Source organism: Pinus tabuliformis, chromosome 1_2 (genome assembly GCF_031772625.1).
Source record: "Pinus tabuliformis cultivar Carrire ecotype Pingquan chromosome 1_2, CPIR1, whole genome shotgun sequence".
Lineage (NCBI taxonomy): Eukaryota > Viridiplantae > Streptophyta > Pinopsida > Pinales > Pinaceae > Pinus > Pinus tabuliformis.
The window spans coordinates 1,161,694,783-1,161,766,871 of record NC_142298.1 but is presented as its reverse complement, the minus strand read 5'-3'; positions in this window follow the sequence as shown (position 1 = coordinate 1,161,766,871).

Here is a 72,089-nt window from a genome sequence, read left to right as displayed (position 1 = left end):
GAGGAGCCTAAGCAAGAGACCAAGGCAGACTGAAGAGTATGTTCAGTTATTCTTTTTGGTTTTTCATGCTGATATAAACTGCAGTGTTCTTTTGTCTAAGCTAGTTGGTTAAAGTTTCTGATTAGAAATAGTAAGGAATATATAGCAGATAACAGACTGTAAGACTTATGTTAGATGTAAGTTTTGATGACAGTTAAGTAAACCGAACTAGACAATATTTTTGAGGGACCAACAAACTTGGTTTCCCTTCGGGGCAGGTTGAGGTCGCCTTTGCATGTATACTCTATTTTCGATGTATATAATAGAAATGCTAATACCGTAGCTTACAAAAAAAAAAAAACTATAGTGAACATTGATTGTTGTTGTCAGGTTCCCAGATTGATGATCTTTTACTTGATTGCTTTTCAATTACATCAGTTTACAAAGGGAGGAGTTATCATTACTGCACCCTTGAATGATAAATTGTTGTAGTTTTCTGAGTGAATGATTTGAGTTTTAGAGTGTTAATTTTCTTTTAATTGTAAGTAGATTTTATTTCAAGCATCCATTCACTCTTGTATTTAAAGCACTATACTACTAACATTACTCTTGACAAGTGACCACCTCAAACTGAGTACACTCTTTGAGATAACAAATCGTACCTGGATTGATAATTAATGTAGGGTAAATAGAGGTGAAAAAGACAATGTTTATTGCCCAACATCAGGACAGAGTGGCCCGAAACTTGCCAAAACTCACCCAAATTCCAAATCTAAGCTTGCATTCCACTTTTTTGTTCTTCTAATCTATTCAACAAGTACCACCATCTTACTCCTTCCTTTCTTTTGGCAAAGCAAATGCAAATGGTGAGTTTTGTCAGCTAGGAAATTTAGAACTTTAAAAATTTCCATCTCATACCTCTGTTTGTATATAAATCATCATACCATCCACCAAGCAGCTCATTTACTTTCAGTTTACCTCACCTTTTAAGAAACCCTAGCTCATACCTATCAATTTTAGCAATTTTCCTAGTAGGATTGTCTTTTAAATTCTCTTACTCATTTCCGTCACTCATTACACTCCATTCAAACTTCCTAAGATTTCTACAAACCCTATCCATCTCCCAAAATTTCCCTATCATCATCTCCCTTCCCTAACTCCCTCGTTTCATCATTTCACTCATTCCTCACTATGTTTTCCATTTTCTTGTTATCTAGGGTTTTATAAAAATGGAGGGAGATTCTTCACCATCAGAAAACAAAAACCATCATAAAGGAGGGAGGATTCTGAGGTATGAGCCTACAAACTACAATGAAATCAACTCTTCACCATTCATTAGACAATGCTTTGAAGATGTCAGGTGCCTAGGGTTTTGTCAAAGGGTGGGTGAAGCAGGATTTCATGAGCAGCTCACTGATTAGATTGCCAACAATCTGAAAGGGGAAAAAGCCATCATAGCAAGGATTGAATTTACATTCTCAGTAGCTACCATCCCTATTTCCACAGGGATACCTAATCATGGCGAGTATTGATTCAAAGGCATGAGCCTACACCTTGAGCAATAAAAACCTTTCTTAAAATCACCCTACAAAGAGGCTAATTCACGCATCATTCCATTCATATACCTATTGGAAATGTATGTGCCATTGATGAAGGTCGTAATGAATTTTTTCACCTGTGAGGAGAGATTTTCCATATTGTATGGATTCCACATTAGGCTTCTAATGCATTTCACAGCTCTAAAACCTCTCAACATGTGTAATTACATGTGTAGAAATATTATCAAAATGTCTGAGAAGGTGCAAATGAAAGGTAAAGAGAATCACCCTAGCCTTTTCCATCATAGCTTAATAAATATTGTAGTCCTCCTGTTATCACTCAGGTTGTTCCCTTTGACTCCCAAGGGAATACGGCCGAGGTAACCACTAACCAGTCTTTGGACTACAGGTCCTAGCCTACCCGCAATCAGAGAGGGCTCTCTCTTTATGATTTAGCTTTGTTGATGATGATTTTAGGCTAGTTATTGAGTTCAAGGGGTTTTGTTTGAGTTTTGGTGGGAAGGATGAAGCTTTCAAGTAGAGAGGTAATGCATAGTATGATAAGTTAAAACCATTGGGCATGGAGTCATGGGGTAGGACTGCTGGTGCGTTTTCTTGGTCACAAGAGGAATATGGAGCAAGATAGATACACATGAAACAACTTTCAAGCTAAATGGAGATGGATTGAAGGCTAAGGAATGAGAGGCAATTAAGAATCTCTTATTCATCTTAACAGAGGGAAGGTGAATGAGCTCTATCTAGGAGCAGTAAAGAATCCCTAGATAACTGTCAAACATGGGTGAATTAGGAGAAATATGAGCCAAAGGGAATTCATATTCATTACCAATTCAGAGGAAAACATAAAGAAACAGTATAAATTGAGCATAGAGTGCAATCAAGCAAGTTCTAAGCTAATCGTTTTATCTGCTATTTAGATGGCGACATATGTATTAGATGATCATATATCAATGGAAAAAAGAGGTAGAAATCACTTATTGAGTCGTGTTACAGCACAAGAATTCCATATTCATTCTTTAAAACATTAATAACACAACAGACAGTCCATCCTCCAAGCTTTTCAGCAGTCTTTCATTAATGAAAACATCAAGTATACAGAACGAGTCTCTAGTGGAGCAAATCAACCAACCAACCCTCTAAACAGTAAATTAGGGTGGTTTTATAAGCAAAATATCTACAAGAATCAGATCTGACATAGATCTGATGCAATAAGTGTCTTTAACCTAACATATGCTTGAAATAAATGCTCAAAATATCTATCTAATGCTGCGTCGGGGGAAACTGCCTCAAAAAATGAGTAATTATGATGTCCTTAGAGCCTTGCGCCGACATTTGGCCATAACTGTGCTTTGATTTCTACAGCACTGCCCTTAGGTGGCCTTACGCATTAAATTTGATCAGGTGAGCTTTGATGGCCCAATACTTCTTTATTGACTTTGATGGGGGTCTCTTAATGTTTTCCTTATTTGGAAATACGAACTTCCACCAAAAATACTAACTGATAGTCTTCGCCGCTTCCTTTAATACACTTTCACTAAACCTGGGCTCCTTGTTGTCTTCTGACTGCCTTAAAGTGTCCCATCAACATTTTATGGCTGCTTCTCGGCCCTCTGTTTGCCTTAAGAACTGTCTTTGCCCCTTTTCCGAACCTATGTGAAGAAATTCCTGTCAATTTGCGAATTTCGGGCCCTGCTGGTAGCCGCGCCACGAGAGGGCTTCCATTTTGGCCTATTTCCCTTAGCGATGTTCGATTAGCACTAAGCGCTAATCACGCATCAAAAATTGCCTCGGTTTTTCATTCCGGGCATCCGTTGCTGTAGATTTCATGCTTTGCGCCCTTTTTGATGATGACGTCAGCATGATGTCAGCGGTGGGTCCCAGTATGGTGGTGATGTGGCAGGGTGACGTCAGCAGTATGGCAGGGTGACATGGCGGTGACACAGTGGCAGTGACGTGCCATAGGACACGGTGGCAAGAGGTCGACGCAGGATGATGACGTCATGATGATGTGGCACAGGCGTAGGAGGGTGGAAGGCGGTATCCGGTTTTCCCCTTACCACCTTTCGGCACAAGGGGTATTGGGGTAGGGGCCTCTGAACACACCGCAAGGCTGACACATGGCGGGGGTATCACAGGGAAACCGCCCATCCCCCGGACGTTAACCTCCAGCGGATCGGCATATGAAAACACCCGCCCACCATTGATCTCGTACGCTGGCCATCGGACGGTTGGCGGGGTAGGTGAGGTAGCGGGAGGTTAGGGATGGGACCCGCCCGTTTTATTTAATCAAAAATGCGCGACGGGGAGGGGGTCCAAAACTTTGGAAATGTGGGTTTTATGGGTTAGTTTCAAGTGCGGGGAAACAACAATTTAATGTTTAGTAAAACATTTAAACATTAATTTTGGGAAAATGACTGTGGAGGGGTAGGAATATGAGGTTTTATGGGTAAAGGGGTGGATATAGGTTATTGCCCTAACCAAAGGTTTAGACCAATCCCAGAGTTATGACACGGATGGGTTCATAATAGTCCCAGGTGGACTATTATATCCCAGAACTGTATGTACATAGCTATAGTGCTATAGGGTGGGATATGTAATATTTTTGGGGTTTTTATATAGTTTTTTGTGTAATAGGGGATAAGGAGATGCTCTAGGGAGCTAGATAGTAGAGTTAGGAGTTAATATGAATTTGTGAGGTGAAGTGTAGGGGAGACGCTAAGTTTGTGAGCTGAAACTTAGACATAGGAAGTGAATGGACTATGGAGACATGATTTTACACAAGAAATGTGGCTTCTTTTCACTGAATAAAGTCAAAGCTTGACTTGGTATTTTACAAAAATGAAGAAATAACAGAACTGGTTGGGCAGATCCCAAGGTCCTCAAGGGGATGTTAGTGAGCGATTTGGGGATTTAGAAGAAAGGGGAATTAGACATGCCTCGCTTGAGCTCTTCCAAAGGGTAATTGCCTTATACCTGTGATCTGAATAAGTATAGCATTAAAAAGCATGAAATGGATTGCCTAGCTTGATTCTGCAACCACAAAACTACTTACCCAGCTTACTTACCTAACATTTTTTCTTCTTTTTGCATGGGTGCACTTGGACTTGCAGACCCTGATTATCCTTTTTTCTTTTTGTTGTCCTCCTATCTAAATCTACACTTATTTCTTCCAAGGGCCAAGATTAAGCAGTTGGGCTTCTTTGTTTCTCTACCTATCTACAAATCTGCCAAGATTAAACTGTTTGGACATATTTTCATTCTCTACATTCTAGAACAAGAAATTGAAACCCAGGGAAGCCAAGATTAAGTTGTTTGGCCTTCCCTTAACAGAAAATTCTTCAAAAAGGAATAACTCATCAAAATTGGAATACAATAGTGGCATTTAGACTGGCACACTTTCATGGCCTCTTCTTTGGCCTCTTTTGGAAATATGGAGCATTGTAGCATGCAAAGTATGACATATTTGGCACTTTCAATTGTCAATCATGAAAGATGAACACCTGTTGCAATAGGAGGCTAACACCTCCATTAGTTGGTAGAAAATAACATGGCATGGGATACCTTCATTGAAACAACTTTGCAATGGCATGAAACTACTTCATCAAGTCATCACCAAGACACATCAACACAACATATGGGGGTAGGTTCATCAATAAAATGAGAGGAGGTTCCCAAGACACCTAAACCTAAGGTGACCAAAATATATCAGAGAGGAAAAAGGCTTGTGTTTACTTCTCAAGTTGACAAAATGGCCAAGCCTTCTACATCAACACAACAAGCACCGCATTTACAGGATGAGGAGCTAATTGAGCATGATTTCGAACTAGTTCAATTAGCGGCAGCAAATGAACCTTCAAACTTGCAAAAAATTATCAAGAAAAAGGATTCCCAAATCAGAGAGGTCATGGACAATATGGCAAGGGCTAGAATCATCATTTGCTTCCTTGAGCAAGAAAATAGTCAGCTCAAGGCCAAACAAGTAATCATGGAGAAAGAGAAATCTGAGATGTTGTGGCAAGGAGGCAAAGGTAAAGAAGAGTTATATCTTGATGAAAATGATGAATAGGAAGATAAAGTTGGAAATACGAAGCCAAGGACCAAGGGTCTCAAAAGGGCATTGAAGAAATAAAATGAACAAAACAGAACCTATTGGATGAAGACTTGGACATTGAAGACATAATTGCCTTGGAAATCAGTGAAGATAGAGAGTATTGGTTAGGTAAGTTCAATGGCCACCTAGAGTAGCTTCTTGAAAGGGCTAATAGGTACAACCAGCTATTGAGGTACATGGCCCACCACTATCAAACCAGAAACATGATTTGCAACATCAAGCTCAAGCAAATGAAAAACAAGCTAAAGGAAACCCTAAAAGTCAAAACTCAGAGGGATAACTTGGAGATGCTTGTTGAAGAATCAACCAGAGAATAAAATACCTCATGTTTCACTTCAGCACCAATTTTGGGAATTTTCTAAGCATTTTTTATTTTTGGTGAATTTTGATGCAAAACTCAGAAATTGCACTAGCCACAGAAACACAACGCCTTGGTGTTGCGCTTTTTCCTCAGGGCTCCAAATGACAAGTGACATAAATTTTTGGAAAGATGATGGCCTCCTCTCAAAACAAATTTCATCATATTTCTCATACATGGCTCATATTTTTAGAAAAAAGAGAAAAAGGGGTAAAAAATCAACATTCTACCCCTCTTTTTGACAGGGGCTCCGCTTTTGGAGACACCTTGGGGGAATCAATTGTTGAAGGCCTTCCCATGGGTCATTTTCAAAAATTCAAGATGTTATGGAAACTAGACAAGTAAGGCTAAATGAAAATTCTCTAATATTTCAAATTTGACTTCATTAAGGCACCCAATATGGGCCTCATAGTTGGCACTGCGCTTTTGTAATGTTCTAAATTTTTATTTAAAAATTCTACTTTGTAACTTCTCAGGTTTTTAGTTTGACTTGGTCAAAGTTAACTTCATGATCCAGGTGGATATTGGTGGCCACCTGCCAAGTCCACCTGGACCCCCACCATTGTTTTTCTCAGTATTTTTAGTTTCCTTAATTGTAGCACAACTTACTATTTTTAGCAGTTTTTCGGGTCCTGAACTTCCGGAGCCGTTTTGAGGCCCTAAACGACGTTTTTTTGGGAATCCAGGGGAAACACAAGTCCATGAATGGACTGGTGTTGCCCGTTCCAACAATGATAGTGCTCAGATAGATCTTTCTAATGAGCTATTGTACGCGTCAAACGGAGATCATATGCCAATGTTACGACCCCGGGAAGTTGATGTACCAACTTACCCCCAAACGGGGCCCACAGTTTGGCGTTTCATCTCCTAGGGTTAGGTTTTGGAATGTTAAGGGTTTTTCCATTTTTTCTCGACAATAAATAGGCCTTCGAGCCTCATTGTAACACAGTTTAGAGGCATGTAGCCATCACATCTCTTCTCAGAGATAAGCTACCATCGCCCTAGCTAGTTTATTTCCATTTCTGTTTGTAAGCATATTTCAGTATTTTCCATTAATGAAATGAAGTATTATTTCCGCTGCATCTTTGTGTATATGGTTATCTCTGTAATTTGTTGCGTTCCTATTTAAACCTGGATCAGTGGTATCAGAGCGGTCTGCTTTTTCTCTGTTTTTCTTTGCATGTCCCCAACAAGGTCGGGATATAAGGAGTTAGGGCCTGAAATGGTTGAACCTTTGCAAGACCAGCCTCGCAAATCCCGACGGCCTCCCATGGCGGACGAGAAGAAAGACGAGGGGGTAGGAGATCCCATCAAAATCTTGCTCGAAGAAGCGCTCGAGCGACAACGGAACGCGATGATGGACAGCTTTGCGCAGATCCTTCAGCGGCTACCCAGAAGCGGCGCATCGGCTTCCAGCAGCTCCTCTGGAAACGCCACACCCTTTAAGGTACAAGTTAATTTTGAAATCCCCATATTCGAGGGTCAGATAGACGCCGATGCCATAGATAAATGGTTAAATCTGCTAGAGGGTTATTTTTCTGTTCATGAATTTTCGAGTCGGGAAAAGATTGTTTTTGCTCTTCTCAAAGTAGCCCCCCACGTCAAGGACTGGTGGGAAACCTACTGCGAGCAGAAGGATGAAAGTACTGGCTCACTATTTTCAACCGCACCCACCTGGGATTCGTTCCGGGATGCCATCAAGGAGCAGTACTACCCTGTCGGAAGCTATGAGGATGAATACATAAAGTGGACCACGCTGCGGCAGGGAAGGGACCAAGACGTGCCGGAGTTCACCAATATTTTCCATACCCTTCGCACAAAGTTGGGTATCAAGGATTCGAAGCAACATTTGATACTCAAATACCGTGGCTGCCTGCACAAGTACATCCAGGAAGAAATACAGTTCCTAAACATCCCCTCGCTCGGCGCAACATACCGGTATGCCGTCAAGGTCGAGCAAAAGTTTAAACAAAATAAGCGAGACTTTGGATCTGCGAATCCAAAGCAGGGGAAAGGTGCCCCTAAACCACAGAACAAAGGAGAAAGCCAAGGCGGGACAGCCCAAGACAACCAGCCGAAGCTGCAAGCAAAGAGCAACGCCACGAAGCCGAGAAAGGACACTGGAAAATGGTGCGAGTTCCATAAGAGCTCCACTCACAACACAAGTGAGTGTCGGGCCAAGCAATCACTGGTAGCTGAGCTAAAGGTTTCAGAATCAGATGCATGTTCCGACTCTGAGTCAGAACCCAATAAGGGGTATGAAAAAGGGAAGCAGATCATTGATGTGGATCCCAGCACCACTGTTGCTACCGCAAAGATCCAGAAAAATGAACCCGAAGATCCAGAGGAGGAGGAGCGTCTCTTCCACTCCCAGATGTGGGTAAAGGGCTCCCCGATACAGTTCATTGTTGATAGCAGGAGTCAAAAGAACCTCATTTCGGCAGAGGACGTGAAGCGGTTGGGCTTACCGACCACAGCACATCCACAACCATACACCATTGGGTGGCTTCACCAAGGGCGAGATCTTCGCGTGAGCCAGCAGTGTCGCCTTCCATACAACATCAAGCCCTTCACAGATGAGGTATTGTGTGACATTGCTCCCCTTGAAGTTTGTGATGTATTACTAGGACAACCATACTTGCGGAAGCGACATGCTGTGTATGAATCAAGGCCCCGTGCTGTTATTATTACATTGGGAAATAAGTTGTTCAGGATACCAGAGGTAGCACCACCTGCCGCCATCTCTTTGATTACTGCAAAACAATGCAGTAAGATCATTTCCAAAACCAGGAAATTTGTTTTCCTGATGATACGCCCTCAAGGGAAGAAGAAGATAGTGGCCGCGGCCTCCAAACGGGTCCCTCTGCACGACAGCTACAGATGGACAAGATTGTGAAGGAGTACGAAGACATCTTCACCTCCCCGGCAGGGGTTCCTCTGCACTGTCAAGTCAAGCACTCCATCGATCTGACCCTAGGTGCACCGCTACCCAATGGACCAATTTATCGGCGCTCCGTTCTGGAGAACAATGAAATCAAGAGGCAGATTCAGGAGCTCCTATAGAAAGGTCACATCCGTCCGAGTTCTTCGCCCTGTGGGAGCCCGATAGTGTTGGTACAGAAGAAGGATGGGATGTGGAGACTCTGTATTGACTATCGGGCGCTGAACAAGATCACTGTTCGTAATAGGTACCCGATCCCGCGGATTGATGACCTCCTAGACCAACTAAAGGGGGCGAAATATTTCAGCAAGATCGATCTGAAGTCAGGATATCACCAGGTACCAATTGAACCCTCAGATGTGTGGAAGACTGCCTTCAAATCCAAGGAGGGCCTCTTCGAATGGTTGGTCATGCCTTTCGGATTGACGAATGCTCCTGCAACCTTTATGAGGCTAATGGATGACATCTTGCGGCCATTCACAAACTCCTTTGTAGTAGTATACTTGGATGACATTCTGATCTTCAGCCAGAGTTGGGAAGAGCACCTCCACCACATCCGACAGGTTCTCCAAACACTGCGGCAACACAAGCTATGTGCCAATTTGGAGAAATGCACTTTTGGCATGACCGAGGTTCAGTATCTAGGATACATCATTGATGAACAGGGGGTGCATGTCGATCCAGCCAAGGTCCAAGTCATTCGGGATTGGCCCTCTCCAACCACTCTAACAGAGCTCCGCATCTTTCTAGGTCTTGCCAACTTCTACCGCAGGTTTGTGTTGGGATTTTCTCATATTTCTTGGCCCTTGAGTCAAGTCACCAAGGGCGGGGCGAAAGCAAAATTCTTTTGGTCTGAATCTCAACAGAAGGCATTCAGGGAGTTGAAGGATCGCCTCTGCACGGCACCAGTGCTCGCATTACCAGATTTACAACAACCATTTGAGGTCGAGACAGATGCCTCTGACTATGCTATTGGGGCAGTCCTTACTCAACATGGACATCCAGTGGCATATCACAGTGAAACACTTTCAGACACAGTCCGGAAGTACCCCACTTATGATAAAGAGATGTATTCCATTGTACAGCCCTGTCGACAATGGAAGCATTACATTTTGGGGAAGGAAACGGTCATCCACACAGACCACCGACCTCTACAGTTCATACAGACCCAAGGGAAATTGCAGAATGATCGCCATCAGAAGTGGTCTACATACCTGCAACAGTTTCACTTGAATATCAAGTATAAAAAGGGCAGCACCAATAATGTTGCAGATTGCCTCAGTCGACCACCGATCATGGCGCTAACCACCGTGCTCAACTCTTGCGGGCACGAGACTTTTGATTGGCCACTTCTCTACAAAAGCGACCCAGAATTCAGCCACACATACCAGACACTCTTGGAGGGTCGGCAGGTTGCAGATTTTCACCTCCAGGATGCCCTATTATGCCACCTCAGTCACCTTTGTGTTCCTTCAAGCGATCGTGCCAAGATGATTTGGGAAGCACACTACAGTCGGGCTGCTAGGCATTTCGGGGTCGAGAAAACAGTGGCAGTACTGCAAAACTATTTCTATTGGCCAAATCTTCGACAGGATGTTGGGAAGTACATCCGATCATGTACTGCCTGTGCCATTGCCAAACCGACCATTAAGAAGCAAGGCCTCTATACACCGTTGCCTACCCCTAGTCGACCTTGGGAATCCATCTCCATGGATTACATGTCAGGCCTTCCTTCCACTAAGCATGGAAATGACTGTGTTTTTGTGGTCGTCAACAGGTTCTCAAAGATGGCCATTATGATGGCCTGCAAGAAGAATATCACAGCAGAAGCCACTGCTAAACTCTTCTTTGAACTAGTGTGGGTGCACTTTGGGATCCCACAGTCTATCATCTCAGATTGGGACAGTCGGTTTCTCAGCACCTTTTGGTCCAGTCTTTGGTCAATGCTGGACACCAAACTCACGAAGTCCACAGCCTTCCATCCTCAAACTGATGGCCAGACAGAGGTTGTCAATAGGATGATTGTGCACATTCTGCGCATGTATAACTCAAAGCATCCACGCACATGGGACGAGAGCCTCCCCTACGTTCAACACAGCTACAATCGAGCTCTTCACAGCTCCACTGGCCATAGCCCTTTTCAGGTGGGTTTGGGATTCCAGCCACTATGCCCCATTGATGTGGCCATGCCACTTGCAGCTACTCACATGAATTCAGCTCATGTCCAGTCCGAAACAGATAAGGCCACCAGCTTCATTGAGCGCATCCAACATATTCGCCAGCAGGTCCATGACACTCTTGAGAAATCAAATGCCAAGTACAAGGAGCGACATGATCAACATTGGGTGCCACACAAGTTTCAGGTGGGCGACAAAGTCTGGTTGCATTTGCAAAAGGAACGCCTTACTGGAGCCTATCGGAAATTGAGACCACTCTGATATGGTCCTTACACCATTACTAAGGCTATGGGAGACAATGCATTTGAGCTCAGAATTCCCCCATTCCTTGGCCTGCACCCAGTATTCAATGTGGACCGCCTTCGGACATAATTTCCACCATTGCTAGACACATCCAACATTGCAGAACAGCTCAAACCCACAGAATTAAATCTAGATTGCATGGAACAAGCTGCAACTGATCAGATCATGGACACACAGATCAAGAACACTCGCCAACAGAATATCCAACTGTATCGAGTTGTCAAAGCGGGCCAACTCCTTCAGCAGGGCAAGTGGCTCACCAGGGAACAAGTTCAGCAGAAGTTTCCTCATCTCATGGAGGAGCTCAACGCAATGGGGACCATTGCTTCCTAAGGGGGGAGGAATGATCCAAGTGGATATTGGTGGCCACCTGCCAAGTCCACCTGGACCCCCACCATTGTCTTTCTCAACATTTTCAGTTTCCTTAATTGTAGCACAACTTACTATTTTTAGCAGTTTTTCGGGTCCTGAACTTCCGGAGCCGTTTTGAGGCCCTAAACGATGTTTTTTGGGGAATCCAGGGGCAACACGAGTCCATGGAATGGACTGGTGTTGCTCATTCCAACAATGATAGTGCTCGGATAGATCTTTCTAATGAGCTATTGTACGCGTCAAACGGAGATCATATGCCAAAGTTACGACCCCGGGAAGTTGATGTACCAACTTACCCCCAAACGGGGCCCACAGTTTGGCGTTTCATCTCCTAGGGTTAGGTTTTGGAATGTTAAGGGTTTTTCCATTGTTTCTCAACAATAAATAGGCCTTCGAGCCTCATTGTAACACAGTTCAGAGGCATGTAGCCATCACATCTCTTCTCAGAGATAAGCTACCATCGCCCTAGCTAGTTTATTTCCATTTCTGTTTGTAAGCATATTTTAGTATTTTCCATTAATGAAATGAAGTATTATTTCCGCTGCATCTTTGTGTATATGGTTATCTCTGTAATTTGTTGCATTCCTGTTTAAACCCGGATCACTTCATGATGTAACTTCAGTATTTATAGGTCTAGATGATGTAATCATGAATAAATAGGAATTATATGTGGGTTTAATGGTTTATTATTCCTCATAAATGAAGCAAAACGCAAATCAAAGTCTAAGAGAAGAGTTTGTTTTTGACATTCTCACTCTCACCTATTGGTTGAGAGATTCTCAGAAACTGTTCCACCACTTAGGGATTGAACCCCTGATGGTGAGGAGAATGTTTTTTGAGTCTATATGTATCATTTCTCATTCAAAAAATAATGGTTGGACTTCGGAGGAGAGGACTTGTATCTTATGCTTTCATATAGTTAATCAAGGAGTAGAGGCAACTATTTTTCAAGAATACTTGTGCAGTCATTTTTTGGTGTTCTTTCTCTTCTATTTTAGTTTCTTATGAATGAATTCATCTCTCTTAACATGTTTTTCTTTCCTCATTTATTTTCTTTACAGTTATATCGGCATAGTTCTTTAGATTCAAAGCTTTGTTTATGTGGAAAATCATGTTTGTGTATTTCTTCTTCTAGATTAATGATTCATGGTAATGCAAGTTCATTGTGGTTTCTTAAGCCTTTCAGACCCTCCACTACATTGACCAAAATCTTAAATACATCACAAGACATTGTTATCTTTCTCCTCTTTATGCCTACTACTGCAACCCTTTGAGACCTTGATCTAATTTCTTTTTCTCATCCCTGGTCCAGCAACCCAAAACCCTAAATTTTCAAAAACTCAACTAAAATTATTATATCTAGCCTAAAATTTATTTCTCTTCTAGTCATTGACTATGAAATCCTTAGAGAGATCCCTTTATAGCTTAGCAGGGCTAGCTACTGAACTGCAAGTGGTTTGAAGTTACCTCTTTCGATCTCCTCCTTATCTTGGGACATTATGGGGGATAACATTTGGCGTCGTTGCCATTGAAATGACTCATATATAATTCCTAGGATTTGTTCGATTAGAGCATTCAAGAAGAGTGGTTCTATATGTGACATTTTCCAGTATCTAAAGATAGGCTAGTTTAAGAAATTTTATCAAGTTAAAGGTGTGAAAATTCTGGCTCCTAAAAGACATACTAGGTCAAATCCTAACCCAAATCCACCTTTGATTGTTGATGACCAAGAAAAAATACTTAGAAAACTCAAGTCACCTATTTTTGAAAGTAAAACTCGAAAATTAGAAAGTACTACCTCCTTTCTAGAAAATTTATTCACTATTGAGCATCTTTCTTTTGATATTCAGTTAGAGCTATCTCTTTTTAGGTCAAAATCTAAGCCTTGCCTTTCTAAAGAATTACTTGAAACTTTTCAATTTGATTCTCACCCCTTTCCTTCTAAATCCTTCTTTTATAAGTTTGATCATGAACTATGGTTAAACTTTGATAAACTCTAGAGTCTAGTTGAGAAACTTCAGATCACCATTGAAAACGATTACATCCAATATCAGCTTGAAAACCTAACTGTTACTTCATCCTCTACTGCACTTCTGAATACATCAGCTACTTCATCTCTTTTTACACCACCTCCATCAGTGTCACCATCTTTACCGACACAACCCATTATAGTACCTCTACTACATCTTCTAGCAGTCATGGCACAATTTGCCCCTCTGATGTTGCTTGCTCAACTTGCTGCTCTACCTCAAAACTATGGCCAAAGACTCCCTGTATTTGATCGAAGTTCAGAAATCATAGCTTAGTAGCATGTCAACAAATTGGTAGATTTTATTGATCTTGAAGAGATTGATGAAGAATATGCTAAGATGACAATAATAGCTCATAGTTTTTCTGGAGATGTAAAGAAATGGTTTCATAGTTTAGCTACTAATTTTGTAAATAGTTGTCAAAGGTTGATAGAGTTGTTCTTAGCACGATGGAAAGAAAATGAAAATCCACTACAGGTTTTGGTTGAGTACAATTGCATGAAAATAAACCAAAATGAGACAGTCGAAGAATTCACAACAAGGTTCAATATGGTGTATAATTCCATTCCTGACGATATGAAACCTCCACCTAGTTTAGCACTTCTCCACTATCCTGATGCCTTCTAGCAAGACATGGCATATCATCTTAGGGAGAGAGACCCTGGAAACCTTGAAGAAATGCAGAAAAATGCAGTAAGTGTTGAAGCTAATATACTCATAAAGAAATCTAAAACAAAGCCTGAGAGACTCGAGAAGAAAGTTGTCTTTAAAGAAGAGCCCTCCTCATCTTCTGATGTAAAGCTTGATACTCAGATAAAAACCATGGAAAGAATGATGGACAGAATGTCTATAATAGATCGAGAAGTAGAGCCTTTAGTAAGGAATCCAAATTTTCTAGGGAAGCAACAAGAGAAGTTCAAAAATAAGAAAAAAGAGTAGTGAAATTAGGATTCCGAGGGACAAGTAAGAACTCCATTTCAGTAGAATTACACCGAAGAGAAGGAAGAAGATGAACTGGAAATTGTAGAAGAAAATCATTTCTTTGAGGAAGATGAGCTACCTACTTTTCTGACCGAGGAAGATCAGTTTTCTCAGGAGTCTTTCATACCAAGTGATCAACATCTTGTACTTGCAAGTGAGTATCTATGGGCAGTCCAAACTAAAAAATCCCAAAGAGGATATCAAAATGCACTCAGCCATTTGCAGAAGCAGTACAATTTAAGAAACATAAATGTACCTGTCACATTGAATCTTAAGAGGTAGAATGCATAGAAAGATACACAAAGAAAAGAAACAACCCCTACAAACCAAAATAAAGAAAAGAAGATTGTCATATTGATCTGAGATAAAACCAGTGAAGCCTCTACCAACAATGTGAGGAATGATAAGGAGGTTCAAAGCGAAAGTCATAAGAAGGAGTCTCAAGCTAAAGGGAAGATTGAAAAGAAGGCCATCATTGCAAAAGAGGTAAAAAAGCAATATAATCTATTTAGGTTAGAGAATGAAATTCCCATATCAAAAGATTCAATTCCTCTAACTGAATTAGTGAAGAATGATAAGTATAAGTTTCAGATTGCTAAAATGCTGCAGGTAGACCAGATGTCAGACACAGTAAATGTTGTCAATGATGAGCCTACAATTCTATTTGGTCCAGCCTTAGAGGGAAGTCTTGAAGACAGTGAAATCCTACCTTTCTATCTTAGTCTCAAACTTCATGATTTCATCCTCCATAACGCCATGCCAGACTCTGGTGCCTCGCATAACCTTATGCCAAAAGTCATTATGGAAAAACTAGGACTAAGTATCACTCGACCTTATCATGACCTCCACTAATTTGATTCGAGAAGAGTGAAATGTCTTGGCCTTATCAAAGATTTAGTAGTGTCCTTTGACCAATTTCTGGCCAAGATTGTGTTGATGTATGTAGTGGTTGTTGATATCCCTCCTCGGTTTGGTATGTTTCTCTCATGGTCTTGGGGGCAAAAGGTGAAAAGAACCTTACAACTTGATCTTTCATATGCTACCATTCCAGTATTTGGGTAGCTTAGAAAAATCTATTGAGAGGAGAAGATGAAATTCATGATTAGTAGCAAAGGAAAACCAATAAGTCACCCCATCCATGTTGTACATATTGATCTAGAATCTTTCATTTTTTATATTGATATGAATTTAGTAGATGATGATAGTCAACTTGTAGAAATTTCAGAAGTTTCGGATGTCATAAGTAGTGTGTAGAAAGTTTTGATTGCTGAAGGAAAAGAAAAGAAAGAAGAGTGTTTGTAGCTAGTAAATTCTCTTGAAAGAGTTGTTGAGTTAGAGACGAAAAAGAGCACATTAAGACAGCAATCCATCCTCCAAAAAATTAAATAGTTCAACCTTCTGAAGTTTTGTATCCGAATGAATAAAATGGTCTTTGGACCATGGAGTTTGATGGTGCATTGGGAAAAGAAGGAGTTGGGATTGATGTGTGGATTCATGGTCCATTGCATCATTCATGTAAAATTCCACACAATGTAAGGATGATTTCGTATAAGTTAGCTTTTAATTTCTCAAACAATGAGGTGGAATATGAAGCATTGATTGGTGGCCTCAAAATTCTGAAAAATGTTGGGAGCAAAGAAAATTTTTGTTTATGGCGACTCCAAGTTGGTAATCAAACAAGTGAAGGGGGAATACCAAGCCAAACATCCAAGAATGAGAGCTTATTGCAATTCTGTCCTTGAAATTCTCAAAACTTTTTCAAAATATACTTTGTCTCTTATTCCTAGAACTCAGAATGTTATAGTTGATTCTCTTGCTACTGCAGCTAGTATGGTGAAGATTCCCATTCACTCCAATCAAAAGTATTCAATTCATGTTAAACATTGCACAACGTTTCCTGATAATATGAGATATTATCATGTGTTTTGGGATGACAAACAAATCAATAATTTTCTGTAGATGGAAGATGAATTCCAAAATTCTCGGATTGATGATGCATCTAATATGAATGATCTAGAAATTGAAGCAACTGAGATGGAAATATTAGCAGAAGGAAAATAAGATTCCAAGAGGTCTTGTACCTTTGAAATAGTCATTTTATTGAGATGATGTTGCTAAAAAACCCACCATGGTCCCCACAGAAAAAGGTGTCGAAGATGTGAACATTGGTGTAGCAGGCAAGCCTAAGATGGTCAAATTTTCAAAGTCCTTATCTCCTGAGATGAAAAGTAAGTACATTACTTTGATGGCTGAATTTTTTGACGTATTTGCTTGGGACTATACATATTTAAAAGTGTATGATGAGAACATCATTCAGCACACTATTCTGGTCAAGCCTGATCAAAATCCATTTCGCCAGAAACTGAGGAAGATAAATCCAAAGCTGCTGCCATCAATTGAAAAAGAGGTAAATATGATTTATATGTCTAGTATTATAATTTCTATATGAATTTCTAAACGGATGTCCAATATTATGTTGGTGAGAAAGAAGACCGGAGAGATTTGTCGTTGCATTGATTTCAGAAATTTAAACAAAGTATCCTTGAAGGACATTTATCCTCTGCCAAAGATGGATCATATTCTTCAGAGGGTGGTTGGGTCTACCAGGATGCCATTGCTTGATGGATATTCTGAGTACAATCCGATTTTGGTGCATACGGATGATCAGCTGAAAATAGCCTTCACAACACCATGGGGTACATTCATGTACGCCAAAATGCCATTTGGATTAAAGAATGCAAGAGCGACATTTCAGCGAGCTATGGACATATCTTTCGCTAATGAAAAGGATGTATTTATGGTTATTTATTTAGATATCTCACAATTTTTTCTAAATCTGATGAAGACCATTTACATCATTTGAGAATTGTCTTTCAGAATTGCAGAAAATTCAGCATATCACTAAATCCAAAGAAGAGCTTATTTTCTATGGAAGAAGGTGATCTGATGGGACATTTTATCTCCACGGATGGCATTCACATTGACCTTGCAAGAGTTCAAGCCATTCAGCAATTAGATTTCCCAAGGAACAAAAAATAAATTTAGTCTTTTAATGGGAAAACAAAATTTTTGAGAAGATTCATCCCCAATCTCGTTGAACATTTGAGAGAAATGACAAACATGCTGAAAAGGACAGTGAGCTAAAATGGTCTTTAGATTCCAAGAAGTCTTTCAATGCAGTCAAATTTTCATCATCTAGTGATCCTACTTTGATTAGTCTTGATTACACTTCAGATTTTATCATATTTTCAATCACCTCTGAGAATACCTTAGGAGATGTCCTAATGCAAAAGAAAGATAAAAAAAATGAACAACCTATAGCATTTTTCAGTCGAACAATATGGGATGCAGTGCTGAATCACAATATAATTGAGAAGTAGGCTTTGGCTTTGGTGAAAGCTCTCAAAGATTTCCGAGTTTACATTCTGCATTCTCATACCCTGCTTATGTTCCAACAACAGTTGTAAAAGAAGTTCTTATGCAGACTAGGGAAAATTTTAAGGATGAAAAATTATCTTGAAGTTTAAAAACATTGGAAAATCTCACTAGTCTCTAATACACAAACTATAAAATATTTATTGATATATTTGTAAAATTATTCAAATTTATAATGATTTTATATATAGTCTCAATATAATGTTGGTGATTTTTAAGGTAAAATAATTTTATATTTTAAAATTTGGGCAAATCATTTTTGGAAAAAAATGGAATTTGGCAAACCTTTTTTTCGACAAAATCATGGAAAATTAGCCCAATTGCAAATATTAGCCCCTAAAATTTTCCATCACGCAGATAGATCTAGAAGGTAGGTGGGGAAAATGGATCACAACCATGCTAGAATATGATTTGGAGATAAAGCCCACAAAACTCATCAAGGGACAAGGTTTGGCCAAGCTCATGGCTGAATCTAATTTGCATGCATTAGATATCAATCTGATTGCTGCCCTTTCTGAAGAGGAAGAAGAAGACTCAAAATTATAGGTGTTCGACATGTTCACTTCATCTCGATGGTACTCTGACATTGTTTATGTATTGCAGCATTTAAATCCTCCACCAAAAGTACCCAAAGTTAAAATTAAATCCTTAAGTTTGAAAGCTTCAAAATATTTCATTCTTGATGGTGTTTTGTTTTGGAAGGATCCAAGTGGTGTGTTGATGAACTATTTGGTTGAAAATGAAGCAAAGGATGTTATGAGAGATTTCGATAAAGGAGATTATGGTGTCCACCTTTTCAGGAAGACTACAGCAAACAAAATTTTGAGAGCTAGTTTTTATTGGCCTACTCTTTTTTCTGATGTATAAAAAACAGTGATGAGTTGTCATGAATCTGAGATTTTTCAAGGAAAAGGAAAATTTTTTCCATTACCCTTGTAGTCGATTTCAATCACAGCTCCTTTCCAACAATGGGGTCTTGATTTTATTGGCAAGATCCATCCTTCATCGTCAGCGCAACACAAATGGATCCTAATAGCCACGAATTGTTTTACAAAATGGATTGAGGCAATTCCTACCAGGCAAGCTGGTGGGCTCCAGTATTGTAGCAATAATGCTACAACTCCTGGAGCTTCCTATCTCTAATTTTATCAACCCGGTAGTTCGTACAAACTTGGAAGCGACGGTGCTGTATGCACAAGTACTAGCTCTTGTCGCAGCTGTCACTTGGTCAGCTGGCACAAGTCCGCTAGGGCTCAAGCCAACTTCTATAGGCTCACAGAAGAAGCTTTATGAATGATGGATGAAAGCTAACTCAAAGGAGACTAGTCTATTTGCAAAAAGAAGCTGAAAGCCAACAAAGCATGAAACCCTAATAAACCCTAATTTAACTAGCTTGACCCTTACAATGCAAAAACGTGAATGAAACTTCTACCAATGATGCTATTACATGTAGTGAGTTGAAATACATGAATCTAAGCTACTTGCACTTGAAAAGACATGTTTTTGTATTTTGTCATTAAGTGGTTGGATTTATTGTGATGGTGCTTTTGATTAGGGTTTGGTTGTGCAGGAGCGGTTGGAATGGAAGGAAAGCATGGACAAGGTCAGGATGGCTAAGGGAGGTCCCAAAGGGTCTCTAGCATCAATCCCCAGAAGTCTACCATGTTCGGATGCTCAGCAACCGAGTTTGCAGACTTCTACAGGAAGTCTGCAGGGGATCCTACGGAAACTCAGGGGTTTCTACAGAAACGTTGTGCAATTCTACAGGATGTTTGGCCGCGGAAGTTTTGGGAGATGGTGAAGTGATGGAGTAGTGTGGGAGGATAGGTGAGATGGAGATGGAGCTGGTGATGGCTCAGGAGCAGAAAAATCAGAGGGAGGAAGAGTGCATGCAGTGGGTTGATGGTTGGAAGGATGGGATCAACGAAAGTTTAAGTAGATGGAGCTAAGTGAATAATGGATGAGTTGGAGGGTAAATGAGCTGGGCAGAGGCCGAATGAGTGACTTGAGGAGAGATCAAGAAGAAGAAGAAGAAAGTGGAATGATATGGAGCAGCGTAAATGAAACAAATGACTTATACACCAAAACGAGGATTCATTAACCTATGATAACTGTGCCATGAAACCTATGAATCAGCAATGGAAAACCAAGAAATGAAACTTGTGCATGGAAGTGAAATGTAGAAGTATGGTTTGTGTCAAAAGTGCATGGATGGATCTTCAATGAAAATGTCTATGTTGCAGCTTGCATGAAAGTGAGAAGAACTACGTTTCGTTTTTGGTGGTTGGTTATGGACTGCACCCCAATCCCTAACAGAGATGGCAGTGAGCCCTTAAAACCTTTTTCTGGAGCTCCAGTAGATTATATCTATCCTCTTCTAACCTAAGCAACTGGAAACAAATTCACCATAAACTAATCCTATCTAAGCTCATGAAAAAAAGACTAAATTAACAAACTGTAAATTCGAATTGCATGGTAAAGTAAAAAAACTCAAAGTGCTGGAAAGAAATGCAACAACATTACACACCGAGGAGATCTATTGCTCTCAGGTTGGGCCCTAACCTGAGAGCTATAGCTCCCTTAGAAAACTCAGAATGAGATCAAAATCTGCCTTCTTTATTCATAATCTGATGTCATGCCAAACTGGCTTACAAAAAGGAACAAACACATAGCTGTAGCTCGTACTTCAAAATTACAAGAGTAATGCAAAAGTTCAAAAAGCTTCTATCCAAGGCTACGGCCTCAGTATTTATGCAAAATGATCATCCAACAGGTGTCCTTGATTTGAGGAGCTCGGCTGTCCAACTGAAGTTTAAACTACTGATCCTGTAGGACAGTCATAACTGCTTGTTCCTGTAGAACAGTTATAACTGTTGTTCCTGTAGAACAGTTGGCTGCCTCTAAGCTCAGTGGGGAGATGGATTGGAGCTCGGAGCTATGGTGGGAATCACGAGGAAGGTTCCAAGACTGTGGACATCCTCTCCTAGAAACCAGCAGTGCCACCTCACTGTCTCCTTGTCTCCTTTTCACGTGGTCTTTTCTCCCTTTTAATGCCAAAAACCTGAAAGCATCATGCATTATTCACGTAGATAAAATGTCTACCCTTCTTCCTACAAACACATGAATAAACTAAGAAATGAATGCATACGCAATAAAAAATGAATGGTTTGAGCAAAGAAAGTAGGCCAAATGAGCCCAAATTATACCAAAAATTGGGGCTCATCATCACCTCCCAGCTAAACTATTTGCTCATCCTTGAGCAACTTAGTCCAAGTCCTCATCCTCCTTTGCTTTCACTACTTCCCTTGCATCCCAAGGCTCTGTAGTAGTGTCCTCTCTGTAGATGTGAAATCCTGCTTTCCTGTTTACCTCTTCCCATTGTTGACTGTCATCTTCCTTGGTATTGCCTTCAGTCAATCCTAGCAATAGTGGTGGGCTGAGTTTAAGGCCAATCCAGCTGGCCTGGAGGCTTTGCATGGACTTCTTGTAAAGGTCAACCCTTGCCAAAGCTTCTCTCATCCGGATGGGGGTATGGTACTCTCGGATTTTCAAGCTGTAGGCCAGGGTATTCCATCTGCGTGCATAAGCCTGGGCAGCACTTTCTCGCAACAACCTTTCCATGTCTTCAAAGTGAGCTATGGCCTGGGCCTGTTGGTCGATAAATCTCAAGGAAGCTGTGGGATCCGTAGCTAACTGTTGGTGGGTTGAGATGAGTGCCACCGGATCCTCTAGTTCCGGCCTAATGAACAGTGGTTCGCTCACTTCTCGGTTCATGACCGATTTTGCTTCAGCTGCTCTTTGATCCTCATGGTTTAACCATGAAGCGAAGGCCATCAATTGCATATAACCCAAGGCAATGTTGGGATCCCATGAGACTTCATTAGGCAAAGCCAAGTTGTGGAGGTAAAACTCTGCCAATTTGGCTTTGTCTTTTGCCAAACTAGTACTGCATAATTCAGAAAATTGTTGTGGGTTTTGGATGTGTGAAATACCTCTTTGTGCCAAGGTGTTTATTTGGAACTGCAGCCATTGATCCTTTAAGAACAATCCATAGGATTTTGCGGGCGGTCTGCACTGAATTGCCTCCATGGCCCAACTGGCCATGCAGGCCAATTGTGCTTCCTTTTGTTGCAGTTGTTCCTTTAGGGCTTGCACTTCAATTTTTGTCTGTTGTTCTGCTTCCTGTAGAAGTGTCATTGGCTCTTCAAGACTGGTGGTCAGCTCCTTTTTGGTTGGTTATTCTTTTGTGATGTCCTTGGAGGATGTTCCCGCTCCCTCCCTTAGTTCTTGTAGCTGCAACCTTAGCTTCTGATTTTCTTCCTGTAGAAGCGCCTGCTGGCAACTAGCCACATGTTTAGCCATGGTGAATTCACTCCTGACCTCCTTGAGTTGCTCTTGTAAGGGGCCGATGTCCGCCACACCCTTTGATTTAGCGATCTGCATCCATGTGTGGGAACGAACTCTTTCCTCCTCTAGTGCAAAAAATAGAGGCACAGTAAATTTCTGCAGTATGATTTTGCCCGCCTCTAAAAAGGTGTAATATGAATTCAGATTGGGCGAAGGGCTAGGTTCTGGTATATGTTCTCTTGCTATCTCTTCAAGCGGTTATGCCTCACCCTCCCTTGGTGATGAGGGCCCTTCTCCTTCCCTCTTTTCGGTTTCCTGTAGCCGGGCCAGAGTATCCTGTAGAACATTTTCAGCTTCCTGTAGCTGAGTTTTTCTAACTTTTCTTGCCATGTATTTTTCTTTGGACTCCCCTTCTTGTAGGTGACTGTGATCCTAGAGGGTGATTTTTCCTTGGGGGAAGCAGGTGTATCTTCGATGACAATCGGGCTGCTGGATGGAGGTGGTGGCTTGCCCGTCTTTATCCTAACGCTTCTTCGAGCTTTAAAGTACAGAGGGGTCTCCCTCTTCCTCTTGTCTTTTTGCTTAGGTGGCGTGCTGAGGCCAGCTAATACAGCTGCTGCTTCCCGTGCCAGAATATCCACCTTCTTCTCTTTGGGTTTTACCTTTTTGGGGCTTCCTGTAGAAGCCTGTTTCTGCAATTTCGGGCTTCCTGTAGAAGCCTGTTTCTGCAATTTTGGGCTTCCTGTAGAAGCCTGTGTCTTAATGATTTTCGGGCTTCCTGTAGAAGCTTTGGTCTTTGCTTTTGGGCTTCCTGTAGAAGCCTGCTTCTCAATGATCTTCGAGCTTCCTGTAGAAGCCTTCGTTTTTGTTTTTTGGCATCCTGTAGAAGCCTGTTTTTGCTTTCCTGTAGACACAGGTGTCTCCACCTCTGCTTGCTTGCCTGCCTGAGTTTTGCTTTTTGCTATGGTTGCAGGTACTGTTGAGGTGCTTGGGCTGACGTGGACTACCTCAGCTTTGTCCATTCTGCTCTTCATCCTCTTTTCCCTTGCTGACAGGATAGGTGTGCCACCTTTTTCTTGGTCCTCCTTTTCCTCATGCTTCTTCCTTTGTTCTTTCTTCTGTGCTGTTGTCGGGGTCTCTTGGTCTTCTTCCCTCTGTTCCTCGGCCACTGCTTCGTGTTCCTCACTGCTGGAGGAACCCGTTTCTTCGATCAACATCTTAATGTCCCCATCTTTGGTCAAATTGCGGAAGGATTCCCATGAGAGGGGAACCTTATATGAATGGAATGCATCCTCCACAAGAAGCTTTATTAACCCATGGTGGGCTATCTGATCAGGTATGCCCTCTCTTAGCTTTGTAGCACACTCCATTAGAGACTGCAGGAGGTAATAAGGAATGCTCAGTTTTTGTTCTACAGGAAGGTCAATTCGGTGCCTCAATTCAGTGAGCAGCCGAAAGTGATATGCGTACATGATGCTGAAACGGCCTTCACAAGTAATATATCTCATGATTTGAAAACTGACTTCATTCCGAGGTGGCAATAGACTCGTTCTTCTCACCCCGTTTTTGTCCTCCGAGAATTCTTCCTCAGGTGGAAAGAATTCCTTCTTTGCTTGTTGGCTCAGCTTTCTTTCATCCTTGTCCCATGGCAGACCCATAGGGAGTTCTGTGATCCGACTGATATGTTCTGGGGTGAGCTTGAGGCTCAGACCTCTGAAGTTCACTGTGGCCAGTGTTTGGGATTTAGGCTTCAGAGCCTGCAAGAATTCTTCGGCTACTTCATCATCGTAGCCTTGCAGCTTATCACAAAAAGGCATCCATTGTGCTCTGGTGAAGAGCTCTACCACTACCGGGTTTTCCCTTAATTTCGTGGACTCAGTGGGTTCCCGTCTTATAAACCCACCCGGCATGATGAACACGGTCGTTTTAATTAAAGGTGGCAAATGCAAAAGAGATTTGGTCTATTAAGACAAAGCATGCACATAATCCACAAAATTCAACACAGACTACTTATACCGACATCCTGTAGAACGATAGCATAGGCACAGCAAACAACAATTCCACCAATATCTTTATGACCCGACTGTGGACGATGGTCTTGCCACTTTTACTAACCAGTTGCATGCAAAGTTCAGGGTTACCTCTTTAATTGGCCACCTTTTTTTCGTGAGGCACCCGCTTCCCTGTAGATGACTGTGTTCCTGTAGACTGCGTTCCTGTAGAACTGTGCTCCTGTAGAACTGCGTTCCTGTAGAACTGCGCTCCTGTAGAACTGCGTTCCTGTAGAAGCAGTGCGCAATTCTCGGGGAGGACTGTAGTTGGCCCGCGCTTGAGGTGTGCTTGGCCAGCGTTCTGGTAGCCAACAGCTCGGCGTATCAAAGTGCAGAGGAGATCAGAATAGCCACCCGAGTTCGAAGTATTGGATGATAAATGCATGCGCATGATCTAGCCGATTGGATTTTGAATCGGCGCAATCCGTGGCGCGAGGGATGAGCTATCCCCGTCGGACCGTTGGGGGACGTCATCCATCATCCGCTTGCGTATTCGCTTGCTGCCGCATTCATTCCCACAGATTTGTCGCCGCCTTTTCCTATTAAACTCGTGCTTCTGACGAGAGTGTTCTCACGTGCATGCCGTTCAGTCTCTTTGTCGTGGCCACCGCCCAAACATCCAATTACACTTTAACTAGCCGACGTGGCCAGTCGACTGGCCATACGGCCGCTCAAATATTCAATTTTACGCTTTGCAAACAATTTCAAAGTAAGATTCATGCGATTTGATGGAAGGAAGGGTTGAGACACTTACCTGCGTGGCTGCACACGATTTTTCCAGTTCTTGGACGATGGTGAGTGGATCTACCTGCTGCATGCGACTTACACAGACCCGGAGGCTCGTGGTTACAGGCTGCCAATGAAGGAGTGAATGTTTTGCTTGCATGCGCCCACGTTTCATTTCAGATGGCGGTGCTATGAATGGTATTCACTCGAGCAGGTTGAACTGTTACAGGATTCCCGCGAGGTGTCTCGTAACAGTCCTTTCTCCTTGGGTGCATGCTGCACGACGGAGGTTCTGGCCTTTCAATCACGTTCCCGGAGCTCTTGATGCTTGCGGTATGAGATCCCAACATTTGTTTAACTTTGAAAATGGCTTTTCCCGTGAGAACTCATCGATCTTCTTTGTTGGTGCAGGGAACTTGGTCGCATGTCAACGAGGATGGTGGAGCAAGGTAACAGCGTTGTGCATGGGTGCCAACAGAGGCTTGCATGCATCCAACCCAATCCATAGTCGCTAAATCTCCTTTTAAGATGAATTCTGGTCGTCCAAAACTTCTACAGGAAGTTTCTTGTAGAACACAGAGCTTCCTGTAGAAAGTTCGGCCTTCCTGTAGAAAGTCTATACTTTCCTGTAGAAAATCCGCGCCTTCCTGTAGAAAGACTGCATCTTCCTGTAGAAAGACAACATCTTCCTGTAGAAAATTCAAACCATGATAAAATTGCACATACCTTAAGAAAACATGGGTACCCTTGGAGGAGGTGCTGGTGAGGTTCCTTGACAGCATGATAAGGACCCTTGGCTCTGAGTTGAAGGGCTTCCTCTCCTCCATAGAACATCTGCAACCTGCATGCAATTTTACCATATTTTGCTTATTGTTTTTTTTCTTTTTTTTCTTTTTTTTTTGAAAGATAACAGGGCGCCTCAAAGAGGTTTTCACCCATGCCATCTGCCCTGAGCGCCTCAGAAAGGTTTTCACTCAAGGATCTTTTTCAAACCTTTTTTTCTTTTTTTTTTGAAAGACAATAGGGGCGCCTCAATGAGGTTTTCACCCCTACTACCTGCCTTGGGCGCCTCAGAGAGGTTTTCACCCAAGGATCTTCTTTTTTTTTTTTTTTTTTTTTTTATGTCCTTCAGGGTATGCCAAAAGCAGAGGCAGAACCCTTCTCTATGACCAATACAGATTTCTCCATAGTCTTGATGAACTCTTTTCTTGAGAGAGGTCTCCTGTAGATCTTCAACCGATGCCCATTGACAAGCATGGGAATGAATTCCTCATCAATGGTTCGAATGAGGACAGATCCATTGTCATGGCATTTCTCCACTACATATGGTCCTAGCCATCTGGTTCTCAGCTTCCCCTTGAAATCTTTGTATCTGGAATCATACAACAAAGCCCAATCTCCCGGCTGAAATTGCTTGTCATGGAGATGTTGGTCATGCCACACCTTTCTCTGAAGTTGAACCACTTCTGAGTGAAGGAGGGCCTGCATTCGGTGCTCATCCAGGCCATTCAACTGCAATAGCCTTTCTTGTTGTGCATGGCTGAGATCTAGGTCCAACTGAGCTGCCATCCTCAAGGTATTGTATTCAAACTCAATGTACAACAAATCTTTCTTCCCATAGACCAGCTCATATGGTGTGAAACCGGTGGTGGTCTTCCAAGTGGTGTTGTAAGCCCATGTAGCTTCAACCAGGCGATCTGCCCAGTCCTTTCTGTTGCTGCTCACCACTTTAGTCAAGATCCCTTCTAATGCTCTATTGGTGACTTCCACCTGCCCATTTTCTTGAGGGTGATAAGGGGTGGAAGTCCCATGCTTGATCTTGTGATGAGCTAGGAGATCTTCAACCAGGTTGGAGGTGAACTGGCTCCCTTGATCGGTGACCAGCTCTCTTGGATAGCCAAACTTATAGAAGATGTTCTCTCTTAGGAACTCGGCCACCTTTCCTTCTGTTGCTGCTTTGATTGCTTTGGTCTCTGCCCACTTTGTCAAATAGTCAGTACACACAATGATGTAAGTCCTTTGCCTCGAAGAGGGGTTGATTGGGCCCAGAAAGTCCATGCCCCACTTCTCAAATGGTTCGAGAGTCACTTGAGTTTGGAGAGGCATCTCATCCCTTTGGGTCGGTTTCCCCATTCTTTGGCATTGGTCACACTGACTGACATATCTTCTGACATCTTGATGAAGTGTGGGCCAATAGTAGCCTGCCTGCAGGATTTTGAAGGCAGTTCTCTTTGCTGCAAAATGTCCTCCACAAGGCCCATCATGACAAGTGAGGAGGATATCAAATACTTCCTCCTCCCTTACACAACGCCTTAAGATCTGATCGGGGCCAAGCTTGAACAGATTGCCCCCGATCCAAGTGAATGAGGCACTCTTTCTGATGATTCTGCTCTTCTCTCTGGAAGATAGGTGTGGAGGGAACTGTGCTGAAACAAGATAGTTTGCTATATCAGCAAACCATGGAGAGAGTACTGAAATATCAAACAGATGTTCATCAGGCATCTAGTCGTCCACTGTTCCATCCTCATCTGCAGACAAATCCAATCTAGATAAAAAGTCAGCAACTACATTTTCTCTATCTGGTTTGTCAACAATGGTCAAATCAAACTGCTGCAATAAAAGTAACCATCTAATAATACGAGCATTCACATCTGGTTTATTCATTAAATATCTAATAGCAGCATGGTCAGTATGTACAAAGGTTTGGTAACCAGTAATATAATGTCGGAACTTGTTCAGTGCATGGACCATAGCCAAGAATTCTTTCTCGGTTACAGTGTAATTCAGCTCAGCTTTGGACAAGTTTTTTCTAACAAAGTAAATGGCATATGGAAGTTTTTGCTCAACTTGTCCTAAAGCTGCACCTATGGCTTTGTTTGAGGCATCAGTGTGGATGTGGAAAGGTAGGGCCCAGTTTGGACCTCTCAAGATTGGGGCAGACACCAACTTGTCCTTCAATTCATTTAAATCCCTCTGACAATCGTCAGTCCATTTAAACTCCACATCTTTTGCCAATAGACCAAACAATGGCGAGGCTAGCTTGCTGAAATCTTTAATGAATCTCCGGTAGTATCCTGCTAATTCCAAGAAACTCCGGACATCCCTTACCTTTTGAGGAGGTGGAACCCTCTTGATGAGAGAAATTTTGTTAGGATCCACCTGCAATCCTTGGCAAGAAATGGTATGGCCTAGCACGGTCCCTTCAGTCATTAGGAATTCACATTTTTCAGGACTAAGGGACAAGTTCATCTCGGTGCATTTGGTTAGGAATTTTCCCAAGTTGGACAATGCTTCCTGGAAGTTGGCCCCATAAGGAGTAAAGTCATCCATATAGATTTCTACTGCATCATGGACCAGCTCCGAGAAGATGCTCAAGACAACTCTCTGAAAGGTAGCGGGAGCATTGCATAGCCCAAAGGGGAGGACACGATAGGCAAAGGTACCCCAAGGACAAGTGAAGGTGGTCTTATCTTGGTCTTCCACGCTGATTTGTATTTGGTTGTACTCGCTAAACCCATCAAGGAAAGAGAAGAACTTCTTTCCTGCCAGTCCATCCAACACTTGATCTATGAAAGGTAGAGGGAAATGGTCCTTCTTGGTAGCTTTGTTCAGTTCTCGGTAGTCCACACAGATTCTCCATTTCCCATTTTTCTTGGGAACCAACACTAGAGGGGACACCCATTCACTATCTGAGATGGGGTAGATGAATCCGGCATCTAACAGTTTTTTCAATTCTTCCTTCACAATGTCCTTAAGGGCTGGATTCATTCTCCTCTGAGGTTGCCTAACCGGTTTACAATCCTCTTTGATGTATATATGATGGGTACAGACCGAAGGATGGACTCCTTTCATTTCCTTATAGCTCCAAGCAAAAGAATCTAGGTGGTTGGCCAACAGACTACACAGCTCCTTTTCCTGGGAAGGAGATAGGGAGGAGCTGATCTTTAATGCTTTCTCAGGGCCGAACTCCACATTCTTGACTCTGGGAGTAACAGGGTTGGTTGTACAAAGATCCACTAGGGTGCTAGCTTGGGCATCCTCCACCAATTTCTCTAAGGGTAGTGCACTGGAAGGTGGATTCTGGATCAAGGTCTCGATCAAGTCATCCTCGGTTGGGGGGTCTCTTCTAGTGGTATCTAAGGTGCACAGAGGTGCTGAGTACACCTCGTCTTCTTCTCCTTCTTCCAACCAGAGTGGTAAATCATGCTCTAAGGAGGGTTGGGCAGGAGGATATAGGACTAGTTGCTTGGACATGGGACCATTTTTGATGGTCATGTTTCCTGCACGACAACTTATGTAAGCATCTGCAGTAGCTAACCAAGGCCTTCCCAAAATGAGAGGATATCCAGTAAGCTTTGCCTTTGGTTGCAGAACCAGGAAGTCTGCAGGGTATTCCCAAGAATCAATAGAGACCATGACATCCTCCACAATCCCTTCGGGAGTCACGGTGGAGTGATCTGCTAATTGCAGTACTATCGAGGTCTTCCTCAAGGAACCCTGAAGATTGAGTTTAAGCATGGTATCCCTGGTCATCACATTGATGGCAGCCCCCAGATCAATCAAGGTGTGAGGGATAATGGTGCCATTGATGTGGACATCTACTACCGGACTTCCAGGATCTAGGTACTTTGGGCAGATGACTTGTCCTAGCATAAGGTCAGACAGTTGTCCTATGACATTGATAGTTGAAGCATCTTTCTTCCGTCTGCCTGGATGTTTGAAACACTTCTCCTGAACCAGTTTGTTGTATATTGGCACATCCTTGATGGCTTGGAGAAGTGGTATTTTTACACACAACTGCTTGAGCTCACCCAGAAGCTCATCTTCCTCTAGGTTAGGTTGTGTGGTGGCTGTTAGTCTCTCAGGAAAGGGTGGAATAGCCTTTGGTTCACTTTCCTGTTTATCTTCCTCATCCTTTGGGGGAGGAGGTTGGCGATCTGGTAGAGTCTTTCCAGATCGAAGATTGATCTCCTGGATCTCCACAGCATAGGTAGGGCATGAGGTTTCCCCAATGTATACCTGCTGGGCCTGTCTATTGTTGGGGTTCGGGTTCAGTTGAGCAGGCATTTGAGGTTGCCTTGGAGGAGCAGGAGGTAATGGTTGAGGTTGAACTGGTGGTGGAGGCAAAATGGCAGGAGGAGTGTTGTATTGGGGCCTCCACCCCGACTGAGGTGCATTCCATTGAGGCTGTGGCTGGGCATGTGAGTGATATGAATGAGAAGTAGGTTGAGTGGGGTACTGAGGTGAGTAAGACCATGGAGGAGGCATGGACCATGAAGGATGAGCAGGGGGACCCCAGGAAGGCATAGGAGTCGACTGGTTGGGGTTGTAATAAGCTTGTGATGCCCCTTGCATCCCCTGCTGATAACGTCTAGATCCTTGTGGCCTCCTTTGGTTGAGGTAATAGAGAGGTTCGGTGGGAGCTTCTGTCCCTTGGTACATGGCTTTAAACCCAGGTAAGGTTGGACACTGATTTGTGGGATGGTCCTCCTCACAAACAAAACACACTTCAACAGAATGCAATGGACATTCATTCTTAGGGTGTCTCCTTGTGCACCTAGGGCAGAAGACCGCCAAGGCTCTCTCAGCTTCTTCTTTCTTTTGTTGAATCCTGAATGTGTCAAGCTGCATGGCAATGGTCTGTCTCACCTCACTCTTAAGATCTTCTAATTGATTTGCAAGCTCATGTTTGGAGAAAGGGACACTGGTTGAGAGGTGGTTTCCTCTACCTCGTTTCCGAGCTACCCTGGAGTGGTTTCTAAACACAGTCTTGATGTCCTCATAAGGCAGTTGGTAAATGTCCCCCCCAGCTAACATGTGAAGGGTATCTAAGAGGTCTTCAGGGACTCCTCGGAGTAGGACCAACTTGAGGGATTCAGGGTCAAGTGTGCACCTGGCCCGCTTATAGCTTAGTTGGAACCTCTCCTCATAATCCTCTAAGGACTCATCATTTCCCATGGACATCCGAAAGATTTCCCCCTTTGTTTCCTTGGACCTACAGTAATCCCAGTACTTGGTGTTGAAAGCTTGCTGCATCTGAGCCCAAGTGGTGATACTATTCCCAGGTAAGCCCATGAACTAGCGTAGTGCTGCATCCTTAAGAGTGGAAGGGAACAGTTTCAACTTTTTCTCATCTTCAGTATAGTCATAGGTTCTACAAAGGACAGCAAACTCAAACAGGAAGGTATCTGGATCTTCAGTGGTCAGCCCATGGAAGTGAGGTAAGGCGGAGGGGCTAATGTTCTTCATTTTCATCTCTCCATTGGTCTCTCGGATGGGGAAGGCACCTTCTATTCTCTCATCTTCTCTTCTATTATCAGCCATAGCTTCAAAGGGAGTGGTCTCTAACTCTTCTTCTACTATAGGATCTTTGGATATCTCAGGATGTTCACCTATAGGTTCTTCTGGGTCACTGTCACCAAAGAGGAGAGAAGGGTGACTCAGTGATGTGGTGGGGGTGTTTGGTAGGAATTTGCCTGATCTATCTCGGTTCCTACGAGGCATGAAATGGAAAGGACCTTCTTTTTCTTTTGATTGCTTTTGCTTTTTTTCTTTGGTACCTGCAAAACTGAAACAGACTGATATAAAACTATCTATGAAAGATGCAGAATTAGACTGAAAGCAGGAAAAAACTAATCTACTTTGCTCAACTGAAATTGCAAGAATGGAAATGCTAATCTATGAAAGCAGGAAATGCTAACCTATGAAAGCAGGAAATGTCTATGCTACTTTTGCAGAATGGAAATGAAATAAACTACTTAGCAGAAGGTAAGAGTAAGAAAGTAGAAGAAAAGCAAAAATTACTAATACTCTGACGCTTCCCCGGCAACGGCGCCAAAAAGATGGTGGGCTCCAGTATTGTAGCAATAATGATACAACTCCTGGAGTTTCCTATCTCTAATTTTATCAACCCGGTAGTTCGTACAAACTTGGAAGCGACGGTGCTGTATGCACAAGTACTAGCTCTTGTCGCAGCTGTCACTTGGTCAGCTGGCACAAGTCCGCTAGGGCTCAAGCCAACTTCTATAGGCTCACAGAAGAAGCTTTATGAATGATGGACGAAAGCTAACTCAAAGGAGACTAGTCTATTTGCAAAAAGAAGCTGAAAGCCAACAAAGCATGAAACCCTAATAAACCCTAATTTAACTAGCTTGACCCTTACAATGCAAAAACGTGAATGAAACTTCTACCAATGATGCTATTACATGCAGTGAGTTGAAATACATGAATCTAAGCTACTTGCACTTGAAAATACATGTTTTTGTATTTTGTCCTTAAGTGGTTGGATTTATTGTGATGGTGCTTTTGATTAGGGTTTGGTTGTGCAGGAGCGGTTGGAATGGAAGGAAAGCATGGACAAGGTCAGGATGGCTAAGGGAGGTCCCAGAGGGTCTCTAGCATCAATCCCCAGAAGTATACCACGTTCGAATGCTCAGCAACCGAGTTTGCAGACTTCTACAGGAAGTCTGCAGGGGATCCTACAGGAAACTCAGGAGTTTCTACAGGAAGGCTGTGCAATTCTACAGGATGTTTGGCCACGGAAGTTTTGGGAGATGATGAAGTGATGGAGTAGTGTGGGAGGATAGGTGAGATGGAGATGGAGCTGGTGATGGCTCAGGAGCAGAAAAATCAGAGGGAGGAGGAGTGCATGCAGTGGGTTGATGGTTGGAAGGATGGGATCAACGAAAGTTTAAGTAGATGGAGCTAAGTGAATAATGGATGAGTTGGAGGGTAAATGAGCTGGGCAGAGGCCGAATGAGTGACTTGAGGAGAGATCAAGAAGAAGAAGAAGAAAGTGGAATGATATGGAGCAGCGTAAATGAAACCAATGACTTATACACCAAAACGAGGATTCATTAACCTATGATAACTGTGCCATGAAACCTATGAATCAGCAATGGAAAACCAAGAAATGAAACTTGTGCATGGAACTGAAATGTAGAAGTATGGTTTGTGTCAAAAGTCCATGGATGGATCTTCAATGAAAATGTCTATGTTGTAGCTTCCATGAAAGTGAGAAGAACTGCGTTTCTTTTTTGGTGGTTGGTTATGGACTGCACCCCAATCCCTAACAGAGATGGCAGTGAGCCCTTACAACCTTTTTCTGGAGCTCCAATAGATTATATCTATCCTCTTCTAACCTAAGTAACTGGAAACAAATTCACCATAAACTAATCCTATCTAAGCTCATGAAAAAAAGACTAAATTAACAAACTGTAAATTCGAATTGCATGGTAAAGTAAAAAAACTCAAAGTGCTGGAACGAAATGCAACAACATTACACACCGAGGAGATCTATTGCTCTCAGGTTGGGCCCCAACCCGAGAGCTATAGCTCCCTTAGAAAAATCAGAATGAGATCAAAATCTGCCTTCTTTATTCATAATATGATGTCATGCCAAACTGGCTTACAAAAAGGAACAAACATAGAGCTGTAGCTCGTACTTCAAAATTACAAGAGTAATGCAAAAGTTCAAAAAGCTTCTATCCAAGGCTACGGCCTCAGTATTTATGCAAAATGATCATCCAACAGGTGTCGTTGATTTGAGGAGCTCGGCTGTCCAACTGAAGTTTAAACTACTGATCCTGTAGGACAGTCATAACTTCTTGTTCCTGTAGAACAGTTATAACTGTTGTTCCTGTAGAACAGTTGGCTGCCTCTAAGCTAGGTGGGGAGATGGATTGGAGCTCGGAGCTATGGTGGGAATCACGAGGAAGGTTCCAAGACTGTGGACATCCTCTCCTAGAAACCAGCAGTGCCACCTCACTGTCTCCTTTTCTCCTTTTCACGTGGTCTTTTCTCCCTTTTAATGCCAAAAACCTGAAAGAATCATGCATTAGTCACGTAGATAAAATGTCTACCCTTCTTCCTACAAACACACGAATAAACTAAGAAATGAATGCATACGCAATAAAAAATGAATGGTTTGAGCAAAGAAAGTAGGCCAAATGAGCCCAAATTATACCAAAAATTGGGGCTCATCACAAGCTACTGATTTTGTTATCATTCAATTTATTGAATCTAATATATTATCTGTATTTGGCTGCCCACAGAAGATAATCATTGATAATGTTGTTGTTTTCAAGTCAAAGGAGATGGTAGATTTTTATGCAAAGTATCATATTGTATTGGGGCATTCCACTTCTTATCACCCACAAGGGAATTGTCTGGCTGAATCTTCCAACAAATCTTTGATCAACATCATCAAGAAAGTTTTAGAAGTCAATAGGAAGAACTGGCACAAAAAGCTCATTAATTCTTTATGGGCAGACAGATTCAGTTCTAAGAAATCCATAGGTATGTCTCCTTTTTGGTGTACGGGGGTAATACTATTTTTCCTTCATCTCTTGTTGTCCCGGTCATGAAAATTCTGCAGGAAATGGACAACGAAACAAATGATAGGTAGCGAAGGATAAATCAGATGATCCATTTACAACAAACTAGGGAGGAATTTTTTCAAAATACTTCTAACTTCAAGAAATAATTAAAAAGATCTATGATTGCAAGACAAAAGAAAACAATTTCAATCTGGGAGATGTGGTTCTTCATTGGGATGCAAGAAATGGATAAAAAGGAAAACATGGAAAGTTTGAAAATGTATGGAAAGGACCATACAGAAATTTCATATTTCTGAGGAAAGAATGCTTTTCTATTGGAGGAATTGAATGGAGGAAGATTATTCAGGAGGACTGATCAATGGTAGGCTTCTAAAGCGCTACCATACTTGAAGAAATTTCTGCAAATTTTCATTACCATTGTATATACTAGTTTACTTTTCATGTCCAAGTGTTAAGTGGTTATCATAGGAGTTTGAAGCCTGAGGAGAAGGCCATAAGGCTTCTCTAATCAGATGTTAGTTTTTTTTTTTTTTTTGTTAGAGTCATGTCATGTCAAACAGTCATTCAATTTTCAGTTTTAGTTTATTTTTCTACATTTTGACTCCATTTCTCAATGAAGAAGGCTACCTTGTCTACAGTGTTCTTAACACCTCCAAGGAGCTGCCATCCCTAGCTGGAGCCAATTTTAGTGTCAGTCATTTCTTCCTATCACCAGTGATCAAATATGATTTTACCAAGTTTTCTAGGATACTCCCAAGGTCAAATATTTATCATGTCACTAGGTTTTCAGAATAAAATTTGGTCACTAGTTAGTTTGTCTAGGATTATCTCTATTCTCTCAAAAACCTCACATGTTAGTCGCTTACATCATCAGATGAATGTATCATAATAAATAGAATGTATTCATCATATCAGTCATCATCATTACTATTTCACTCAGTCTAATGTCTTCATTACGTCATTAGGGTTTCAAGGTCCATTTTCATTTCATGCATAAAATCTGGCATAGGATGAGTTGTGATAAGAAACTCTTTTCAATAAATTTTTATGTGATTTCATAAGTGCTTCATGGCTATAGTCTCAAGGTTCCAAAAGAAAGAAGTTTCACTATTCAAAAAGGTAAAAGAAGTTCATATTTCAAATCTCCAAGGTGGTCAAGTTCAAAAAGAGTGAAAGTCATGTTTTGAAAAAGGTATGTGGGGCCCATTTTCACTCAAAAGAGGATCATACTATGCCTATAAAAGCCCAAAATTCCCAAAAATATTTCATTTGCATCCTTACCTCCTTTGTTTATCAAGATCTCTTGTCCTTTAGTGAAACAAAATGGGTTTTCTAGCTAAAATTGGCAAAACTCCCTTGGTGATGCGCTTGTGTGAACTGGGTTGCGTTTCTGGGATAGGTGTTGTGCTTCTGTGAACTGCGTTGCGCTTCTATCAACAGTGTTGCGCTCAGGACAGAGTCGCCCAAAACTTTCCAAAACTCACCCAAATTCTAAATCTAACCTTGCATTCCAATTTATTTTTCTTCTAAGCTATTCAAAAACTAAGTACCATCATCTTAATCCCTCTTTTCTTTTCGCAAATAAAATGCAAATGGTGAGTTTAAATCATCTACGGTTTATATGAATTTCATGCTTCAAAGAAAATCAAAATGGTGAGTTTTATCATCTACGACATTTCAAAGTTTAAAAATTGCCATCTCATTCCTTTGTTTTTATATAAATCACCATATCATCCACCAAGAAACTCATTTACTTTTAGTTTGCCTCACCTTTTCACAAAACCTAGCTCATACCTATCAATTTGAGCAATTTTCCTAGCAGGACTATTTTTTAAAATTATCTTACTCATTTCCCTCACTCATTTCACTCCATTCAAAAATCCTAAGATTTCTACAGCCCCTATCCATCTCCCAAAATTTCCCTATCATCATCTCCCTTCCCTAACTCCCACATTTCATCAATTCACTCATTCCTCATTATTTTTTCCGTTTTCCTGTTATCTAGGGTTTTTATCAAAATTGAGGGAGATTCTTCACCATCAGAAAAGAAAAAACATCATAATGGAGGGAGGATTGTGAGGTATGAGCCTACAAACTACAATGAAATCAACTCTTCACCAATCATTAGACAGTGCTTTGAAGATGTCAACTACCTATGGTTTTGTCAAAGGGTGGGTGAAGTAGGTTTTCATGAGTAGCTCACTGATTGGATTGACACCAATATGAAAGGGGAAAAATCCATCATAGCAGGGACTGAATTTACATTCTCAGTAGCTTCCATCTCTCTTGCCCCAGGGATACCTAATAATGTGGAGTATTGGTTCAAAGGCATGAGCCTAGACCTTGAGCAATACAAACCTTTCTTAAAATCACCCTACAGAGAGGCTCATTCACACATCATTCCATTTAGATACCTGTTGGAAAAGTATGCACCATTGATGAAGGTTGTAATGAATTTTTTCACCTATGAGGGAAGATTTTCCAGATTGTATGGATACCACATTAGGCTGCTAATGCATTTCACATCTCTAAAACCTCTCAACATGTGTAATTACTTGTGTAGAAGTCTTATTAAAATGTTTGAGAAGGTGCAAATGAAAGGTAAAGAGCATCACCCTAGCCTTTTCCATCATAGTTTAATAAATATTGTAGTTCTCCATCAGTGGGATAAATAACATGGCATAGGATACCTTCATTGAAACAACTTTGCAGTGGCAGGAAATTACTTCATCAAGTCATCACCAAGACACATCAACGCAGAATATGGGGGTAGGGTCATAAAGAAAATTAGAGGAAAACCCTAAGGCACCTAAACCTGAGGTGACCAAAATATATTAGAGAGGAAAAAATCTTTTGTTTACTTCTCAAGTTGAGAAAGGTGCCAAGCCTTCTACATCAGCACAATAGGGATTTCATTTATAGGATGAGGAGCTAATTGAGCATGATTTTGAACTAGTTGACTTAGAGGTAGTAGATGAAACTTAAAAATTGCAAAAAATTATCAAGGAGAAGGATTCCCAAATTAGAGAGCTCATGGAAAATATGGCAAGGGCCAGATTCATCATTTCCTTCCTTAAGCAAGAAAACAATTTGCTCAAGGCCATACAACTAATCATGGAGAAAGAGAAATCTGAGAATTTGTAGCAAGGAGGCAAAGGTAAAGCAGAGTTAGAGCTTGGTGAACATGATGAATATGAAAAGAAATTTGGAAAGAAGAATCCAAGGACCAAGGGTCTTAAAATGGCATTGAAGAAAGAAAAGGAACAAAACCTACTAGATGAAGACTTGGAAATTGAAGACATGATTGCCTTGGAAATTAGTGAAGACAGAGAGTATTGGCTAGGTAAGGTCAATGGACACCTAGAGAAGCTTATTGACAAGGCTAATAGGGACAACCAGCTATTGAGGCACATGGCGCACCACTATCTAACCAGAAACATGATTTGCAATATCAAGCTCAAGCAAATGAAAAACAAGCTAAAGGAAACCCTAAAAGAACAAAATGAGAGGGATAACTTGGGATGATTGTTGAAGAATCCATTAGAGTGTAAAATACCTCATTTTTGAATTCAGGACCAATTTTGATAATTTTCCAAACATTTTTTGTTTTTGATGAATTTTTGCGCAAAACTCAGAAATTGCACTAGTCACAGAGACACAGCGGCTTGGCGCTGCGTTTTTTCCTCAGGGCTCCAAATGACAAGTGGCTTACATTTTTGGAAATATGATTGCCTCCTATCAAAATCCATTTCATCATATTTCTTATACATGGCTCAGATTTTGAAAAGAATGAGAAAAAGGGGTCAAAAATCAACATTTTTCCCCTCTTTTTGATAGGCGGCGCACTTTTGGAGACACCTTGGGAGAATAAAATTTTAAAGGCCTTCCCATGTGTAATTTTCAAAAATTAAATATTTTTGGGAAACTAGAGAAGCAAGGCTAGTTGACCATTCTCTCATATTTAAAATTTGACTTCAGAAAGGCACCCAAAAGTGGCCTAAAATTTGGCGCTATGCTTTTGTAATTTTCTGAATTTTATTTAAAAATTCCACTCTGTAATTTCTCAGGTTTTTAGTTTGACTTGGTCAAAGTTAACTTCATGATGTAACTTCAGTAGTTTGAAGTCTATATGATGTAATCATGAATAAATAGGCATGATAGGTTATTTTTATGGTTAATTAGATCTCATAAAGGAAGCAAAACTCAAGTCAAAGTCTAAGAGAAGAGTTTGTTTTTTACCTTCTCACTCTCACCTGTTGGTTGAGAGATTCTTGGAAACTGTTCCACCACTTAGGGATTCAACCCCTGATGGTGGGGAGAATTTTTGGTTGAGTCTATATGTATCATTTATCATTTAGAAATAAGGGTTGGACTTCAGAGGAGAGGGCTTGTATCTTATGCTTTCGTACAATTAATCAAGAGCAGTTGCAACTACTTTTCAGGAATACTTGTGCAGTGAGTTTGTGTTGTTGCTTCTTTTCTATATCAGTTTCTTATGAATGAATTCATCTCCCTTAACATGATTTTATTTCTTCATTGATTTTCCTTACAGTTATATAGGAAGAATTCTTTAGATTCAAAGCTTTGTTTATGTGGAAAATCATGTTTGTGTATTTCTTCTTCTAGATTAATGAATTCATGGTAATACATGCTCAATATGATTTCTTAAGCCTTTCAAACCCTACACTGCATTGAAAAAAATCTTAAATCCATCACAAGGCATTGTTATATTGCTCCTCTTTATGCCTGTTAATGCAATTCTTTGAGACATTGATCTAATTGTTATAGACATTTTTGTGCCTTACAACATTGAGCATGAAATGTCCATAATCTAAGGGATCCAAAGTCCCTAAACATGTTGTTCCTACCCCTAGAGGAACAAGGCTAACAAACTACAACAATTCACAGAAGTTCTCCACCAGAAACTGCTCAAAAACAAGTCAATTCAGGATCAATTCAGTGGCTCCACTAGCTGTCTGCGCTGAAATGCAAAGTCAACACTGGCTACCTGCACTGCAACGCAGGTAGAAGCACTACCAGGGTGTGCTGAACGGGAATTGACAAATGGCAAGTTCATTCCAAGAGGTGTCAAGACCCAGGAAGCTTCCAAAATCTTCCTCAATGACACTTGCCTCAGTGAATTTGACTAGTGATGAGTAAGAGGTTCTCAATCACCAAGTGGAAGCAAGAACCTCCAAGTGGAATCAAGAACTGATAGAGGGAGAGGACACTAGTCAGATCTCAAGCTGACTCATCCTCTCTCCAAACATCTATAAATGGATCTCTCCTCCATGAGATCTAGAGGCTGGAATTTTGTTATTGCAAAGAATTGTTGTTGGTTTGAGATTGGAATCATTGGGTGCTTAATGCTTTGAAGGGAGGTGAAGATAGGAATTCCATTTGCTGGGAAGGAGATGCTGGATTGGAGCCTTCTTGGTTGTATCTCTTCCTAAACCTTGTTATTCATCAATAAAGCTATCTTGGTTTCTCCTATATACTGGTGTATCTTTGATGTATGATTGCATTAGTATGTTTAGTTTATTTCTAATCCTGAACTAGTTATGAATATGAATCTATGTCTTTGTGTAGTGTTCTCTTCTTGTGATCTTGCAGAGACCTGTTGAAGCTGGGCAAGCGAGAAGGCAAGTAGCTTGGAACTCTCAAAGAGAAGAGAAACCCGATCGAGGGACAAACGGAAGACACCAGTTAGTCCATCCATCTCTCTTCATTCTTAATTCATAAAGGAAGAATACTAGAATAGCTGTCTCTGTTTGTTACTAAGGCACTGTCACACCTTAGGTGGATAGGATCATCCTGCATAGGCATTTTTCCCCACAACAAATTGGCGACTCCACTGGGGAAATCTGTTTAGTCATTTTATTTGTGTCTCTATCATTGTTTATTTCATAGACTCAACAGCAACAATCGAACTGCATCTGCTATTCTCAGATGCAAAGTAGACAGTTGCTGCTTTGATCCAATCACTGGATTTATCTATGATCTGAATGATGGACTCGCAAATGATTTGATGATCCTTTGTGATAGATCTTAGTACTCCCTCAAAGCATCCCTTTGATTGTACCTTGCTTGTTGCTTTTATTTTGCCTGAAACCGTAGATTAATCAGCAAACTGTGACCCAGAACTGTTACACTAAAAAATGTCACCATGGCTATTTACAGTTGGTATGGCTCTATCAACAGTCATACTACCCTCTTAAGCAAGTCTTATGCCTCTGCTATCCATGTCAAACTCCAAGAAAGAGAGAAAGTCTTTAAAAATGTGTTTATCTCTGGGACACAGGTTCTCTCAACCTTGCCTGCGGGGACGCACCTAATGTTCATGATGTCTGCGTCCAAAGACGCTCTGTATCTAAAGGGGAAGGTGTGTCCCTCTGAAAAGGTTAAAATGCGTAAGTTTTATCTTCAAAAACTTACTTGTGGTCATTTCTAGAGCATTCTAGAAGGTTGTTTGACATGTATGAAGCGCCTCCAGATGGTTCATGCACCCCTAACAAAGAGGAACTTATCCCATCAATAAGGGAGCTATCCCACCCAAAGAGGGGATTATCCCATTGATGTTGGACCTGAATAACTTCCTTTTGAGCACTATAAATACAGGCATTGGGCCAGAGGGAGGGGGAGGCTGAAGCTAAGAATTCCTAAGGGTAGATGCTGCTGGAATTGGGACCTCTTTGTGAGAACTTGTGAGGAGAGATTGTCATCTTTACTTGTTTCCATTAGGAGGGGGGTGAGCTTTGTCAAAGTAAAGGAAGACCCTTGTGGACCCTGGAAGGAGCTTGCACAACACCAAGGCTTAGGTTGTAACGGTTCCTTTTTTGTTACCTTTAATGCAAATTAGTCCATTCTTCTCAATAACTTGTCGTTTATGGGTTATTTCATGTACTCCTTGGTCTACATGTTGAATATGCTTTGTTTTATGTTATAATCAGGTGCTATTTAATGGTTTGACTATTGGTGGTTGCAGGTTTTGGAGAAAAGGAGGAGCTCATCCAGATCGACAAAGCTTGGACTTCTACAACAGCGTTTGGACAAAGGTAAGAGTCACGTACTTGATTTCTCATATAATAATGCATGTTTAGAGAAGGATAGCTCTACTTTGTTTTGTTTGTCATTGGAATGTCTTAGAATTCTAGGAAGGTCGGTTGTGTCCGCACTATTGACTGATTCCGTGTGACGAATTGGCGACTCCGCTGGGGAACCATTGTTATGAAAGGTCTTTTCCCTTGAATGAACTTTGCTCTGAGAAAATTGGTTTATTTTTCTGGTTTTTGACTGTGTGAACTTGTATTTGGGTGGATTAGCTTAGGATTAGTTTTGTTTTAGTTTTTCTTGAGTTTTTCCGAAGGACGCATCCTCTGAGTATTGCACAGTGCGTCCCTAGATGCACTGTCGCCGTGTGCACAGAGCGGGCCCGCACCTGTCTTAACAGGTTGTCTGCGTCCCTTGTAAAAATTTAAGAAAAATCCATTTTTTGCTTTCTTTCTCTTAGATTTTGGTTTTTCTTAGTTTTTTCTTCCCAGATCCATAGCTCTCTTGTCAAAGATTTTCCCCTGAACTTGTTTCGATAGCATTAAGTGTTTTAGTGGATTTCATAGAAGTTTGACCCATAGGGTTTGATTTTTGAGTGGGTCTTGTAGTGACTTTGACGGTGGAAGTTGTCAAGCCTTAGATCTCTCTGGTTTTGTCAGCATTCATAGAAGTCAGACCTGTCGTTAAGTCTACCTATGAGAGAAACCTCCCTTTGAGTGGTCTCTTTGGCAAATTTCGAAGTACTTTTTGATTGAGTATTGAATTCCATTTTATAAAAGAACAAAAAGATTAGAGTTTTGTTTTGACTGGTTTTTGATTCTACGTTAGCTGGTCCTTGATTTGATTTTGGTCAAGTAAAACATCCAGGAATCATTTTTGTAAGCTTTTGTCCTCGTTAAGTCTTGCTTGTAGGTAAATTTCCTTTAAGTTTGTTTTTGCGTGATTTTGACTTGATTTCCTTTGATTTCTTAGATTTGATTTTTGATAAATAGTTTCATTTGCTTTGATAAGTTTAGGAAAAATACAAAATTCTTTTGGAATCAAATTTGCTTTAGTAGAATTTTAAGTTTTTGAAGAAAAGGAATTTTCGTGAGTGAATAGAGGTTATGTTTGTATGCTTGGAAAGAAAAGAGAATTGTTTCTTTGATTGTCTTTACTAAGAAAGTTGTTTTCTATAAAATTTGCATATCTCAACTCTCTTAGTTAGGAATTTCATTGAAAAAGGAAAGTAGTGTAAATCATCTTAAGTGCATTTTTGTAGTGGATTGAGTCGAGTCTACACACCATTGGTTTCACTTCCGCTACCCTTTGTCTTTAAGGAAAAACCATAAAATTAACGCTTAAAGTAAAATCAACGTAGTAACTTTTATTTACTAGGGCTCTGAAACACCAATTTAGATCAGGCTAGTGTCTTGGAGTAGGAGAGTAATTAACTCTCCAAGACAACAAAACCAAACAAGTAGCTTATCTTGTGATAGAACAAATCCAATTGTCTCATTTCTACTCTGGGAAAGCTCCTCTTAAAGGAGAAGCACGAGCTCGTGTCCAAACCAGTGAGGGGATCAATCCTCCCTCGTTGGGAACGACGCCAGACACGCACGTATTACAAACGGTAAACCTCGGATTAACCATTGTCGAGGAGCCAGGGGTCACTTGTCGGTAAACCTTGGATTGTTATCAAGGAATCGGCAAGGGGATTGAGCTTGATACTCTGCCCTTGCGTGTTGTCGGAGTTTAGACTGTTCCCCCAGGTGCATTTGTTGCGGTTGGTAACCTTAGTGACCAGTATCTTTAGGATTCTACCGAGGTGACGGTGGAGGGAAGATCCCACTGTACCTGGAGCAGACGTCGGCTAGACTCACTTGGATTTTCCGGGGGGTTCACTTCACTTGAGACGGTTAAAGTGGAGGGACTTGTGCCGGTCTATTCATTAAGCAGGTTGTCGGGGTAACTGTTCCACCCGCCACTTCTGTACTGAATCCGATGATGTTGGGTTTCATCACCAACTAGCGCTTTCAGTCTGGAAGGCTACTGTTTGTGCTTGGTTTGACGCTCTAGATTCTTTAGGCGTGTGATTCAAATTTGTTTGGTTCTTTAGATACTTTAGGTGGTTTGATTTGGAATTTTACTTTGTTTTCGTGTGTAGTAGTTAAAAGTTTTTAGCTGTGGCGGAATTACCGAGACAGTCCCATAGACTTCGGGGCAAGTCACCTGAGATTGTTACCGGAACTGATTTGTTGAGGAAACTCCGTAGATCATGGGGTGGACCTCCTGAAGACGTCCCGGGTCATCACGAAGGTTTGAAAGTCCTTGTAACTCCTCCTAGTGGCAGTAGAGTAGGTTCACCTGAAGAAGGAGAGTCTTCGTTGGTAGTCCATCCCGATTACCAAGGTTTAGAGACAGGTTATAATCCCGAAGCTGTTACAGATTCTGAGCTTGTTGGTAGTTTTTCGTCTGCTAGTGATACAGGCGAAGAACCAGAAATATCTGAACCTGTTACTCCGACTTCTAGTGTTCCTGATTCATCGACAATAGAAAGAATTATCACCGAAAATCTTCCTACTGGTTTGATTGCTATCGAAGAACTTGTTCCAGAGGAAGAAATAGGCGTCTCTAACCTTGAAGATCAAATTACCCTTGATCTAAGGGAGCGTGAATCTATCTTTTACAGTCCTCCTAGAAGTACTACTTGGTACCTTTCGTTAACCAATCATTTAGACAACTTTGGGCTAGGTTTTTCTACACCTCGTACTCCTTTTCCACCTAGAGGTATATATAGTCCCGTAGATATGTCTGGTTAGTCATCCATGTTTTCTCAATCATCTGAATTATTTATACATGGCGGTCCTTCTGTTCCCCCTGGGTATCAGTCACTTTCTGGTACCTTTGCAGGGGCATCTCCTCAACCTATCGATCATGGGTTATTAACTGGAAACAGTGGTAATATACCATTGGGTGTAGGCGATATTTACATGATGTCAGGTTCAGTTCCCATTTCCCAACCTCAAGGTGGCCAATTACCGCCTGGGGGGCAACCTCAATTAACGCCTGGGGGGCAACCTCAAGGTACACAAATTGTGTCTGGGGGGCAACCTCAAGGTCAGTATACACCTATGGTGCAATACATGCCTCAAGGTCAACCCCAGCCTCAATATGTACCCCAGGGTCAACCTCAGTATCAATATCAACCTCAAGGATGGCAACCCCAAGGATGGCAACCCCAAGGGTATCAACCTCAGGGCTATCAACCTCAAGGTCAAGGTCAACCCCAGTATCAGTATTTACCTCAAGGTTATCAACCTCAAGGTCAATACTCGAGTCAAGGTTATCAACCGCCTCAAGGTCAGTCATATGTTCAAGGTATGGGAACTGCACCTTTCAATTATCAAACCTATCCTCAATCCGGGTATGGATCTCAGTATCCTCAACCTGTTACGGGTCAATACCCTGGAATGTTAGTGTGGGATCCATCACAAGGTCAACAGGTGTTGCAGCCAAGTTCACAGTTGTTACCTCCCGCTGGACAACCTATAGTTTCTGGTACACCCCAGCAACCACAACCTGTCCAGTCAACTGTTCAAACTCCTGTAACTTCGGTAGTTACTCAGTCACCAACAGCACCTAGCACTCCATCTCAAACGACTGCTGCAACTACCGCACCATCTGTCCAGTCCACCGCACTTACTTCTGGAGTATCGACAGCTCCGGTTTCTACTGTCTCTGCAACCACCCCTCAGACATCTGTACCGTTGTCCGGATCCACGATTCAAACCACGGTCCAGATGCCTGTAGGGAAACCTGGTTTAAGTACAGTTGTCACTACTCAACCTCAATTTGTTCACCAACCATACCAGGGACAGTACCAACCCGGGCAAGCTGTCCAACAGCCGGTTTACCAGTATCAACCGTATCCTGGGTACACTTATCAACAACCTCAGCAACCCCAGTATGGTCCGGTTAATCCTGGTTTTCCAGGAGGATATAATATCCCGAATGCGATTCCTGTTCCAAGTTATCCTGGGTATCCTCCTCCTGGAGCTGGTCTTGTGACTCAGACTTTTAGAGATCCTAACCGGCAATTGCCGTTTATTGCAACTTTGGATTTACCAGACTTGACGCGCCTGACGAATGATCCAATTCAATATCTTCAGTTCTGGCCGCCAATGCCAACTAAGTTGCCCAGCGATATACCCAAGTTCGAAGGGAAGTCAGGAGAGGATCCGTCCAATCATGTGATGACTTACCACCTCTGGTGTGCTTCAAATTCTATCTCGGATGATTCAGTTCGTTTACATCTTTTCCAGTGTACACTCATTGGTCTTGCGGCCAAGTGGTACATTGAGTTACCACGGGCCTCTTTTTACAGTTTTAGCCAGTTAGCTACCTCGTTCCTAACTCACTTTCAGTTGCCGGTCAGATACGATAACGGCACGGAATTATTAACTTCACTAAAGCAATCGACGTCCACGTATATATCTGATCACATTCATGAGTGGAGGCGTCGTAGAAGGTTGGTGAAAGTTTTTATCCCGGACCAAATCTTAGCTGAATGGTTTGTTAAATCATTATTACCGAAGATTACTGAAGATGTAGCTAAGGCCGGAGTAGTTACTGAGGAGCAAGTCATTGCTCAGGCGCAATACCTTGACTTGGTTTATACTCAGTCGGGTACGTTACACGAGAAGATCCCAGATCTTCCAAAATCGAATCAAATCACTGTTGTTCCTTCGGGATCTCATGCTGCTGATGGTATGATTGGTACCGTGAATACAAAGAGTAAGAAGAAGTCTTCCAAGGTTTCAACTACTCCTATTATCACTTTGCCTGATTCCCCGACAGGAGAGTCTTCTCCCGAACTTACCGCCGATATTCACGCTATAGAGTCATCTACGGCCAAATCAAAGAACGGTGGAAAGAAGAAAGGTAAGAAGAAAGAGAAAGCAGATAAGGCTCCAAAGGAGAAAAAAGAGAAGTCGGAACCTAATGACGAGAAGCGCAAACCTAAATATCCTTGTTTAATTTGTGAAGAAGATCATTTCACAAGGGATTGCCCTCATCGGGCAGAGGTTGTGAAAATCGTTAAAAGTTCCTCAACTCCTGCTGTTTTGAAAGATCCATTTCCAAAGCAGGAGACTAAGATGATAGGCTCTTCCTCGGGTGCTAGTGAAGAACCCATATTAATGATGTCTCACGTATGGATTGCGACTCGGTCGCATGATTATGGTAATAAGAGTCCTGTTGATGGTAAAGAAGCAGAATCTTCTCATTCTAATCCATCAACCTCAGCTCCTGGTTCCGATCCACTACAGATCGAGAAACCTAACCCAGACTTGGTAATCAAACCGCCCGCCAAGGGTATACTTCGAAAATCTGCTTTCAATCCACATGCGAGAGCAGCTCAGAATTATAACATTGTTGAGGACTTAGCTGTTTCACCATCAGCAATGTCGGCCTTGGAAGTGCTGCAAGCATGTCCAGCGCAGCGCAAATTACTATTGTCGGTTATAGGAGCTGTTGATATTCAGGATCCAAACCTGATAATCTTCGATCTAGAAAATAGTACACCGCGTCTCCCTCATCAAATGGCTTTCCAGATCCCAATGATAGTAAAAAACAGACCCATTCATAGGACTGTAATTGATGAAGGAGCTTCCACTTGTATTATGTCGATTCAATGTTGGAGATCACTTGGTTCTCCTACATTGAACCAATCCCTGACCATTCTTAAGGCCTTCGATGGCCGTGGGTTCCATCCGTTTGGCATTCTTCAGGATTTGCCTATAGGGGTGGAATGAAAAACCGTTAGTCTGGATGTGGAAGTGGTTGATGCCCCTCTAGACTACAACCTTCTTTTGGGTCGAAGTTGGTCTTACGCTATGACAGCGGTCGTGTCATCGGTCTTCATAGTTATCAAATTTCCACACAATGGTAAGATCGTCACCATAGATCAGTTGGCTTATTTTTCATCGGACCCAGCCTCTTCTGAGAGTATTCAGCATGTCGGAAAAACGACAATCCCTTACAGGGACATTGGCGTCGGTTTAGTTAAAGATTCTGGTTTACTGGGAACTTTTCCTTTACCTCCAATCAACGTAGACCCTTCATTTGCAACAATTCATATGATTACATCAGAAAACATTATCTATGATGATCCTTGGATTGTCCCATCTGAATCTGAGATAGACTCATTCGGTGATGCTATGCCTTTGAGTCCATATGAAATCGCTTATGAAGCAATTATGTCTTTTTCCGACACGAGTTCAACCCAAATTGATCAAATGAATGTGGTCGGTGAAGAGTCACTTTTCACATCAACCTCAGAACGGATAACGTTTCCTGAAGTTGTGTCATCTGACGAACAACTTCGCGAAATCCTAAGTGTAGACGATCTACCATGGGAAGATCTCCATCATAGATCTTCGTTTTTACCTGAGGATGATGATTTTGAAAAAGATTTTTCATCTATTTTTACCGCTGAAAATGTCAAGGACGCTCAGAATCCAATGAAACATCCTGATTCCGAGTTGAATTTAGCAAATATTTCTCATACTATTTCTATTGACATTTCAGTAAAAGCCGGACCTGTTGAGAACATTCATATAGGTGCCTCATGTACAGATGATGAAATTCAAAATTACAAGGCCCTATTCCAAGAGTTCCGTGACGTGTTTGCCTGGTCTTACGAGGAGATGCCAGGAATTGATTCCTCCGTTGTTGTTCATGAGATTAAGACTTACCCGGACACTAAACCCGTTCGGCAACGTCTGCATCAGATACACCCTAGGAAAGCGGCTGCAATAAAAGCAGAAGTTGAGAAGCTGTTGAAAGCAGGTTTCATTTATCCAATTCCGTTAATGAATTGGGTTTCGAATATTGTTCCAGTCAACAAGAAACAAGGGACGATAAGAATCTGTATCGATTATAGGGATATAAATCGTGCTTGTCCAAAAGACAACTATCCCATGCCCTATATCGATCAAATAATTGATGATTGTGCCGGCAGTGAAATATTTTCCTTTATGGACGGTTTTTCCGGATACAATCAAATCAATATTCTACCTGCTGATCAACCAAAAACGACCTTCATTTGCCCTTGGGGGACGTTTGCTTATTGAAAACTACCTTTTGGACTTAAGAATGCCGGGGCCACTTTCCAACGGGCAATGTATTACGCGTTTCACGACATCAAACACATTGTGCAACCGTATCTCGATGATTTGCTTGCTCACTCTTTACGTCGAGCTGATCACCCTGTTCACTTACGAGCTATTTTTATGAGGTGTCGGCATTATCAAATTCGTTTGAATCCACACAAATGTGTCTTCTGCATAGAAGTGGGACGATTGCTAGGTTTTGTTATTTCAAAAGCCGGTATCCGCGTCGATCCCTCGAAGGTAGAAGCTATCGTCAAATTGCCTCCTCCCTCGAGTTTACGCCAACTCCAAAGTTTGCAAGGGAAAGCAAACTTTTTACGTCGATTCATTCCTAACTATGCCGAGATTACAAAGGGTTTCACCCAGTTGTTGAAACAAAATGTTCAATTCTTTTGGGATGAGATAGCTCAGAAATCTTTTGATACGCTCAAGCACGTGTTAACCCATGCACCGTTGCTGCATCCTCCCAACTACAACCAGGATTACCTCTTGTATCTCACCGCCTCCCACTCCACCATTGGCATGGTTTTAGTTCAGGAAGATGAATTCGGTACGGAACATGTGATATATTATCTTAGTCGGACCCTAAATCCCACCGAGTTAAAATACTGACATGTGGAAAAGTTGGCTCTGGCAGCCGTTCAAGCTGTTCAGCGTTTTCGTCACTAAATTCTTCTCCGCAAAACTACAGTGATTTCGGATTGCAACCCTATGACCTATATTTTGACAAAACAATTGCTAGGGGGCAAGTAATCCAAATGGATTGTCATCCTGCAGGAGTTCGATTTGGAGTTCGAGAAGTCCAAGTCCAAGAAATCCTTAGTTTTCGCTGAGTTGATGTGTGATTTCCCGTATACTGATACAGAGACTGTGGCAGAGGAGCCCATTGCGGACGAATCTTTGTTTCTTATCAGTACTTTAGATCCATGGTACGGAGATATAATCATCTATCTCCAAACCCAAACCTTTCGGCCTGAAGCTTCAAAGTCGGAACGTCGAAAAATTCGGTTTCACTCCCAGCAATACAAAATTATTGGAGATACACTTTATCGCAAGGGGGTAGACTCGGTTTTTCAACGTTGTTTAACTCACGAAGAGGCTGAGAGGGTTTTGAATGACTGTCACTCTGGAGCATGTGGTGGTCATATGTCTGGGTATGCCACAACTCAAAAGGTGTTGCGCGCTGGCTATTTTTGGTCGTCCATGTTTAAAGATTGTATCATTGCGGTCTGGAAGTGCCACAACTGTCAAGTGTTTGATCGCAAGATGCGCGCACCACCTACTCCTCTCCACCCTATAATTGCCGTTGGTCCATTCGCCAAATGGGGTATCGATTTTATTACTTGTAACCCTCACTCGGCCGGGGGGCATGCGTATATCATCCTCGCGGTTGATTATTTTACTAAATGGGCCGAGGCGATGCCTACATTCGACGCAAGCGGCAAAACAGCTGCAGTTTTCATATTCAATCATATTATAACTAGGTTTGGTGTCCCACAAGCAATCATTACTGACCATGGGAGTCACTTTCGAAACATCATGATGACTGAGCTTACAAGCCAGCTTGGTTTGCGCCATGACAGTTCTACTCCTTATTATCCACAAGCCAACGGCTTGGTTGAATCTATCAACAAAGTTCTAGTCATCATGATTCGACGGATCATTGGTATCCATCGGTCGAATTGGCACAACATGTTGTTTTCGGCGCTATGGGCATACCGAACCTCAGTGAAAACTTCAACAGGGTTCACTCCTTTCCAGCTAGTTTATGGCTTAGAAGCTGTGTTACCCATTGAATGTGAAATCCCATCACTTCAAATGGCTGTCGAATTACTCCCAGCTACTTCCGAAGAGGAGAAACGTTTATTGTACTTAGCTAAATTAGATGAGACTCGACGTGAAACTACTTTAGAAATCGAGACTCACACGAAGTGAATGAAAGCTCAGTATGATAAGAATGTGACCCCTCGCAGTTTTTCGGAAGGAGACCTAGTGCTATTATACGATCAAGCTAACGATAAGCTAGGTGCTAGAAAATTCGTTCCTGTGTGGCATGGGCCCTACATTGTAAAGCGAAAGCTAGCAAAAGGGGCCTATGAGTTAGTAGATTTTGATGGGGACTCTTTGGGAAAACCCAGAAATGGGCTTTACCTGAAGAGGTATTATGCTTAAATGATAGGTGTGGAGAAATTTTTTAGTTAGGTTAGACTTACTTTTCTAGCTAGTATGTTTGTTAGTTTAGTCAGTGTGCTTAGTTTAGAAGAGTGTGTTTTCGTCGTTATTCTGGCTTATCTTCGTTTTTCTCTTGATATTGCAGATGTCGACGCCTCTCCAAACGTATATAGGATTTGCTGATGGTGCTTGTCGTAGTACACGGAATATCTCTTCCGCAGCTTGGGTTATCTATTCGCCCTCTGACGAGTTAGTTTCTTTGCATGGGGTAAGCCTCGGTCAAACAACAAACAACATTGCAGAATACAGTGCAGTGATCGAATTATTATCTGAGTCTATTTCATTTGGGATTCGGAGTTTGATAGTGAGGTTGGATTCTGAACTCGTTGTATTACAGCTTAATAGAGTTTATGCCATTAGAAATCTTGTGTTGTTAAGATTATTTTTGAGGGTGCGTCTCTTGGAACGTGAATTTGATTACATTGAATACCAACACATTCCAAGGTCTTTGAATACATTAGCAGATGCATTGGCGTCTCGAATGTTAAATAGACATTTGTAAACAATCATAAATGCAAATTTATAAACATTTCATCATACATGTTAAACAAGGTAAGCCGGTAATAATGATATATATATAGATAGGAGTGTGTCAAAAAATATACATCGTCTTCGATCATAGGTTGAAAAACACCTTATGATCGGCAAAAATGATAAAGTACAAAAAGTCAAAAATGTCACATGTGTCTACAAAGTGACTAGCCAATCAATGGTGGTGCTCCCTATATGACACCACTGCACGGGCTACCTTACGCAAAAACCTCCTAAACGGTCCAGGGACCGCGACTACAAAGCGCTGAAGTCTGATAGGAATATCATCCATAGTAGTCTCAGGCACATCCGCAGTCAGACGCTCTAGATCATGCTCCAACTCAGCTAGTACCTCTGCAGCCGCCGCGTCCTGTGGGGCCGGTACCGGTGCAACTGGATGTCTTCTCTCAAAGGCCGGAGGTTGGCTGGGCGCTGTGGACCAACATCTGCATTTTGAAAATTTTACTGTCAGTTTTGAGATGATATATATAAAAAACAAAAAAATGCATAATTTGAAAACTTGTGGAAAATAAAGTACCTCTGTCATCCCATTGTTCTCCCTGTGGAAGAACCATGTCCGGATCACCTCAAAAATCTACTCCGGCATACGGAAAGTCCTGGATTGAGAAAACCTGGTCCTCCAACCAGTGAAAGTAACTATCAGAAAATCGAACAACTGCCGCGCCCTCATCAGGATGCCGGGCCATCACCGCAACCCATCGTACCATCTTTGGCTCCCGAGGACCCAAGATATCAACAGTGAGTTGCTGAGGGATCAGCATCGGAACTCTCTCTAAGGAAAAGCTCACGACTAAAGGCCCATATCCAAAAGTTTTCAGTCGTCCGTTCTTTGCCTTAGTCAGTTGGCTCTTCACGTTAGCCGACACAACATCACACCAGTTGAAAATGGTGCCTTGGTAACAGTCAATTGCCATCCGCATTTGGGACCCGGAAGCAATGTGTAAAGCAGCCGCGCCGCAAATTCTGGTAACCGTGAATGCTATAACTTTGAGTTCGCGCAGAGAGATGTGTTTGATCTCCACGCCTTTCGAATGGTGTGCACCAATCTGCCCAGAGACTATCAAGGGATTGGCCACCCGGCCTAGTCCCGGCTAGATTGAGTTGCTCGCCTCTATTTGGCAAGCCAGTGAGAAAGTATACATCCGAGGGCTCTATCTCGAGCTGGTGCCCTCCTATGTAAAAGCATTGCTCTTGAACGTTCCATCTCTCAACCAGCCATTCTAAGAATCTTACCTGAGCCCTCATGCCAGGTATGGCCCAGTATTTATATAGCCCGCATTCTTTTAGGGCATCAATGGAAGGTTGATGTTCAATCGCAGCTAAATCAACATCTTCATGCTCTCTCTCTCTCCAATCCAACATGGTGAGTGCCCTACACACCAAGAAACAATGATTAGAACTGATTTGGGGAAATTTGAATGGTTATTTGTGGAGATTGGGTTTTTAAAATCCGCCTTTCACGGAGGATGCACCCCGCGTTTACAACACAGGGCATCCGGACACAGCTGGCCTGAAGGTGGGCTGCGTCCCCCGACCATTTTCCTGTATAGGAAAAAGTTGGGGGACGCAGGTCACCCGAAGGGCACCTGCGTCCACCGAGGAGTGCATTCTAAAACCTAAACCCCCCCAAAAAACAAAACTAAAACCTAAAAATCAACTTTAATCTGATGAAATTGAAGAGTAGGATGTTGTAAAATACCTGGAAGAGACGGCGTTCGATTCTGACGGTCGGATTTTCCGCAGCGACCACGGGAAGTTTCTTGCCAAAAGCTCCTTTTTCAACCTCAACAGTCAAACGGTAAAAATGACATGGTAAAAAGTCTTTTTATAGGTTTTTTGGATGAATTTGTTCATTTTTCACCATGGAAAGATGTTTTTCGATGTATTTTTTCCTATCTTAAACAGGTATGAGTAATGTGTCGCTTTTGTGCAGGACAAAGGGACTTAGAGGGAAAATTGTCATTTTTCACGAACAAAAATATCAGAGTCATCTTTTAAGCCCTTTTCTGACTCCTAAAAAATGAAAAGATTGTCGAGTGTTTCTTTTACACTCGTTAAAACGGAATTAAAAGATGGTCCCCTTATAGCTCTTTTCTGACCGTAAAATCAGGAAAAGATTGCCGGGTTTTTGTCGTTTCAAACTCGATATGGAAATAAAACGACGTGTCCTTGATCGCTTTTTACTTTTCAGGTCAGTGGCACTAATCATGAAAGTACTCCTTGGTCGCAAGATCAAGCGGTTCCCCCAGGTATTATTTTATACTTTTTCGGGCTTGAGGGACACAAATCTACGAAAAAGTTCAACTTGGAGTCTTCTTAAGTTTTTCAGACTCTCTAAAATTGAAAAACGCCGAGTTATCCCTATACTGGACTCGTTAAAATTTCACAGTAAAGGACCTGTTCAATTACAAATGGGAACGAACCACTCCTTCCTAGGGTTCGAATCAAAACTAGGTTGGACTCATCCGAAGGATGAGCTTATAATCAAGCATATGTTATCCTCCTCAAGCTTGTTAAAAATAAAGAGGTACTTGCCAGAAATGGTGGGGGAAAAGAGAGAAGAATGAACCTATTTGTTATCTTTTACTACAGAAAAACCTTATCACCACTCTTGGACACGACACTTTTGATTCACCTGGGTTGGGAAATCTTTTACCTCACAGTTGACCAAACCACTTTGAAAGTTTTCAAACCGGGTTCCGGGGATTAACTTTGAGTTATGTATCACCAAGCCATCTGTCGTGTCGTTATGTGTTCAAGAGGTCTGCAAACAAAACTCTCATCTGCAAAATACTTGTCATCCGTTGACCATCCCTGAGTCAGTCCTTACAGCAACATTTCTTCAACTTGATCAATGATTTCGTGTTGCAGGCTTGCCTGCAACGAGTCGCTTTCTATCGACATCAACACATTATCTAGAGAGATGACTTAGAAATCGTCAGTACCTTGAAGACTGCATGCATCAATGGCAGCTTTCTCGCCTTGGACATCAGTTTACATCATTGACTTTCGATCGAAGGATTCCGTGAAATGTTCGACATCAACTCATTCATTCACATCTCATGGATTGTACTGGGTACTTTGAGAACCATTGACATTACTGGTGGTCTCTCTCACACTTGTTAACGGTTTACATCATCGACCGGTAATCAAGTGGTTTCTACCATGTTCGACATCGACTCATTTATTCACATGGCTAGAATCGTACCAATTCGAGAAGGAGAAATGAAGACCCTGGATCTAGTTTCCACCATCCAGGCTGCGAGGAGTTTTGTAATCATTATCTAAGTAGACTAATCATAAACAGATGGTTGCGCCCATACTGTGTCTACAAAAGTCTATGATTATGATGTACTGCAAGATCATTCCTGTATCAGAGTAGTTAGTCTGTTAGTTAAAGTTTTGATCTGAGTATGGGAATGCCTACCTCAGTGATGATATAATCTTATACATGTATTTTGTGTTGAAAATTGCAGGTTCCGACCAGGTTCTCCACGAGATAATCCTTGAAATGATAAAGCGCTTCACCCTTCCTAGATCCTATGAAACCCTAATCTACTACAGGCTTCGCACTTTAGGGGGCAATCTGTTACACTAAAAAATGTCACCATGGCTATTTACAGTTGGTATGGCTCTATCAACAGTCATACTACCCTCTTAAGCAAGTCTTATGCCTCTGCTATCCATGTCAAACTCCAAGAAAGAGAGAAAGTCTTTAAAAATGTGTTTATCTCTGGGACGCAGGTTCTCTCAACCTTGCCTGCGGGGACGCACCTAATGTTCATGATGTCTGCGTCAAAAGATGCTCTGTATCTAAAGGGGAAGGTGTGTCCCTCTGAAAAGGTTAAAATGCGCAAGTTTTATCTTCAAAAACTTACTTGTGGTCATTTCTAGAGCATTCTAGAAGGTTGTTTGACGTGTATGAAGCGCCTCTAGATGGTTCATGCACCCCTAACAAAGAGGAACTTATCCCATCAATAAGGGAGCTATCCCACCCAAAGAGGGGATTATCCCATTGATGTTGGACCTGAATAACTTCCTTTTGAGCACTATAAATACAGGCATTGGGCCAGAGGGAGGGGGAGGCTGAAGCTAAGAATTCCTAAGGGTAGATGCTGCTGGAATTGGGACCTCTTTGTGAGAACTTGTGAGGAGAGATTGTCATCTTTACTTGTTTCCATTAGGAGGGGGGTGAGCTTTGTCAAAGTAAAGGAAGACCCTTGTGGACCCTGGAAGGAGCTTGCACAACACCAAGGCTCAGGTTGTAACGGTTCCTTTTTTGTTACCTTTAATGCAAATTAGTCCATTCTTCTCAATAACTTGTCGTTTATGGGTTATTTCATGTACTCCTTGGTCTACATGTTGAATATGCTTTGTTTTATGTTATAATCAGGTGCTATTTAATGGTTTGACTGTTGGTGGTTGCAGGTTTTGGAGAAAAGGAGGAGCTCATCCAGATCGACAAAGCTTGGACTTCTACAACAGCGTTTGGACAAAGGTAAGAGTCACGTACTTGATTTCTCATATAATAATGAATGTTTAGATAAGGATAGCTCTACTTTGTTTTGTTTGTCATTGGAATGTCTTAGACTTCTAGGAAGGTCGGTTGTGTCTGCACTATTGACTGATTCCGTGTGACAAGAACCCAGTGAGAAACTCTCGTTTCTCCTTCAGCGCAGACCCTGTGAAGAGGTTCTGCATTTCAACGCAGGTCCCGTGAAGGCTACCTACGCTGAATGTCAAAAACCCTGTGTTGAGGGTGTGCTGATCCAGTTAGAACTTGTGCAGCTGGGGTTCTTTGCTCTGTTTTGCCTTGTTTTGATCTCTGATTTTTTGCAGCCTGTAACCAGCATAGGTACCAGTCTGATAACTCCTTTTCTCTGCTTAAATTCTGCCTCCTTTTGTACAAAAAGACTGTGAGTGTTTTTATGTGTTTGTGGCATCATTTACAGTTTTCCTTTGCAAGAGTGAAATAATCATCCTGTAGCCCTTGATTCAGATCTGTTGATTGTGATCTTAGGAGAGAGTTCATTGGTTGTTTACAGTTGATTATACATTTACTTTTGCTTTTGGTTTGAGTTTGTCTCTTTTAAGTGTCGAAACAAGTGTTCATTTCGAAAGTCGTAAAGTGTTGTATTCTCTTCTACCCTTTCTGATTTCGAAAAAGTAAACTTGTTTGTATTTGTCATTTAAAAGCAAATTCAAAGTTGTACAAAAAGCTTTCTTTGTAGGCATCAATACTAAGAAAGCGGAAAACAAACACCTGCATTGTGCATTTGCATCTTGATAGTTTGCATGCTTGATTTAGGAAAAGTGCATTAAAGTGTGCTGATTGCTCTTTGAGAAAAGATGGTGTCTTTCTTTTCCCTTAGTAGCTAGGATTTTCATAGTTAAAAATATATAAAGCTTGCTTATCATCTTTAGACTGCATTTAGGAATTTTATCATACATCCCGTGGTGATCCAGAAAGGCAAACTTCTAAAAAGATCAACCTAAAATAAACTGAATGAACTTAACAACGCTTTGCAACATAACGCACAACATAGAGGTCTAGGCCAGAGACGTGTTCCGGCGTCGTAAAGCCTGGTGACTATCGATCTCGTTGATGGTGGGTGATTCCTCTTGAGGGACGATAGTGCCAGTACGGATTGTGCTCCCACGTACCGTCGCGTATATATTGGGATACCCCTATAGGAATATAACCTTTATCCTTAGGAAGTCGTGTCGGCCGCCCTACTGATCGCAATGCACTGAAAACAGTATTCAGGAAGATCGACCGCCCGTACCCTAAAAAGTATTCTGCGGTTTTGCGAAAGGTTTGGCACACCCTCTGCCTAGAACTCTAGAGCAGTTTCTTTTGGCCTTTTTCAGACTCTATCACAGAAAATGTCCATCCGAGCATTTGTCACTTCGGGCTCGTTAAAACATCGAAGGAGACTAGAGTCATCTTTAGCTTTTTCTCGACTCTTTAAAAGTGAAAAAGCAAGTTGTGTCTAAAGCGTCTAAAAATTCATTTAATTCGGAAACACACTTTCCCCTTTTTGTATTTTGGTTGATCGAGTAATCCACAATCGTGGAAGAAAGTCAACTGAAACCCCGTCGTTCGCGGAGACTTACGAGTCAACCGTCTTTGTCTCCGGAATCGAAAACAGTATAGACAAAGCGAACCCGTTTAACCGGTTCGAAATCTCCTATCAAAGTTAGAACAAGTGTTCCAACAACATCTGAGATTCCAGTTACTCCAAACATTTCTGGAAACCCTGCCTCTATAGAAGAAGTTCAATAGCCACAGAGGGACAGTGACACTGATCCTAGTCTGAGAGAAAATACTTGCGTTACTAAACCAGTTCCACCTACGACCGGTTCAGAGAGTCTTGCTCCTCAAACAATTTTCGCTGTCGAATCAACCCCTTCTTCGGCACTGGAAATATTTTACGGACCTAACGGTCTTCCTCTTCCACCTGGTTTGATTGAGATAGAGGAAATTGTAGAAGATGCGCAAGCAAGTACTCCAACACATTTTGGAGTAGGGGTCACTCTATTTCCTTCTACATCAGAAGTTAGTTTATCACCAGTGGAAGTTCCTGTAGAATCGCTAGGCAATCTATTGGATAGACTCAAAATTTCTAAACAACCGTCAATATCTAGGACTGTGTCAGACGACACAGCGACAACAGAACTCCCTGCCGTCACTCCGACAATGTTTGCCGGCGTACCATCTGTCCCAACTAGCTCACAACCGCTAGAAGGAGTCCACCCAGGGACTATTTCGACAGTGTGGTCTGTTCCAGTTTGTTCCTCCGGAATAATATCCAGAAACTCTTATGTTGAGACTCGCCAGATTGATCCATTTGGAGGTCAGTTTGGGCAATCCAGTCCCCAAGGACAAACAATCCCCTTGAGTTCCAGATTGCCACCGTATGGGGGGCAGTATGCCCTTTCATTACCCCCTCCGGGAGGATATCCATACGGGAGTTCAAAACAGTATTCAGGTTATACTGGAGTTACGACAAGTGGTTGGGTACCTATACTATCCCAACAACCGAGAGTTGTGTATTCTATGCAACAATGTGTACCTATGTCGAACATCCCGACAACACCAGCGATTGTAACGGTGTCACAAGTTCAAACGATGCCTGTTGTATGTCAACCTCAGATTTCTCAGGTTGTAATGCAACAGCCCCATTGACCCTGTGACTCAACCACAATCGCCAACTGGTGGGGCGACACAAGTCCAAACGGGTACAATTACCCCACATCTTGGTACGACGGTTAGTATAGCACAACAAAGCATGGCTTCACAACCGTGGCTGGTGCAATACCAACAACCACAATTCCAGCAAGTGTACCAAGGTTCTGAGCAGCAGATCTTTGTGAATAGTGGACAACCGTATATTCAAAACGGTCAAAACCAATCGCTTTACAGTGGTCAAGTCCACCAACGGTATCAATCATACCAGCATCAATTACATTATGCTGGTATGCAAAGGCCCACTGCTCAGGAAATTCCATCATACCCTGGGTATGCTTCACCTAACCTGAATCAACAGTTACCATTCATGGCAACTTTAGAGTTACCCGATCTACACCGGTTAACAAACGATCCAATTGCTTATGCCCCTTGGTGGCCAGCGATTCCTCACAAACTTCCATCGGACATTCCTAAATTTAATGGAAATCCAGGTGAAGACCCATCGAATCACGTGATGACTTTTCATCTGTGGTGTTCATCAAACACCCTAAACGATGATTCGATAAGGCTTCGCCTTTTCCAGAGGATGTTAACGGGTCCAGCGGCAAAATGGTATATTGAATTACCTAGAGCCTCGTTCGACAATTTCAGCTCCCTAGCCACGACTTTCTTAACCCATTTTCAATTACCGATAAGGTATGAAATGGGAATGGAAATCTTAACCAACTTCAAGTAGACAACGGGCACTCATATATCTGATCATATACATGAGTGGTGTCGTCGTCGTAGGATGGTGAAAATGTACGTTCCCGATCAGCTATTAGCTAAATGGTTTATCAAGTCGTTACTTCCTGCCATAACGGAAGATGTGGCCAAGGGGGGAGTCGTAACGGAGGAGCAAGTTATTGCTCGTGCACAATATCTAGACTTAGTCTACACTCAGTCTGGCACGCTCTACGACAAAATACCTGACGCCCCTAGACCAGAATTCTCAATTCCTCCTCCTCCTAAATCAAATAGTGACTCTCATGCCGGCGATGGTGTGATTGGCACGACAAACGCGAAATCGACAAAGGCTTCATCTAAGAAAGCCCGTAATACTTCAGATCAAAATGCAAAAGAAGAAATTCTTGCTTCGGAAGTAAATGTCGTATCAGCAGATAAAGGCAAAGAAACCAATCAACCAGGAAGCAATAAGAATCAAAACAAAGGGAAGAAGAAGAAACAAGGTGAGTCATCTCCCGAAAAAACTTCTTCAAACCCTCCTGGGAAAGGGAAACCAAAAAATCCATGTTTTATATGTGATGAGGATCATTGGACAGGTAATTGTCCATACAGAGCTGAGCTTAAGAAGTTCTTTAAAAGTTCACAAACCTCAGCTGTGTTAACTGATCCGTTTCCAAGTCCAGGTCAAAATCTGGTTGATAGTGGAAATGCTTCCCCGTCGCAAGTGCTAATGTTGTCGATCTCCAAGCAACAAAATGATGCTTTGATTTCGACAAGGAACAAAGATTACGGGAATCCGCAGCTGTCGAACGACAAAGGTAAAGATCAACCAAGTAGTTCGACAACAACTTCGACAGAAGTTGTACCGCCCATCATTCCTGAATTAACAATAAAACCGCCAAAGGGAGTAGTACACAAGTCGACATTTAATCCTCGTGCTAGAGTGGCCCAACATTATAACATAGTGGAAGATTTGGCCCAATCGCCATCTGCTATGTCGACTCTTGAAGTACTGCAAAATTTTCCATCCCAAAGGCAGGCTTTGTTATCGGCTATTGGTGGGGTTGATCCTAAGGATTCCAATCTTGTATCCTTCGACCACAAAGGATACGATCCTCAGTTACCAGCTCAACTAGCTTTCCTTATTCAAGTGAAAGCCCTCAACAAAACTGTTCACCGAACAATTATTGATGAGGGGGCATCTACATGTATTATGTCGATGAGTTGCTGGAGAACTTTAGGGTCTCCAACCTTGTCGCGATCTTCGACGACATTAAAAGCATTCGACAGAAGGACATATACCCCATACGGTATCCTAAATAACTTGAAGGTTGAACTAGGGGGAAAAACAATAGAAATAGATGTGGAAGTCATCAATGGGAATCTTGATTACAACATCCTACTAGGAAGACCGTGGATATATGTTATGGCAGCTGTAGTGTCGACTTATTTTAGGAAGATTGTGTTCCCTTTTCAAGGAGAGATTACGATCATCGAACAACAAAACTTCCTCCCTAATGGTTCACAAGTTACAGGAAGCATTCCCATGATCCATGGAAGCAACCATTCGCTTCAAGATATCGGAGTAGGCCTACTAAAAGACCCCACATTAATGGGAACTTTCACACTTCCACCTCCCATCTATATAGGAGAAGTAGCGTTGGTAGGAGCCCGCAATATGATATCTTCCATGAAGATCTCAGAAGACGATATCGACATGGATCATGCAATGGTTTTGCCCCCAAGCCCACTAGAAATATTGTAGCAATCAATATTTCGGGCATGGGAGGTGAACCCAAGTCAACGCTCGTCAAGTGTTTGGGTAGATAGGTCTAGAGAATATGGTACCCCATTAGATCCTTGGTCGAGAGTGCATAGAACCGACGAAGGAATACTACAATCAATGTTGATTGAGGGGACACCATGGAATGATTGCCACCGTCGTTCCCTTCTTCTAGATTATGAAGAAGATACTCAACATGACCTTTATCACCTTTATGACCTATCAAACACTGTAAATACGGTGGATTTCGAGCGAAACTTATCCAATATTGAAGAGACTATAGCCATAAATATCTCGACTAAAGCAAATGTTGTAGAGAATATTTATGTCGGAAAAGGTTGTTCTCCTTCAGAACTGGAAATATATAACGCTCTTTTTCGCGAGTTCAGAGATGTCTATGCTTGGTCATATGATGAAATGCCAGGCATTGACTCGAGTATCGTTGAACATGAAATTAAGATGTATCCTGATGTCAAACCAGTAAGACAACGGCTTCGGCAAGTGCACCCGAAGAAAGCCGCTACCATTAATGCAGAAGTTGAAAAGCTTCTCCACGCTAGTTTCATCTACCCCGTTCCTCTAACCGATTGGGTATCGAATATTGTCCCTGTTATGAAGAAACAAGGGACAATTAGAGTCTGTGTCAATTATAGGGATGTAAACCAAGCTTGTTCGAAAGACAACTACCCTACACCCTTCATTGACCAGATAATTGATGAATGTGCCGAATGTGAAATCTTTTCATTCATGGATGGATTTTCCGGGTATAATCAAATAAATATCCACCCACAGGACCAGTCAAAGACTGCATTCATTTGTCCGTGGGGCACATTCGCTTATCGAAAATTACCCTTTGGTTTAAAGAACGCAGGGGCGACGTTTCAGAGGGCAATGAATTATGCTTTCCATGACATCAAGAACATCGTTCAACCATACCTCGACGACCTTCCGGCTCATTTGCGAAAGCGGACTGATCATCCGCAACATTTAAGAGTGATATTTCTATGTTGCCGACACTACAAGATAAGACTCAATCCGCACAAATGTGTATTTTGTGTCGGTTCTGGTCATTTACTTGGCTTTGTAGTCTCTAAGGATGGGATTCGTCTCGACCCTTGCAAGGTTCAGGCAATCATTAATTTGCCTCCACCTTCAAATTTGCTTCAGATTCAGAAACTCCAAGGGAAAGCAAACTTTCTGAGGAGGTTCATTCCAAATTACACAGAACTTGCTAAAGGTTATACTTGTCTTTTGAAAAAGGATGTACCTTTTGTCTAGGATCAGGTGGCGCAAGCTTCCTTTGACGCTCTGAAAGATTCTCTAGTAAAAGCATCATTAATGTATGCCCCGGACTATCAAAGAGATTTTAACCTGTATCTGGCTGCAGCAGATACGACCATTGCGATGGTTTTAGTTCAAGAAGTCGATGGAATTGAACATCCTATATATTATTTAAGTAAAAACTTGAATGATACAGAAAGAAAATATTCTTATGTTGAAAAACTAGTGCTTGCAGCTGTTCAAGCAATTCAAAGATTTCGACATTATGTCCTCTTTTGGAAAACTACCATTTTATCATATTGCAACCCCATGACTTATATATTGTCGCGACAGTTGCTGGGGGGAAAATATTCAAAATGGATAGCGATCCTTCAAGAGTTTGATCTGGAATTTGTAAAATCCAAATCAAAGAAAGCTCTAGTTTTTGCAGAATTATTGTGCGATCTCCCATCGTCGTCCAACGATGAAACATCCGAAGAATCAATCGTGGACGAGAATTTGTTTCTGATATCTACAAGCAATGAGTGGTATGGAGATATAATAATTTATCTCCAAACCCAAAAGTTCAGGCCTAACACCTCTCACTCTGAACAGAAACATATACGATACCAAGCAAAAGACTACATGATCGTCGGTGATACACTTTACCGTCGTGGTATCGATACAGTTCTGAGGAGGTGCCTCACCCATGAGGAGGCCGAAAAAGCCCTGAATGAGTGTCATTCAAGCGCGTGTGGGGGGCATCATTCCAGATATGCAACAGCACAAAAAATCTTACGAGCAGGATACTTCTGGCCAACCATGTTCAAAGATTGCATGACCGTAGTCAGAAGTTGCCATGCTTGTAAAATTTTTGATAGAAAAACCAGAAGACCACCCGCACCTTTACAGCCAATAGTTGTTGTTGGGCCTTTCGCCAAATGGGGCATCGATTTCATGACATGTAACCCCACCTCGACTGGGGGACATGGGTATATCATAGTTGTAGTTGACTATTTTACCAAATGGGCCGAGGCAATGCCTACATTAGATAACACTCGTGAAACAGCTGCCCTTTTCTTTTTCAATCATGTAGTCACCAGGTTTGGCGTACCACAGGCCATAGTTACAGATCATGGATCGCATTTTCGTAGTCACATGATGGTTGAACTAGCTGCCAAGCTAGGGCTATCTCACGACAGCTCTACCCAGTATTATCCGCAAGCCAACGGACAAGTTGAAGCGATCAACAAGGTCCTGAAGCGTATGTTGCAAAGGATGATCGGAGTTCACAAAAGAAGGTGGCACCTAATCCTGTACTCAGCCTTGTGGGCTTACCGAACATCGGTAAGGAATGCGACTGGGTTCACACCTTTCCAACTGGTGTATGGCCTGGAGGCAGCCTTGCCAGTCCAGTGCGAAATTTCGTCTCTTAAACTCGCAATCGATCTCCTCCCCGGAACTTCAGAAGAAGAGGCCCGTTTCTTGGAATTAATCCAATTGGATGAAACCCGTCGTGATGCCGCTTTGGCTAACGAAGCCCATAATAAACGAGTCAAGGCACAGTTCGACAAAAATGTCAAACCCTGTGTCTTCTCAGAAGGTGACTTGGTCTTGCTTTACGACCAAGAATCCGACAAATTGGGAGCAGGTAAATTTAATTCTTTATGGATGGGCCCCTATATTTTTAAATGAGTATTAGCAAAAGGAGCCTATGAGTTAATGGATTACGACGGAATTCCACTGGCGCAACCTCGCAATGGGTTGTACCTTAAGCGTTACTATGCTTAAATAGTAACCAATGTGCTTTTTTTGTATTTTGTTTTCGAGCAGTTTTATCGTATAGTTCATGCTCGTTAAAAAATAAACATAAGATCGAGCAGTTTTAGCACACAGTTCATGCTCGTTAAAAAATAAACTCAAGATCCGAGCAGTTTTAGCACATAGTTCATGCTCGTTAAAAAATAAACATAAGACCGAGCAAGTGTTTCAATCCGCGTTTAAGCTCATTAAAAAATGAACTACCCGGTAAATAACCACTGTGAATGTAAAATTATCAGCCATTAAAGCCTTGGTCGTGTTTGCACCGTCACCTCCACTTTTCCATTGGCCGATTGTTCACCTCCATATGATTGTTTACCCATTTTGAGGAACAGCTGCGAAGAGTGATTTCACTAGCCATCCTTGTGACACTGCCGTGATTGGAAAATTCCAACCCGTACCTGGAATCAGCTGCTAACTCGTTTCATCACTCGTTCCTCAAAAGATGAGTCTTCTTTAAGCTCTTTTCATCTGACTTGTAAAATATGAAAAGATTGCCGAGTCCTTGGCCTTCCAGCTCGTTAAAGGGACAGGAAGTGCTATCCCTCCTCTAGATTTTAATCTTTTTGGACCTGAGGGATTATCGCACAAAAAGATCGAGCGCTTGTTTTGTTCGGCTCGTTAAAACTATCGAAAACTCATCCCTTCTGTATTGTTTTATACTTTTTCGGACCTAAGGGATTAGATGACGAAAAAGGACTTTTGGAGTTAACTTTATGTACCTTTTCAGACTCTCTAAAAATGAAAAGGACCGATTTATCTTTGTCGTTAGACTCGTTAAAATCATTAAATAACGACAAACTTGTCTTTAGATGAGAACGAGTTTCACTATCGCTAGGCTCGTTAAAACATAGCGATGGGCTTGCCCGAAGGGCAAGTTATAGAACGAGCATATGTTATCCTCCTCAAGCTTGACAAAAATAAAGAGGTACTGGTCAGCAATGACTGGGGAAAAATTGGGAGAAACTCAAGAAAACTTTGATGGTAGCAAGTCGCTCTTGAACATGACACTTTTCCTCCGTACCACAATCGGGTTGGGTTGTTTCATTCACCGGTCACATCACCATGGTCTCGCCATACCATCCATATTTGGGGTAATGCTACCGATCCATCGCATCAGTGTCGCCATATGTTCAAGAGAAGTCGTTCAGAGAAGTCAACCGTGTCCCATCCACTGCCATACATTATCCTTCATCCTTTCATGACCGCCACCCTGAATCATATGTCACAGACCATTTTCACCTCCATCAAAATCATTAGCTCCGTTCCGTGTCATCGATGTGGGATTCATTAAGGCCCTCCTTTAACGGATCACTTCTTGTCGACATCAGATCATTATCCAAGAAGTGGATCTAGGAACAACCCCTTCAGTACTTTGAAGCTTGCATGCCTCAATGGCAAGTTTCTCACTTCCGGCGACAGGTATACATCAATGACCTTCGACCGAAAGATTTTGCGTGTTGTTCGACGCCAAGTCCTTTATTCACACCACGTGAATTGTACTGCAGTACCTTGAGGTTCATTATCATTATCGGTGATTCCTCTTGCGCTTGTTAACGGTTTGCCTCATTGACCGGTAATCAAGCGATGTCTTTCCATGTTCGACTTCAGGACATTTCTCACATGGATCGACTTGTACTTAGAGTGAAGATCGAACGAGTTTGAAGACCGCGGATCTAGTTTCATCGATCCAAGCTGCGATATATATTCAGGAAAGATAAAGACATTGACATGTACATCATTGCAGCAGATAATCATCCTACCCAATGGATGATAATTTCATCAAAAATTATCAGTCTACCATCAGACGATTGTCTGTTCTATGTACAGAAAAATGAATTTATAAAGCTGAGCATGGGAATGCCCGCCTCAGCTAGATCATGAAAGCAGTATGAAAATAATGTATTGCATTGTATCTTATTACAGGTCTCCTCCCAGCATTGGATGAACATCGGATCCTCCTGATAAAGCATTTCACCCGATAAACGGCCTCATACTTTAGGGGGAAACTGTTATAGACATTTTTGTGCCTTACAGCATTGAGCATGAAATGTCCATAATCTAAGGGATCCAAAGTCCCTAAACATGTTGTTCCTACCCCTAGAGGAACAAGGCTAACAAACCACAGCAATTCACATAAGTTCTCCACCAGAAACTGCTCAAAAACAAGTCAATTCAGGATCAATTCAGTGGCTCCACTAGCTGTCTGCGCTGAAATGAAAAGTCAACACTGGCTACCTGCACTGCAACGCAGGTAGAAGAACTACCAGGGTGTGCTGAGCGGGAATTGAAAAATGGCAAGTGTTAACACCCAGGTTGTTCCCTATGACTCCCAAGGGAATACGGCCGGGGTAACCACTAACCAATCTTTGGATCACTGTTCCTTGCCAAACTGTGATCAGAGAGGGCTCTCTCTTTATGATTTATCTCTATTTTGAAGGTGTTTTTAGGCTAGTTATTATGCTCAGGTTTTGGTTTATTATTTTGGTTGAAGGATATCTTTCTGTACTTGAAGTGTGCAATCTGCAGATGAGTTTATTTCATTGGGCAATGGAGTCTGTGGCTATGAGTGTTTAGAAACCTTGAGATGATTTACTGAAATTACAGGGCCATTTAAATACTTCATATAACAAAATTAGATTATGATGGTGACATGTGAACAACCAGTGAAAAGCATTTAAGAATTTTTCACTAAAGCTGGGGTGTGGGAAGGAGATAGATGCCTCAGGAGCAAACTTGAATTCCTGAAATATTTATCATAGTGAAAGATATAGCTTGAAAGTGTAGCAATTAAGAATTACACCTTATTAACTCTATCTGGAAGAAAACATTTATAACAGCTTAGATTGAGTTCAGGGTAATCTGTGATTAAATCCTGAAACTATTCTTTTACTTTGTCATTAAGAGTAAAACTTAGAGACATGAAAGAAAATGAAGGACTAGAAAACATATAACACAGAGGTTTAAAGAAGACTTATTGTGCTATGAAATATGCAGGAATCCTGTAACAATCAGACAGCCATCACAGTGCATCCAGGAACACAGAGCTTTAGAAATTCCATCCACCTTTTGTATTATTTCTCTGAGAGTTGTACAGCAACAGTAGTATTGAAAAATGAAACTCACAACAACCCTTGAAAACTCATGTGAAGGGGACTTTATAGAAATGTTTATACAAAATATCTCAGGCATTGAGTCATCTGAGAAAGAAATATCTTTATTACTTCGTACAGAAAAGTAGAAAAGAAGTTATTACAGCTTTGAATGCAGCATAACTGCTCTTTAAGTCTGTCAGAGGATATTTTGACCTTTGGAGGTCAGTGATTCGGTTGAGCCGCTTTGCTTTAATGCTGGAGAATGCGTCTTTATGTTTGCTGCGTTGTATTTTCTCGGCCCTGCCACCTGTGACTGTAATTTCTGCTGTGGTGACCGAATAGCTTTGCTGAGTTGGCTCAGCCTTTTATCTTTCCTCTGTATACTGATCTACCAAAATTTTCCCTGTGTATGATCATTTATAATCTGGGCCAAACATAATATTTACAGGTTCTGGCTTGACAATATCATCTGTGTCAATTTATTCCAGACTTCCTGTGTGGGCAATTGGTGCTTCACAATTGCCTCTATGGTTTCATCTGCTTCTGTATACTTATAAAAATTTGGAGGCACATCGAACAGATGATTGATCTCGTTCATGATAAAAAATAGGTTGTCCACCCTATTATATAATGTTTGCCCTGATGTTGGCCCTGATTCTGCTGAAGTGCTGGGCTGTCCTGCAATTTGGCCTGCAGCAAAGGCATTGACCCTTTTAGTATAATTTTCAAGGGTAAGCAGTCTTCCCACACTGCTTAGTATGCTGGGGAGGCCTCTGTTTTGTAATGCCTGAAACCTGTCCATGAATTTGTTGATTTCAGTCTACATATCTTGGGTTCTCCTTTCCAATGTTCCAACCAGGTTTCGTAGTGTCAGGACCCTTTTAACCATTGAGATTGTCTCAGTCCTGTGAGCAATTCCCATGGTGGCCAGTTGAGAGCTTGTCCTGTTATTCAAAATGTTGATCATTCTGTTGGCAGCATCAGGCATGTTGCCAAGGCTTGCTCTAGCTCTGTGTATTTCCCTGTTTTCCTTTGTAATGAGTACTGACTGTTCATCTATGGTCTCAATGAACTGCCACTGATTGGTAATGGACTGGCCAATATTGGCCCACAGGACTGTTTTGAGCTCTGCTGTCACTTTATCTAGTGTGAGCTCTTTTTCAAGCTTAGTTATCCTCTTTTTCAGAGCTTTTATTTCCCTTTCCTTCTCAGCTACATTCTGTTTGCTCTTATCATATCTGTCATTTACTTTAGCCAAAGATTCTTTGGCTGAATTGAGCTCTAACATTTGAGCTTCCAGGACTTGAATTTCATTTTGGAGCTTCTGCATATCCAGACTATGAGTCTGCTCTGTTGTTGGTGCAGTTGTTGATGTAGTTGGTGCTGTAGGCTCTGTTCGCTGAGAAGGAGGGGCGGTTGTTGGAGCAGCTTCCTCAAGGTTGATTATTTCAGGAGGAGGCTGGGAGGTTTGACCTTCTTCTCTTTGCTTTAATGCTGCCTGTAGTGCTGCCTTTGCAGCCTCTGATTCTCCCAGTTTGTCTTGAGTTTGTATTAGCTCCTTGTATAGAGATATCAACAGGGTTGTGGCCTCTTGATCATGCCTTTGCTGGGCCACATCATCTGTTTGAGGGTGGATTGTGGCAGGGAGTTTGATCTTTCTCCTCAAGGCAGCCATGTCAGCATCCCTAAACTTCAATATCTCTTGTATTCCTTTGATATCTTTGGGATCATGCCCAATCTCAATGATTATGTCTTCCAAGGACCTTATTCTGTTTTCCTTTGCCTAGGATGATGCTCTCTCCAACTCTAGCTGAGAGGTTGTATTGTTAAGGCTATTTTGTAGCCTGTAGTTGTCTAATGTTTGGTCTGCCAGGGAAGCATAGACCATCTCACCCGTTTGCTTATGTAGTTCTATCTTATCCATTGGGTGGATATCCTTGGCAAGGACTTCCAAGTTAGTCCTCAAGTAGTCAGAGGCAGATTGGGGCTATACTGCTGTTGGCATGAAATGACTCATGATCATTTTGCCTTCCTGCACATCATATGCAGACATGAGTCTTTGCTGATTGGTGGGAGCCATGTTTAACAGATGGTTGTACAACTGTCTCTTGATGGGCTCATTTCTTCTCTTAATGTCTATGAACTGTTGTTTAATACTGGGCCCACCTTCCCTTTGCTGCCTTGAGGAACTCACTTCTCCTCCCATTGCTCTATCATGTTCCTGTTGAAAGGAACTTGCTGATGTTTCCCTGCTGGGTGGGACCATAACCAAAGACTGTCTTATTGGCATCTCTTCCTCTGAGAGAGGATTGATTCTCTATCTTTTTTCCCCATGAGTTGCTGATGTTGTAAGGGGAGTCTCTCTGTCCCTTTTCCTGCTTGTATCCTCCTTTTGTGGAGTTTGGAGTGTAGATGCCTCAGCTGAGGTCTCTTGCCTTGGAGGCACAGTTTGTTCAGTGGATTTAGGGGTTTCCACTGTTTGCTTTTGCTCGGCAGGCTGTTCCTCCCTTTGTTCTTCCTGTTGTTACTGTTCTTCTTGCTGCTGCCCTTCTCCCTGCTGCTCCATTTCTTCTTGTTGCTGCACTAGGGTTTCCATTTCCTCTTCAGTCATAGGAGGTGGTTGTTCCACCTGCTTTTCTTTGCCTTTGTTGGCTGGCTGTAGAGGATTCATGGCAGCTTGCTAATGTGTTGTTGAGGATGAGGCAGCTGCTCCAAGTGGTCTTCTATATGAGAGGGGGACCTGTCCACAAGTTTCTAAGTCAGCTTCCTTTTGAATATTTCTAGCCTCTTTTTCTAGCAGCTCCTCACTAGAAATTTGCTCTTCTAGGGTACCCCTTTCCCAGCTCAATGCATTGGCATATTGCTCAATCTTAGGCAGCCTTATGTGTGAATAAGTACCCAATTTGTATCTTATCCTCCTGAGGGAAACAAAATGATTGGGGTCATAGGGTATCCATTCAAAACTGGTTTGCAGTTGGAGGCCCTCTAGGATTCTATCTGCCTCTTTCCATCCCTCTTCTTTTTTGTTATATAGGAAGGGGCCCAGCTGGCTCCTTACCTTCAACTGTGCCTTCTTGTTCCTACTTTGGAAGTGGAGGTAGTCAACATTCCCAAATTGCCTGAAATATTCTAAGGCAAAAAGTCTCATAGGGACATACCTTGGCAGCCTATAAGGCTTCAATTCACATCCATATACTCTAATGACTGTATGATCTTGGTAAAAGTACCAATTACCAATGCTGTAGGTTTTGTTTAGGTGGAGAATTCTCCTCATGTCATCAGTTAACCTTGGAGGAGCAGCACCATACAATACTGTCATGGTTGGATAAATGAACAAGTCTATGAACTCATAGTATGTGTAGGGTGATACAATGGTACGGTGAAAAACAGAGGTCCAAAACACAACTGACCTTGGATTCCCCTGGGCATTGACTTGTTTCAGGGGAATAGGGAAGTTGGCTGGCTGATAAAACAAGAACAAATGGTATATGTATGAAGCATACTTGAACAGTCTTTCCCTTTTCAAATTCATTAGCTGGTCATGGATCCTATCTGCAATATATGTGGCATAGTCATAATGTACAGTTGGAGGCTTTCCAGGAGAGAATATAGACAGCATTGCCATTATAACCTCATCCACATCCTCCATTCCCATGAACCCTAGGACATAGCTGATCAAATCCACTAGCATTCTGCCCAATTGATTTAAGTATGTATATCCAATAGGAGGGGTTTTGATGGCTTCAGAGCCTGGTTGTACAAACAGCTGGTTGATTTTGATGATCTGGTCACTTGACAACTTATTCCCCTTCTTTATCAAGTTCTGCATGTGGAGGGGTGTCAAGGGCTTTGCAGTGTGGAAATGCAGCATCTCATTTATGCTCTCTGGGGTGATATGGAATAGAATTGAGCCTGTGGGGCTAAGGACAGCTCTTTGGCTTGGATCATAGCACTCTTGGCATCTGTGGATCAATTCTGGCATAGAATTTACCTGGGGGAGGTTGTAGATGGGCAAGTTTGAGTCCCAAATCCCTAGGATATCAGCTCCACTAAGGTGTTGGGCTTTCAACTCATTTAACAACTGAATATTATATTTGGAGCCTGTTGGAAACCAATCTAACATTTGATAATCCATATCTCCCAGAGCTTTCCATTCCAACTCCTAGTGAGGAGCATTGAGAGGCTTGATGTTCAGTGCAATTGGGGTTTCCATGGTATATTTGAGCTTCTGTCTTGCAGGTGAACTAGTTGAAGTGAGCAGCACAGCACAGAGGCGATTTCTTGCAATGCAAGTGTGAATTTCAGGGACCAGAGGGTGGAGTGAGCACACAGCAATTGAAATACTGTTTGAATTATGAATAAGACCAATGTCTGGTCTCCCTCTGTCTTTTACGGCAGGTTTTTAATGGATTGACCAACTGTCTCACGATTGCGAGAGAAGTTTACAGTTTCTTGATAAAAACTCGGGAAATTAAGGCTCAGCTAGTGTTTTTCAGGTTGCAGTTGGAAATAGAGGCGT